Source organism: Vigna umbellata, chromosome 1 (genome assembly GCF_029865625.1).
Source record: "Vigna umbellata cultivar VRB3 chromosome 1, Vumbellata_1.0, whole genome shotgun sequence".
In the NCBI taxonomy this organism is placed as follows: Eukaryota; Viridiplantae; Streptophyta; class Magnoliopsida; order Fabales; family Fabaceae; genus Vigna; species Vigna umbellata.
Window position 1 is genome coordinate 7,262,600 of NC_142165.1, and position 72,089 is coordinate 7,334,688.

At 33.9% G+C, this 72,089-nt stretch overlaps 4 protein-coding genes across 4 annotated transcripts in view; 3 read left to right on the top strand and 1 right to left on the bottom strand.

The window, feature by feature from the left end:
* Positions 1-19,305: 19,305 nt before the first annotated feature.
* On the top strand, positions 19,306-22,625 carry LOC124821628 (ADP-ribosylation factor-like protein 8c). Its single transcript, XM_047293545.2, has 6 exons — positions 19,306-19,535; positions 19,712-19,793; positions 19,924-19,956; positions 20,062-20,183; positions 21,996-22,157; positions 22,269-22,625. The coding sequence occupies exons 1-6, from the start codon at positions 19,498-19,500 to the stop codon at positions 22,384-22,386; spliced, it is 555 nt and encodes a 184-aa protein (XP_047149501.1). The 5' UTR covers positions 19,306-19,497; the 3' UTR covers positions 22,387-22,625.
* A 5,842-nt stretch (positions 22,626-28,467) lies between these two features.
* LOC124821627 (protein neprosin-like) lies at positions 28,468-30,602 on the top strand. Its single transcript, XM_047293544.2, has 7 exons — positions 28,468-28,658; positions 28,743-28,829; positions 28,912-29,112; positions 29,209-29,376; positions 29,731-29,787; positions 29,894-30,040; positions 30,130-30,602. The coding sequence occupies exons 1-7, from the start codon at positions 28,521-28,523 to the stop codon at positions 30,493-30,495; spliced, it is 1,164 nt and encodes a 387-aa protein (XP_047149500.2). The 5' UTR covers positions 28,468-28,520; the 3' UTR covers positions 30,496-30,602.
* A 15,699-nt stretch (positions 30,603-46,301) lies between these two features.
* LOC124848450 (HMG-Y-related protein A) lies at positions 46,302-47,591 on the bottom strand. The gene is made up of 2 exons (XM_047326125.2): positions 47,390-47,591; positions 46,302-47,044 (listed from the first exon to the last, which is right to left on the bottom strand). Exons 1-2 carry the CDS (start codon positions 47,438-47,440, stop codon positions 46,565-46,567), a joined length of 531 nt encoding a protein of 176 aa, XP_047182081.1. The 5' UTR covers positions 47,441-47,591; the 3' UTR covers positions 46,302-46,564.
* A 17,221-nt stretch (positions 47,592-64,812) lies between these two features.
* EMB2762 (CCAAT-binding factor) overlaps positions 64,813-72,089 on the top strand; it is a 9,844-nt gene continuing 2,567 nt past the window's right edge. Inside the window, exons 1-10 of the mRNA XM_047325366.2 lie at positions 64,813-65,374; positions 65,468-65,541; positions 65,828-65,889; positions 66,033-66,084; positions 66,357-66,454; positions 66,625-66,701; positions 66,913-67,014; positions 69,529-69,587; positions 69,677-69,851; positions 70,091-70,264. Of these exons, the coding sequence (XP_047181322.2) occupies positions 64,913-65,374; positions 65,468-65,541; positions 65,828-65,889; positions 66,033-66,084; positions 66,357-66,454; positions 66,625-66,701; positions 66,913-67,014; positions 69,529-69,587; positions 69,677-69,851; positions 70,091-70,264 (1,335 nt within the window). The 5' untranslated portion in view covers positions 64,813-64,912. The remainder of the gene's footprint in view (positions 65,375-65,467; positions 65,542-65,827; positions 65,890-66,032; positions 66,085-66,356; positions 66,455-66,624; positions 66,702-66,912; positions 67,015-69,528; positions 69,588-69,676; positions 69,852-70,090; positions 70,265-72,089) is intronic.

Genomic DNA, 72,089 nt, shown 5'->3' on the forward strand with positions numbered 1-72,089 from the left:
GCCATCTGCCGAACGCTATCTTGCCGAACACTACTCTATTTGGACGCACGCTATAAGATCCAACACAATTAGGCCGAACGCTAAAACCGAGCACATATTAAATTGAACATTATTCGGCCGAACACCAAAACCGAACGCCCCACTGGATTAAACACTACTCGACCGAACGTTATAACCGAACACCTAACTAAAATCGGACAATGTCTGGATGAACGTTCAAAGATCAATCATCATCAAATACGAACGCTGCCTATGGTGATTACTATCTGAAGACAAACATCATCGAAATCGAACGTTCGCTACGAACGATCACTAACCGGGAATAAACATCAGCAAAACCGAACGTTATCTATCATTAATACCGAACGCTTACGATCGAAGCCTGAGAATACCTGGTCAAGATCGAACGCTAACTATCACTGATACACCCAGATCGAACGCTTACCAACTAAACCTCAGAATAGGCGATCCAGGTTGAACGCTAATGATTACTAACAGATATCAAGATCGAACGCTCAAGATCCAAACTTAAGACTATCAAATGAAGACCAAATGCTCAACATTGCTACCCGCAAAAGAACGAACGCTCATACTCACTAATACACCAAGGCCGATCGTTTAAGATTTCAAACTTAGAATATCGAATTACGGCTGAACGCTCACAATCACAATTATTCAAGAACGAACGCGTATAATCCAAACTTAACAATCCAAATTAAGACCGAACGCTCACAAGCGAGAATACCTCATCAAAACCGAACGCTCAATTGCCAATAGAGAAACAAGACCGAACCCTAAAGATCACTGTAAATATCAATTTAAGGACAGACGCCTACAACCACTATTGAATCAAAACCGAACGCTTATTATCACAGATACATCAAAACCGATCGTTTAAGATTTCAAACCTAGGAATATCATATTAATACCGAACGCTCATCATCGAACTTTAAGAATTTCTTCATGTGCTCCTCCGCCTCGTAGGCCTTATCCGCGTCTAGCATTTCACAGAAACAGAACAACGCAGGGTCGTAGGTTCGCAGCCTCGGGGTAGCATTGTTGTACTTGCCCGTGCCCTTCACCAACTCGAAGGCATAATCGGCGTCACCCTTGGCCGCAGCGAGGCACGCAACGGCAGTGACGGAGGCCTCATTGGGAACGACGCCGAGAGAGCACATGTGGCGGAAGGCGCGGAAACCGTAATCGAGTGCGGTGGTTTTGAGCAAGTCGTCGGCGACGAAGTTGGAGCAGAGGTAGAGGAGGGCATTGAAGTGGCGTTGGTTGAGGCGCGTATTGTTCAAAACGGCGTCGTCATAGAGGGATATGGCGCCTCGCAGGTCCTTAGCCTTGGAACATGAGTTGAGCTCAAATTGGAACTTTGCCTCAGGATTTTGACTGGTTTTCTTCTTCTTCTTTGGATTCTCCATCGAAGCGCAAGACTGAGAAATTGGTCCAAGGATTAACAGTTGCAGGGTTTAGTTTAAAACCCTATATGGCGGTTTTTTCTTGGGTTCGTTCGTTCCTAAGAGATGGCAGTTACTCACGATCGGACCCTTAACCCATGGGCTTGTCTTTGGTCCGTAAGAAAAACTACAACTCCTTTGTTTGTTACTTCGAGAAGTTAGGGGTGTTGCTCCCTTCACCACCACACCTTTCTCCCTCCACCTCTCTAATTTTTTTTAATTCTAATTATATCTTCAAATTAAAATTTTTTACTTATACTATTTTAATTTATTTCAAACCTAGTTCTCCTACTTTACTCCCTGCACTCAATCTTTCCATCTCTCAATTCCGTTTAACAATTTATCTTCAGTTTTACTCTACAACTCCATTTGTCTTCTTCGTTTCACTTCTCCTCATCGGTTTCTTTCTTCTTCATTTTCCTTACATTATTAAAATACATTAAAAATATATTCAAAAATAATAAATCAAAACATTTAAATTAAATTATTAAAATATTTCTAAAATAAAGAATAAACTAATAAAACAAACCCTAAAATTAAAAACGTAGGTGACATCCGTTGAAGGATGTTGACATCCGTTGAAGGATGTTGACATCCGTTGAAGGATGTTGACATCCGTTGAAGGATGTTGAAATAAAAGAAAAATATTTTACTCATATACGAAGGACTGGAATAAGTTATTAGTGGAATAGGTTATGAATGGGTAAAATTAAAAAAGGTTTAATACCCAATTTTGTCCCTAGTTTGGTTTGCAAATCTCAATTTAGTCCCTCTTTAAAAAAATGTTTGAAATTGGTTCTTACTTTTAAATTTTTGAGTCAAAATAGTCCCTTCCGTTAAGTATAACTAAACGGAGTTAATGGGTTAATGACGTGGCACTACTTATTGATTACGTGTCAAAAAAATATGCTTACGTGTTGGTTAATTAGGAAATAAATTAAATGATTTTTTAATTGGGGAACAGATCCAGATCCAGCCCTCTGCCAAACCGGCCACCGCGCCTCTTCCGCTGCCTTCTCTTCTTCGCGCGCGAGGTCGACACACTCTCCTTCTGTCTACCGCGAAAAGCCCTCCGCCAAACCGGCCAGTCGAGCCACCGGAGCCGTCGCCAGTCGAGGCGAAATCTCTCCGTCGCTCGTCGCACGCGGGAAGTTCTCTCCCTTCTCCGTCCGTTTGTCTCCCCCACCTCCACAAATTCCAAACTCATTCATCACTCCACATACAAATACTTCATCACCTCCGTTCACCCAAACCCCAAACTCACAGAGCACCTCCATAGCCACCAATCAAAGTTGCAGATCAGATTGAGAACCTGTGCCGTTCCCGCGTCCTCGAGGCCTTCCATCTCGATCCCTCCTGGTGGGGCATCAACGTCCAACCCCACTCTGGTTCTCCGGCCAACTTCGTCGCCTACACTGCACTGCTCCAGCCCCACGACCGCATCATGGGTTTGGATCTCCCCTCCGGCGGCCACCTCACCCACGGCTACTACACTTTCGGTGGGAAGCAGATCTGTCTAGGTTCAGTCAACCAAACTCAGAAACTCAGAAACCAAAACAAAAACCCATACTTCACTCTTCGTTCTCCCATTTCATCTTCATCTTCTGTTTCAAATCAACCATGAACCTTTTTTGTGCTATCAAAAGAAGTAAGCTTTGTGGGATTTTCCTGAGAGGGGCTGATTTTCAAAATGGCCACTGCCAACCCCTTTGTTTTATTGGGCAACGACGCGGAGGACCCGTCGCAGTTGATCGCGGCCGAGCAGTTCAAGGCCGCCGCGGCGCCGAAGAAAGAGCAGGGCAAGGTTGGACCCCACGCGGGTGCGGTGGCTCAGCAGAGCAAGCTGGCTCAGTTGCCTTCCAAGCCAGTTCCTCCCACTCAGGGTGTGAGGGAGGAAAAAAATGAAACCTCTTATGGTGGCCGTGGAGGTGGCCGAGGAGGTAGACGAGGATATGCACGGGGGCCGTGGAGGAATGGAATGGGTCTCTGGAGGTGCCCTAACACCACGTAAGCACAATCTCAGACACCTAATCAGTGACTACTGCCACATCATCAGCCCATTAACTCCGTTTGCCCATATTTAACGGAAGGGACTAATTTGACTCACTTAATTACAAGTAAGGATCCATTGCAATTACTTTTATATAGAGGGACTAAATTGAGATTTCCGAACCAAACTGGGGACAAAATTGGGTATTAAACCATTAAAAAATAACCCAAAAAAGAAATTTACTTAGGGGAAAAATAGTAAATGGGAGGTGGAGGGAGAAAGGTGTGATGGTGGAGGGAGCAACACCCTTTCTTATTAGACTGCTACTTCCTGCACCAACCTTTTTCTTCCTTCACTCCCTTAAAATTTATAATTCCAAAATTATCCCTTGTTAAAAATATAATATAAATCCCTATACCTCCTTATTTAAATATTTTTCCGGATTTGATGTTTCAAAATTTATTTCCGAATATGGAAGTATTTTCCAGAACATTCAATATAATAAAAATATAATAAAACCTTGATTATTTGAAAATAAAAAATAAGCATGATAAAACAGTGATAATGACAATTATCAAACTATCTCAAATTTGAACTTTTTCATCTATTCATGAAAGATAAAACTATAAAAAAAAATTAAGTTAACTAATTAGATCAGAGAGCATATGATTTCTCAACCTTAACTAAACCGTCGAAGAGATTTCCACTTGTAGTTCAAAAAAAGAATGATATGGAATTTTTATTAATTCAATCCTAAAAAAAATATAAAAAAATGTTAACCAAACTATTGAATCAAAATAGCTCACAAACAGTCCGTGTTTCATTCTACACACTTTTTATCAACTATCACTTACATTCAACATGTTATAAAACCACTTCAACAACTTTTGCACATTATCTTATTACACAATTCACACAATTGGTATAGATCAAAAGGTTTTTCACAGGTTTGGCTAGAATAAATGCGGTCTTTCAGGAATTCAAAAACACCCATAGAAGAAGAGAATAACTAAATATAGTATTATGATATTCTCTATCATTATACAAAATAATTTCTCCTATCATTTTGATAACACAACCTTTTTTTCAACATAAGTGATCTATTCCTTAGTCTCATTTTTTTTTTATTTGAGAGAAAATTTGAGAACTATTCAACACTCACATTTATGATTCCTTGGTTTCATATTTGTTTAGGCCATACCTTAAACTTTGTTTGACTTCATATTCTTGTTTTACTCAACATTTACTTCTTCTCAATTAGAATGTGTGACCAATTTTTTTTTACATGGTTAAAGATAAATGAATGAATCAATTAGGTCAAAAAAAGGTATACAAATGAATGATTAATTTGTATCAAGATTGACGACTATTTGATCAGGTAGCTTAAACACATAAATCACAAAAAAGGTTATTTTTATCCTATCTATCAATTTGTATGACTATATTAAATAGAATCATGAAATTCATAATAATAATTGTTTTCCTTATCACTCCAAAAACACAAACTCACAAATATCAAAAAATCTAGTCATACTCACACACTGAACAAAAACTAAATAGACACAACCATACCAGATTATCTCAAAATAATTGTATGTTACAAACTATATGGATAATTATAAGACAAGACAAGAAAATCATTGTTCAATAGTATTTCAACATAACTTATTCTTAAATTATTCCATTCACACACAATAATTTAAAAGTAAAATTAAAACAAATTCATACAAATTAAAGTACTACAACACATAACTCAAATAATAAAAATAATAAAGATAAAGAAACACGACCAAGACCTCCACCCCCGACTCGTGGTGGTCCTTGTCCATAGGTTTATTTTTTTTTTAATTTGTGCTACTACTATTATAACATCATAGATCGTTCAAAAAATTCAGTAAACCTACAGAATTCGGCCCAATAAATTTGGGGCTTCATTCAACTCCAAGAAAAGCCCACAATACTTCAAGGCTTTTATTCTTCGAGTGTTACTCCCTCCACCACCACAGAGTACTCTTTGCACCTCCACATTCCTCTCTTGCCTTTATATAATATTTATTTTGTTGTAATTAAAAATTTTAAACCAACATAATTCATGAAACGAATGTTAGTATCCGTTTTATTCTTAAATGGTTATGAACAACCATGGACGAATATTACCTCCATCGAAGGATAAGAGAGAGTGAAATTTGGCTGCTTCAGTCATTGCTTGTGAGAGACAGACACGTTCCACTTGTCAAACGCCTACCCTGGAATTCGGCAGAAAAATGGGACTCTTTGTTGTACATGCATCACATTGAAGGAGATCCTCAAGTCTAAATACAATGCATTATATGTCAATGTCATTAATTACCTTCTTTTTTCCTATCGCTTTTAACATCAGGTTAATATTATTTCTAATTTTATCAGTTTTCCATTCATCATGCTACATCTCTTAATTGTTTAGTTTGTTTAGTTTGTATCCTTATGTGCAATGTGCAGTGTGCACCTTGTAAATTTCTCTGCTAAATTGCCTTGTGGACATTGTTTTCTTAAGGTGGAAGCTATATTGGACAAGACTATATGTGCCATGTCCAGTGTGTTCATTGGAGCATCCGGTTCAACTTTCACCCAAGACATTCGACGACTAAGAAAGGACTAGGGATCCTCATCATTGTGCCATGAGTACCTTTGCCACAATGAGGAGCCAAATATTGTAGCGGAGATGGAATGAGAACCACAAATAACTCTGATATCACTTTCAGGGACACCTCATCTTTGTCCTACAAACATTTAACTTATACTAGGATTTTGTCAATATGTGTTGTCATGTATGATAGTAGAGTTAGTCATTTCACATGAGTAAGTGACAATGGAAGCAATAGAGGAGGAAACGAAAATAAAAAAATAAGAAAGAGGAGGAAAGGAATAAGACAGTGAAAGGGAGAAAGGAAAGTTATGTGAGAGTGTGAGGGTGTGGGGGATACTGCGTCAGTGAGAAAGGGAATGAGAATGGGATTAGGGTTTTAGATTAAAATAAGTAAAAGTAAAAAATAAATATTTATATAAGGTTAGTTTTAAAAATAAGAAAAGTTGAGGAGACGTAGGAAGCACATTATGATGGTGAAGAGAGTAACACTCTTGTTCTTCTCACCAACCTTTTGTTAGAAAATCTCGTAACTTTTTTTTCATATTCTTTTCTCTCTCAAAATTAAATCTGTTATTAGAAGTATGGAAAAACAAGTGTTATTTTATTTCTAATCTTAAATTACTAATATATTATTATATTAATATTAAGGTCTTAAAGTATATTTTTTGAATTTCAATTATGGGACAAAAGCTTTGGTTAGACATCTTTTACATCAACCCATAAATTGCTCGTAAAGGTTGCAAGTGAAAAAAAATTTAAGGCCCAATCTAAGGCCCGTGAGACTAAACTTTAGCAAGCTCATGGATTTAAAATTCCAATCCATTCAATATTTTGGGTGTTGCTCCCTCCACCACCACACCTTTCTCCCTCCACCTCCCCAATTTTTTAATTCCAATTATATCCTCAAATTAAAATTTTTTACTTATACTATTTTAATTTATTTCAAACCTAGTTCTCCTACTTTACTCCCTGCACTCAATCTTTCCATCTCTCAATTCCGTTTAACAATTTGTCTTCAGTTTTACTCTACAACTTCATTTGTCTTCTTCGTTTCACTTCTCCTCATCTGTTTCTTTCTTCTTCATTTTCCTTACATTATTAAAATACATTAAAAATATATTCAAAAATAATAAATCAAAACATTTAAATTAAAATATTAAAATATTTCTAAAATAAAGAATAAACTAATAAAACAAACCCTAAAATTAAAAACGTAGGTGACATCCTTCAACGGATGTCAACATCCGTTTAAGGAAAAAACGGATGTCAACATCTGTTTAAGGAAAAAATGGATGTCAACATCCGTTTAAAGAAAAAACGGATCCGTTTTTTCCTTAAACGGATGTTGACATCCGTTTTTTCCTTGAACGGATGTTGACATCCGTTGAAGGATGTTGACATCCGTTGAAGGATGTTGACATCCGTTGAAGGATTTGACATCCGTTGAAGGATTTTGACATCCGTTGAAGGATGTCACCTCTGTTTAAAGGTTACGTTTTTTATTTTAGGGTTTTATTTGAAGGTTTATTCGAATACGCACCTTGAGGAAGTAACACACGCACTGCACCACTCCACACATTGCACCACGAGAGCGACACTGCACCACGAGAGGGAGACTGCTTGATAATTCTTTCCACCACCATCAACCTTTACAACTTGTAGTATCTAACACCGACAAAAGAAAGAGAGGAAGAAATATAATGTTAAAATAAAAGAAAAATATTTTACTCATATACGAAGGAATGGAATAAGTTATTAGTGGAATAGATTGTGAATGGGTAAAATTAAAAAATAAACCTAAAAAAAAATTTACTTAGGGGCAAAATAGTAAATGGGAGGTGGAGGGAGAAAGGTGTGGTGGTGGAGGGAGCAACACCCCAATATTTTTCATTTCAGGCTTGCAGATCAACCCGATCCATTCTACTTTGTCATCCGTAATTAAAATGATATATGTGTTTGGTATGAATAAAAAACATGTGCTGACATTACTTTTTTTTTTAAACAGTTTTTATCAGATAAAATTCGTAGATTTTAATAAATCTCGGTTCAAATTAAGAGAGGTCATTAGAACACGTAATCATAAAAATTTATAGGTTTAATCCTTTTCGACATCCCTATTTATGTACGAATGTCTCAATTGGGTCCTCGTTTTTTAAAGTGTATCAAAATGGTCCTTAATTTTGAAAATTGATATCAATTGAGTCCTTTCCGTTAAGTTGGTTGTACGGCGTTAAAAAAATTGATGAGTGGATGTTGAGATGACGAACGAACGCTCGTCCACCAACGAACGAACGCCCGTCCACCAGCGAACGACCGCTCGTCCACCAGAGAACGAACGCTCGTCGACCTCTTACTGTTGGACGACCGTTCGTTCCACACTGGACGACCGTTCGTTCGGTGGTCGACGAGCGTTCGTTCGCTGATGGACGAGCGTTCGTTCGCTGGTGGACGAGCGTTCGTTCGTCATCTCAGCATCCACTCATCAATTTTTTTAACGCCGTCCAGCCAACTTAACGGAAAGGACTCAATTGATATCAATTTTCAAAATTAAGGACCATTTTGATACACTTTAGAAAACGAGGACCCATCTGAGACATTCGTACATAAAAAGGGATGTCGAAAAGGATTAAACCAAATTTATAATTCTTAACAAAATTCGTTGTTTTTATCATTTTTAATAAATTTCAACCATTTATATGTATGTATTAATTTTTTATTCACATTTACTGAATATATAACTTCATGTCTTGTGTAACATCCCAAAATACAGTAATAACCATAAATCAGAATTTAATTACATTTGACAATAAAACAATGCAGTCTTTACACTAAGATAACGAGGTTCAAAAGCCGAACGGCTTAAAGTACAGAACTAGAATGCAATTACAGTAGTATTGAAATTTCAGGACGAACGGTTGTACAAAATCAAATAACCGAACGTCAAAACTAAAAAGCTAACATCTAGAAATGACGAAAGCTCTAGGGCTCGGCTTTAACTTCCACTTCGACCAGATTTTCTTCTTCAATCACGTCCTCCAAAGTGGCCTCGTCTTCTGCTCACATCCACACGGATGATCATTGCAAAGACAGGACGAACGTACATAGACAATAGACAACACAAGGAAAAACGAAAGGGTAAGCTTATGTAATTTAATTCATACATCAACATATACATTTAACATTTCAATTCACCCAACATGTAACTTAACCTATAACATCACAAGAAATATATAACTAGACAGACCGTCCGGACTGTATGAATCTGTGTAGCTACAGGCGTCCCTGCACCCGAGTGGTGTAGTAACTGGGATACACTCAACAGCTGCCACTCGAGGTTAGTCCTATCCAAAGTACCCCTAAGGAATAAAACCTCCTCTCGTTCCCACACATGACCTACCCCCTCTACGTGAGGATGAGTACTCACGGAACATCAGGATGGACCAGCCAGCATTAGCATGCCCACAGTCATACTTTACCAAATTTCATATTCAATATATATGAGTCGTTCCTCCCTGGAACGCTCGTCCAAAATCCATCATCATATAATCACTCAAAATAAGGTTCACACTTTAAGATTTTACACTTTATCATCAATTTCATCTTTAGTTTTAGGGGCATAAAATAACGAACGTTCAGCCCTCTGAAGAACGAGGACGAACGTTAAGAAGACGGACTGGAAGAACTAAGAAATCTGTTACGGTCATTACTTTCTATGCGGTCAGTTAAATAAACAAACTCGTTTAGATGTACACTGGTACTTAAAGACATTTTCATTATGAAACCTTAGAATGGGTCCAATGTAAAGAGAAGAGTCAAGAATTTTTTTAAAACTATATTTGGAGTAATTCACATACGAAAGTCCGTTGCCAGTACATGAACGAACGTGAGGAAGGGAAAATATTATTATAATTGAACGAACGTTATTTTATCAAAGTTCGGTATTCAATAATACGAGCGCTTGGTATAAGACCGAGCACTACTTAGGACAAACGCTAGGTAGATGACCGAGCACCAATTAGGACGAACGCTTAGTATAAGACCGAGAGCTCATTAGGACGAACGCTAGGGATACGACCGAGCGCTTCTTATGACGTACGCTAGGTACAAGACCGAGCGTTACAAATTTTAAAGTATAAAGGTATTCGTATACCGCTAGGCTGAACCGAACGCTCAAACATAGCATTTCACAGGAGGACGCTCATTCTCGATTAGAGTTCTTTCCGAATGAAAGAATTCCATTTTAAGCCATTTACTAGAAAACCGAACGGTATAAGACCGTTCGATGATGAGCGTACATTATCAAAGTAAGAAATATCATATTCAGATTTTTCATCTATTCTAACTCAACATTTCTCATACGGTTCATATCTTATAATTTCATATCCATCATTAATTCACATACTTTATAGAATTCATATTAACAATTCATACTCTACAATAATCATCCATTTTTCCAATTCATACGTATCAATCAACGCATACCATATTCATTCATTCATAACAGCGATCATTCATACATATTCAATCAGCATATATCTCATGCATTCAGTCCATGACGAACGTTCATACAACATACAATATTAATTAAATTAAATAAGCTTCCCTTACCTGGATCAGTAGTGAACGTCCTAAGAGTGTGATTTTGACTCGTCCAACTATGGCTTTCTACCTTCAACGAGTTTCTTAAGTTCTTCAACTAAGTCTAACCAAAAGAAAACGCAAAGAAGTTAGTTTATACCCTTGCATGCAGCTGAATCTGGGTTTGCATGTAACTCAGAAAGGAGCGTCTAGAGGCGAGAGACTTACCTGTTTCAGAACCTGGATCTATTCGGTTCAGATTGAAGCTCATAACTCAGGGAATGCTCCTATGGTTTCTGAAACGTGATCGGAGAAGAGGGTGGTGAGTTACAGTAGAGAGAAGGTGGAGGTTTTCTAGAGAGAAGGTGGAGAATTCGAAAGATCAGGATTTTTGGAGAAGATGAGTGCATGCAGAGAGGGACGCGGATTTCAGAAAAGTCATTTTTGTTTAAAAACCAACGTCCGTTCTCTTGCTGACACTTGTCTTCCACTACTGATTTCAGAACGTTCCAAATTGACACTTGGCATACGTGCGTCAGAGGGGTTTTGGGTGCGTTTTAATGGCACTGAGCAGAGTTATTAGATGCATTAATTTGATTTGACAGATGGCTTACAGTTTAATTTTCCGAGGTCTTACATTCTCCCTAACTACAAAAATTTTCGTCCTCGAAAATTAAGACTTACCCGGAAATAAGTGGGGATACAAGTCCTTCATAGCCTCCTCCACTTCCCACGTTGAGTCACCAGTCTTTGCGTCCCACACCATCTTTACTAGACGAACGTCTTTCCCTTTGTAGTACTTGGTGCGGCTGTCTTCCAAACGAACTGGTTGCAACTCCAGCGTTCGGTCTTGGCGCAATTGAACGTCTTCCAACTCCAATATATGCGAAGGATTGGCTATGTACTTCCGGAGTTGGGAAACGTGGAATACTGGATGAAGATTTGACAGTTGAGGTGGTAAGGACAACTCGTACGCTACTGGTCCGATCTTCTTCAAGATTTGATAAGGTCCTATGAACTTGGGGGATAACTTCTTTGGACGAACGGCTCGGCCTACTCCAGTGATTGGGTTGAGTCTAAGAAAGACATGGTCTCCTGCAGCGAACTCCAAAGGTCTTCTTCGTCTATCCGCATAGGAATTTTGCCTGCTAAGGGACGTCTTCAATCTCTCTTGTATTAACTTCACCTTCTCGGTTGTTTGCTGGATAAGTTCAGGTCCGGTTAGCACGTTCTCTCCTTCCTGGAACCAACAAAGTGGCGTTCTGCACTTCCTACCATACAGAGCTTCAAACGGCGCCATTCCGATGCTAGACTGAAAGTTGTTGTTGTACGTGAACTCCACTAGCGGTAAGACTTCATCCCAAGCGCCTAAGTGATCTAGGACGCACGTCCTCAGTAAATCTTCCAGCGTCTGGATTGTCCTCTCAGATTGGTCGTCCGTCTGAGGGTGATAAGCTGAACTCATCTGCAACTTGCTTCCCAATTCACCTTGCAAAGATTGCCAAAACCGAGATGTGAATCTCGTGTCTCGGTCAGAAATGATGCTCGAAGGTACTCCATGCAGACGAACGATTTCTCTGATATACAGCTTAGCTAAGTTGGTCATCGACATCTTCAAATTGACTACCAGGAAGTGGGCGCTCTTCGTTAGCCGATCCACAATCACCCATATTGAATCATGATTTCTGACCGTGCGTGGTAGGTGGGTCACGAAATCCATGGAAATGCTGTCCCACTTCCATTCTAGAATTTCCAATTGCTGAAGTAAGCCGCCCGGTCTCTGGTGTTCAGCTTTCGCTCTTTGACAAGTCAAGCATGATGCCACAAAACGAGCGACATCACTCTTCATTCCAGGCCACCAGAACGATTGTCGGAGGTCTTGATACATCTTAGTCATACCAGGGTGTATGCTAAGACGACTGTGATGCCCTTCCTCCAAAATAATCCGCTTCAGCTCGCCATCATTAGGAACGCACGTCCTACCCATGTAGCGTAATAGGTCGTCCGTTCCAGCATTGAACTCCTTGGCTTGATCTGAACCGAGTGTACTCAAAATCTTCACCAGATCTTCATCCTCACGTTGCTTCATCTTGATATGGTCAAAAACATTGCTAGATATTCTAAGGTTACAGCATTTGATGCTGTTCGGTTCCAATTCGAACTGCAACCTTAGATCCCTAAAGCTCTCAACCAAACTAAGTTCCTTCACCATCATAACCGATACATGAACTGCCTTCCTGCTTAGGGCATCCGCTACTACATTAGCCTTCCCAGGATGATACAGCAATTCAAAGTCATAGTCTTTCAAGAACTCTAGCCAACGCCTCTGCCTCATGTTCAACTCCTTCTGATCAAATAAATATTTGAGGCTCTTGTGGTCACTGAAGACTTGGAATGTAGATCCGTACAAGTAATGCCTCCAAATCTTCAATGCGAAAACGACCGCTGCCAATTCCAGGTCGTGCGTAGGATAGTTTCTCTCGTGGATCTTCAATTGACGAGATGCGTACACTACCGCTCGCTTCTCTTGCATCAGTACACAACCCAAACCTTGGTGAGAAGCGTCGTAGTACACCTCGAACGGTTTGGCTGTGTCTAGAATAATCAGCACTGGAGCGCTCGTCAATTTGTGTTTCAGCTCTTGAAAACGTTCTTCACACCGATCGGTCCATGCGAACGATTGATCTTTCCTGGTCAACTGAGTTAGCGAAGCTACTATCTTAGCAAATCCTTCAATAAAACGTCTATAGTAGCCCGCGAGTCCCACAAAGCTACGAACCTCAGTAACCGAACGCGGACTCTCCCAATCCAACACCGCTCGTACCTTAGCTGGATCTACTGAGATACCTCCAGCCGACACCACGTGCCCCAAGAACTGAACTTCCTTCATCCAGAACTCACATTTTGATAACTTGGCGTATAACTCCTTCTCTCTCAGTACGCCAAGTACAATTCTCAAGTGTTCCTCATGTTCATTATGGGTCTTGGAGTAGATGAGAATATCATCTATGAAGACGACCACAAATTTGTCCAAATACGGCCTGAATATCCGATTCATATAATCCATGAAGATTGCTGGTGCGTTCGTCACACCGAACGACATCACTACATACTCGTAGTATCCGTAACGAGACCTGAAAGCAGTCTTCTGGATGTCTTCCTCCTTAACTCTGATCTGATGATATCCAGACCGCAAGTCAATCTTTGAGAACACTGTGGCCCCATGCAGTTGATCCAGCAAGTCATCTATCCTTGGCAGTGGGTACTTGTTCTTGATGGTCAGCTTGTTTAATTGTCTGTAGTCAATGCAAAGTCTGGAGCTGCCATCTTTCTTCTTCACTAAGAGAACAGGCGCTCCCCAGGGTGATACGCTCGGCCTGATAAATTTCCTGTCCATCAATTCTTCAATCTGATTCTTAAGTTCAACCAACTCTGCAGGCGCCATACGATATGGTTGAACAGAGATGGGTGCTGCCGTGGTCACCAAATCAATCGTAAATTCAACTTCGCGAGGAGGAGGTAGTCCAGGTATTTCTTCCGGAAAGACGTCCGGGAATTCATCCACGACCGATCGTCCATTACTGTTACTAGTGGACGATCGTTCTTGCCTCAAACTTCCGAGCTCCTGATCTTCATGCGTCATGATTAGGAAACAGCTGGCACCTTCCATGATGTCTTCCTTCAACTAACCGAGTGTCACAGAAAATTCTTCTTCATCTTCTTCTGGAAAGACCAATCTCTTAGCGCCACAGTCTATGAGAATGCGATTGGTAGTCAGCCAATCCATTCCTAAAATCACCTCCAAACCTTGAAGAGGTAAGCAGATGAGGTTTACTTTAAAATTACGCCCTTCCACTTCTACAGGACATCTGACGCACATAGTGGACGTCCTAACCTCGCCAGCCGCTGGGGTTGAACCACCAGATCGAACTGCATCTCTCTCACTTCTAAACCCAGTTTGCCAACGCACGCCTTCGAGATGAAGGAATGTGTTGCTCCCGAATCAAACAATACGCAGCAAGATCTACCATATACTAAGCATGTGCTGGTGATGAGTGTACATGAGCTTGCTGCCTCAGCGCCCGTTATTGCGTATACACGCCCAACCGCTTGGGCTCGTCCACCTCTAGGCTGATTCCTTCCAGCGTTCGGTGGTCTCATCACTGCCCGACCTCCCATATTGCACTCGCTTTCTAAATGCCCATTTCTTCTACAACGAGCGCAGAATTTTCCTCCTATCAGTTAAGGACATGACGAGCGGTAATGCGGCCCTTCGCACTGGAAACAAGTGACGTTTCCTTGTCCAGATTGTCCAACAGGAACCAGCGCTTGTGACCCACTTGCATTGGATGATTGATTTGGACGAGCGTACGGGGTTCTTCTCTGATTAACATTGCCCCTGGAGACGACCAGTCCCCTAACTGCTTGTTGTTGCTTCTTATGTTGTTCTGCTTCTGCCATATTCTTTTCCAATACTTTGGCCCTCTCAACCATTGCAGGAAATGACCGAATACACAGACTGGAAATCAACACCTTCAAATCACTCCTCAGCCCATTTTCAAATTTTCTGCATTGTCACTCCTCACTGGTAGCCATAGTGTTGAAACGAACCAAGTGCTTGAACTTGTTCGTATATTCAGAAACAAACATTCCTCCTTGAACCAGCTGCAGAAACTCTACTTCCTTGGCAAAACGAAGGGAAGTATTCTTCATAAAACTTGCTTCTGAATACTTCCCATGTAATGGGATTTTGGGCGTCCGTCAAGATTGCTCTCATGCTCGCCCACCAGTGGCTTGCTTCTCTAGTAAGTAGATATTCAGTGAACGCCAACCTGTTCTCGTCCGGGCATCTCTTGGCGTTGAAAATTCTCTCCATATCCCGTAGCCACTGATCTGCCTCGTCAGGAAGGCACTTTCCACTGAACTTGGTCGGGTGGTGTTGAAGGAAACTCTCCAAGCTCCACTCAGTCTGATGAGCAGCGTTGGAAGAGGAAGCCCCTGGCGTACCTCTGGTAGCAGCAATGATCTCCATTAGCTGTCTTTGCGTAGCTTCAGAGTTGGCGCGCGCGGCCTCCAAACTCTGCAGAGCAGCTGCGTTCTGCTGCATTAGGGTAGTATTCTGTTGTTGTAGTCTCTCAATGACTGTTTCCAACAACCTATCGTTGTTGGGAGCATCAGGTTCATTGGGTTGCGGTGGAGGAGGGAGTCTCGGTGCCATTTGTTCTCTGGATCAGAGAAAAACGAACGTTAGTTATGTTCAAAGAGTTGAAAAATAACTCATTAAACACAAAATAAGCACACAGCAAAAACACAGTGTACTCATAACCTACAGTGTCCTTAAAAGAACAAAACTGCTCTGATACCACTAATGTAACATCCCAAAATACAGTAATAACCTTAAATCAGAATTTAATTACATTTGACAATAAAACAATGCAGTCTTTACACTAAGATAACGAGGTTCAAAAGTCGAACGGCTTAAAGTACAGAACTAGAATGCAATTACAGCAGTATTGAAATTTCAGGACGAACGGTTGTACAAAATCAAATAACCGAACGTCAAAACTAAAAAGCTAACATCTAGAAATGACGAAAGCTCTAGGGCTCGGCTTTAACTTCCACTTCGACCAGATTTTCTTCTTCAATCACGTCCTCCAAAGTGGCCTCGCCTTCTGCTCACATCCACACGGATGATCATTGCAAAGATAGGACGAACGTACATAGACAATAGACAACACAAGGAAAAACGAAAGGGTAAGCTTATGTAATTTAATTCATACATCAACATATACATTTAACATTTCAATTCACCCAACATGTAACTTAACCTATAACATCACAAGAAATATATAACTAGACAGACCGTCCGGACTGTATGAATCTGTGTAGCTACAGGCGTCCCTGCACCCGAGTGGTGTAGTAACTGGGATACACTCAACAGCTGCCACTCGAGGTTAGTCCTATCCAAAGTACCCCTAAGGAATAGAACCTTCTGCCGTTCCCACACATGACCTACCCCCTCTACGTGAGGATGAGTACTCACGGAACATCAGGATGGACCAGCCAGCATTAGCATGCCCACAGTCATACTTTACCAAATTTCATATTCAATATATATGAGTCGTTCCTCCCTGGAACGCTCGTCCAAAATCCATCATCATATAATCACTCAAAATAAGGTTCACACTTTAAGATTTTACACTTTATCATCAATTTCATCTTTAGTTTTAGGGGCATAAAATAACGAACGTTTAGCCCTCTGAAGAACGAGGACGAACGTTAAGAAGACGGACTGGAAGAACTAAGAAATCTGTTACGGTCGTTAGTTTCTATGCGGTCAGTTAAATGAACAAACTCGTTTAGATGTACACTGGTACTTAAAGAAATTTTCATTATGAAACCTTAGAATGGGTCCAATGTAAAGAGAAGAGTCAAGAATTTTTTTAAAACTATATTTGGAGTAATTCACATACGAAAGTTCGTTGCCAGTACATGAACGAACGTGAGGAAGGGAAAATATTATTATAATTGAACGAACATTATTTTATCAAAGTTCGGTATTCAATAATACGAGCGCTTGGTATAAGACCGAGCACTACTTAGGACGAACGCTAGGTAGATGACCGAGCACCAATTAGGACGAACGCTTAGTATAAGACCGAGAGCTCATTAGGACGAACGCTAGGTATACGACCGAACGCTTCTTATGACGTACGCTAGGTACAAGACCGAGCGTTACAAATTTTAAAGTATAAAGGTATTCGTATACCGCTAGGCTGAACCGAACGCTCAAACATAGCATTTCACAGGAGGACGCTCATTCTCGATTAGAGTTCTTTTCGAATGAAAGAATTCCATTTTAAGCCATTTACTAGAAAACCGAACGGTATAAGACCGTTCGATGACGAGCGTACATTATCAAAGTAAGAATTATCATATTCAGATTTTTCATCTATTCTAACTCAACATTTCTCATACGGTTCATATCTTATAATTTCATATCCATCATTAATTCACATACTTTATAGAATTCATATTAACAATTCATACTCTACAATAATCATCCATTTTTCCAATTCATACGTATCAATCAACGCATACCATATTCATTCATTCATAACAGCGATCATTCATACATATTCAATCAGCATATATCTCATGCATTCAGTCAATGACGAACGTTCATACAACATACAATATTAATTAAATTAAATAAGCTTCCCTTACCTGGATCAGTAGTGAACGTCCTAAGAGTGTGATTTTGACTCGTCCAACTATGGCTTTCTACCTTCAACGAGTTTCTTAAGTTCTTCAACTAAGTCTAACCAAAAGAAAACGCAAAGAACTTAGTTTATACCCTTGCATGCAGCTGAATCTGGGTTTGCATGTAACTCAGAAACGAGCGTCTAGAGTCAAAAGACTTACCTGTTTCAGAACCTGGATCTATTCGGTTCAGATTGAAGCTCACAACTCAGGGAATGCTCCTATGGTTTCTGAAACGTGATCGGAGAAGAGGGTGGTGAGTTACAGTAGAGAGAAGGTGGAGGTTTTCTAGAGAGAAGGTGGAGAATTCGAAAGATCATGATTTTTGGAGAAGATGAGTGCATGCAGAGAGGGACGCGGATTTCAGAAAAGTCATTTTTGTTTAAAAACCAACGTTCGTTCTCTTGCTGACACTTGTCTTCCACTACTGATTTCAGAACGTTCCAAATTGACACTTGGCAGACGTGCGTCAGAGGGGTTTTGGGTGCGTTTTAATGGCACTGAGCAGAGTTATTAGATGCATTAATTTGATTTGACAGATGGTTTACGGTTTAATTTTCCGAGGTCTTACATCTTGTATATACGCTAGGATAAAATAAAACTGTGACTCTTGTGTGTGATTTATTAATTTTTCTCTATTTATAATTAATTTGTATGAATAAAAAATAAGTTAAATTATATCATTTGTTGTTATTTTTGTAAGAAAATCTTAAATAAGTTTTTTTTTAAATGTTTCAATTTTGTTTTTATTTTAAATTTTTGATGCAATAAAATTCTTTTCGTTAGTAATGTACTAATATTGACACTTCTACATAACACAATGCTTAACATGTAACACATTTAAAAAAGAAATAAAAAAAAACATATACTGACACGTGATATTTTATTGTGTGTACAAATTTGATTGCATTAGATTTTCTAAAATAGAAACCACGTTAAGAAACATAAAAAAGTGAGACCAATTTAAAATTTTCTGACAAAAATAGACACAAATAACATAATTTAACAAAAAAAAATAAGTGAAAAGGCAACTGAGAAGTGTGTATGATATAAATGAAGAGGTTGTGAAAATAGGATTTATAAATGAGAAAACGAGTTTAAATAGTTGATTAGATCTGAACTGCCACGTATCAATTCATGATTTATTTGTTTTTTAAAAATGGGATATAATTAAAAAAAATTAACTAAATTTGAGATTAAATTGAATTTAAAACATTAACACTCAAACATTACTATTATCATGTAATAGTTTTTTTTAAAAATTAAATTGAAATAAGCCATCTAAAAGGTAGCACGTTGGTGTGTACACCTCATTTATGTTTATAATTTAAAACAAGTTAGTACTAGAAAGAGAGAAAGAAAGAGAAAAGAGAGGGAAAAGGACAAGACGTGCATATTATGTGTGCGGCATTCCTATTTTAGATTCCATTTCTATTCTTCACATTCCATTATCGTATCTACCTCTTCTTCCTTGGTCTGCGAAGTTTCTTGTTTCCTCCAACTACCTCCTCCTTCTCTTTCTCTTTCTCTTTCTCTCTCTTTCAATTTCTCTTTTCGCTTTCTTCCATTCACACACAATGGGTCTTTGGGATTCCTTCCTCAATTGGCTCCGCAGGTAAAACCTCATTCTTGCAATACTATTTATTCATATTATGTATAATTCCATGTCATATTGATTGAGGATTTATGATTCAGATAGCCTTGTTAAAAGTTCAGCTTAGGTTAATTGATTAAAGGGTTCCTTTTCAAATCAGCCCTTACATGATTATGACTTTCTGCGTGTTGTGTCAGCTTGTTTTTCAAACAGGAGATGGAACTTTCCCTGGTTGGCCTTCAGAATGCTGGGAAGACTTCTCTTGTCAATTCAATTGCCGTGAGTTACTTGCTTGCTGCATTGCAATTTACTTAATTTACAAACCCTGAAATTCAATTTTGGCACAAAGTTTTGCTCTTGTGGCCTCGTTTTGACATTGCATTGATGTTTGGTTTTTGTTTACCTGCAGACTGGGGGCTACAGTGAGGACATGATTCCAACTGTGTGTATCTTTGTTTTATTTATTGCATCTTCTATTGATACATGTTTGAAATGGTTTTTGTTTTCCTTTGTATTGAAATCTAATTCTTGCTATTATTAAACCTAGGTTGGGTTCAACATGAGAAAAGTTACCAAGGGAAATGTCACGATAAAGCTTTGGGACCTTGGTGGACAGAGGAGGTTCCGAACCATGTGGGAGCGATACTGTCGCGGTGTCTCTGCCATTGTGTACTGTCTCTCTCAATGCTCTCTCTTTCGTATGTGTGTGTGTGTGTATATATATTAATGCGTGCAAGCATATGCTCATTCATATACTTGAATGTCTTTCATTCTGTTTTTTGAGTTTTGGCTTTGGATCACATGTTGCATATAGTATTAGACTAACTGGATATTTGACTGTATAGTTTTTACAGTAATGGTTCCCCCTTCCTCTTCTAAAGTTCTCAACAAACTGGCAAAAAAATATTTTTCTCCAACATAAGTTGAGTTAAACACATTGGCTTATGATTTTTTAGTACCCCAGGCTTTATACGTTTTCTTAATTTTCTAGTTTTTTTTAATTTTAAACAAGAAATTGTCTGCATTATGCAATTTCATTGTTTTTTTTTTCTAAATAGTGTCATTACATCCCATTTTACTTAACATGCTTCATATCGGTAGAGGGCTTTTTCTGGTTTCATGGAGAAGTTTATAAAGAATCAACAATGTAAATGACACCTCTGTCCTTCTCCTAAGGGGGCATTTGTTTCAAGGAATAGTAAGCTAGTTATTTTTGGGAATACGATGTTTTCATATCTGTTATAAATTTAAAAATAATTCCTGAGCATTATTAATAACCTGGCCAGTGAGACATTTATAACTCTTGCATTACTTCGTTTATTCCCATAATTAGGGATGGATATGCAGCTTTCCGGTTCATAAGCTACAACCACATTCTTCCTCCCAACCTTTTGTGAGAAAAGAAGTCCTACATTGGTGGAACTTAACTTGAGACTTCATTTTTCATGTTATAAAAGAAGCCTAATATTTTCCTAGGAATACATCGAAAAGTCTTTTTCTTTTCTTTTCTTTTGCTTTAGTGCTCAGAGAAAAATTAAGAGAGAATGTTAGGTTCCCCTTTAAGGTTCTTCTTGTATTTGTTTTTTCTATTTCTAAAAGAGAAGTTATCATTGTTTTCTCCTTGAGACTAGAGATAAGAGTATGTATTTTTTCTTTCTTTTAATAAAATTACATTCTTTGCCATTTATATATTTTGTTTCTTTTATTTTTATATTTTATTTCCTTTTAGTTGTGAATTCTTGTGCTATTATTATGATACCCAACACTTGAATTTTACCAAACATTCCCAGAAATGTTAAATGCTGGCCAAACAATCATAAACATATTTTTTTCTTGAAATGCTATATACCTTGAAACACAACAAACACAACGACCTCCTCCAAGATCTTTGAGGAGAGAAGGAAAATTTTAGAGGAGCCTACTCTTATAATGATTACCTATACTATTCTTTTAAGTTTATTTAAGCTATCAGGGAAAATACTCGGGAACAGTTTTTATTTAGGTCTCTAATAGGTCTCCTCTAACAAATAGACTTTAGGATTTAAGTGTGGAAAATTTTTATTTCACAACTGCATTTGCTGAAACATAATTTGTTATGAGATGGTATTATTAAGAACTAAAATCCTGAATTAATTCAATATGATGTTCAATCATCCTTGAAGTATTATTCATTAGGAAAGACTCAGGGTATTGTCATTTATATTGCTTAGATCTCTAACAAGCTAGAATAGAGGATACGAACCCCAAAAGCATTTTTTATAATGTTATATTCCTTCCTGTTTATTTTTCAAACACAGAATGGAAAACTTAATTCTTTATTTTGTCATATTGTGTTATTTCCGATTATCTAATGGAAGACTGGTCATGCATGCTTCATCTTGTGGAGTGTTATTATTATATATATCCCTTTCAAGTTATTTGAAGTGTCCATCATCGATGCTTCTACTCTTCTTTTCCTTTCATTAATGGATGCAAAGACAGGTATGTTGTAGATGTTGCTGATAGAGATAGTGTTCCTATTTCTCGAAGCGAATTACATGAGCTGTTGACAAAACCTTCTTTGGGTGGGATTCCCTTGCTTGTTCTCGGAAACAAAATTGACAAGTCAGAAGCTCTTTCTAAGCAAGCATTGGTTGATCAGCTGTAAGCTCTAGAACAAACATTGTCATATATACACACAACACACATATATATTGAAATTTGTCTTGATTCGTTGTGTAACATAACATGCATTTTCTTCGTGGGTGATTTCAGAGGACTTGAGTCAATAAAAGAAAGGGAGGTATGCTGCTATATGATTTCATGCAAGGACTCCGTAAACATAGATGTGGTCATTGACTGGCTCATCAAACACTCAAGAACTGCAAAATGATCTTTGGTTTGACCTGTATTTCACTTTTTGTCAAAGTGCAACATGGTAGAATACATTTTCCTTAATTTTTCTTAATTAGTTGTGGCTCGAGTTTGTTTCTAGTTATCAAACCAGGTCAAATCTTCCATGGAACATCCTATGCCGTCAACCAATTAGTTGGTCTTGTACATTTGTTGTGGTTTTTATTTTTAATAAAATGAAGTCCAGCAATCTTATTTTGTCTGGAAAATTGAATACTAGTGTTTTTCTTATGTGGGGGGAAAAGCTTTTAATAAATGCTTTCCAAATAAAATGTATTCACCATTTGAAAGAGTCCCAACATTCAAGACTAATTTGTCTTTAGAAATTGAAAGTAGTTTGCCTTTTTGGTAATTTGTTTTCCATTATATAGTTTTAGCTTGTGTTTGCTTTTGGGGTGAATTTGAGTAGATTTAAGAAAAAAGTGAAATGAAAATTGTGTTTAGATTAAGGAAAAGATGGTAGATTTGAAATGAAATAAGAGGAAAGTTTATTGAAAAATAGGGAGTTATGTGATGAGATAGATGTGATAAATTAAAAAAGTGTTTTAATTGATAAAATGATAAGATCACCATTTAAAAGTAATTTAAATTAAATTGTAAATAGTATAAATTATATTATAATGAAATGTGGGTGATTGTTTAATATGAAAAAATTAATATTTTTAAAAATGGATTAAATTAAAATATGATTTTTAGAAATGAAAATGAAATAAAATTTTGGAGATTAGTTTAAATAAAATTAAGTAATAATTTAACTTTGTGAAATTATTTTAAATTGAGATGTGATTGTTTAAAATTAAATATAAATTAAATGGGAGTGAGTTAGTAGTACAAAGACTCACAGATTAGTGATGTTCAAGATTTGCAGCCCAAGTGAGCCGTCAATGTTAACAGATGCCCTTTCGATGGCTTGCTATACTGCTCCGACAAACCACTTACTTAAATATGTGATTATTTTAATATAAATACAATTATATGTTTATATATTTTTTCTCTACACAGTTTTCTCTCTTCTCTCACAAGTCGTACTCTATGTGTAAAAATAGGTCTTATGGGAGTATTTATTTTGTTATTTAATTAAAAATAGATTTTCCATCTTTAATAATATACAATTATTTGATGTAAAACTCATTAAATGTTATGTGTTAAGTTAACTACTTCAGTGGATTATAGTTATAGTTTTGATAATAATTAGTGTAATGTTCCAAATATAGTATAAATACTGTAATAGAGTTATCACAAAATCAATAAAACAAGAACAATTGACAGATAAAAAATATAAAGTTAATACAGTCATCATGATAACTATAATAAAATTTTATATACAATTTAACATCTAATTCAAAACTATATAATTCAAACAACTAAGGAACTAAGTATCTGTTGGTTCTTCCTCTAGGGCTTACTCCATGACTCGTCGTCCTCTGCTCACACCCACCAAATGATCATATCCAAGAAAGTAGTACAAGAACATATAACAAAGCATAAACAAAAAGGATAAGGTAGATAAACAAGACAATTCATATATATTATATTACAAATTCATACATTAGTCAAAAAAAATAAACCATAACAATTTGTTCATCCTATACATGTCATAACCTAGACAAGACTCATTCGGATTAGCTATGAATGTCGAACTATTGGTGGTCTTTGCACTTCTAATGGTAATACAGTTCGCTTAAACCAAGCTACCATACAAGATTAGTCCATTTCAGTTGCCTAGGACCATGATCAAATCCTGTAGACAAGAACCTCCCATTACTCTCACCACATGACTTACCCCTCTCTAATTGAGAATAGATGATCATTAGAGTTCGGAATAGACCACCAGTCCAAAGCTCCATACATTCATACAACAACAACAACAACAGGCACGACCATGTAACCTCTCCACGAGTCATGAAATTACGTCCATCAACCATACTTCAAACGCATACATATAACCTCAAGAATAAACCATCATATAATACAACAGATACTTCTACTCCATCATCAAAGTATTATCATAGTTCAAAGTTACTAGAAAACAAAGAAAGAAAGAAAACATGTTCTGGATTGGTCGCTCAGCGCCCAAGCTCGATATGCGAATATAGAAATAGTGGGTTTTGCTCGCTCAGCGGCTACATTCGCTTAGTGAGACTACATAATTTTGCATCATCAAATCTACAGAGTTTGCACCCTTCAACCCCTCGTGACCTATCCTATGCATCTTTCCCAACTTCTAACACTCTTAGATTGTATTCTAAACTAGAATTGACCTAACCAAACATATCTAAACCAACCTAAACTCGTTTTAAAACTAGTTGATCACAAGATTCCATTCTAAGATTAATCAAAACCTCACTTTAGAGACCCAAATTGAATTTCACAAGTTATAGCTTATTTTTAAACAACTTAATGACTCCAACAAATCACAAATGACTTATCAACACCCTCTAAAATGATCATTTATACACATAACTAAAAATTCAAAATCTCAACATGAAAAACCTCCAATTTCGCCAAAAACATCTACAAACTCATCCTATAAACAACACTAACCATTTTACGCTAAACTTTTCTCGTTTGACAGCTTAGACAAGTCCTAATAAGTCTCCTAACACACTCTCGACTGTCAAACACAGTCCTCACTGCCTACCTCAAATTCTCACTAGTCAAAACCTCATTTTTACACTAAATATACCTCTAAATTCAACAATGACACCCTTACATATTTCATACCAGATTTCTTTCAATTTAATGCTTACAAGTCTAAAATGACCTCAAAACAACACTTAACCAGTTACTTCATCACTCCAACACTCACTTATAAAATTCACCCATTAAAACCCATATTTTTGACCTTAAAACCTAAACAAAAAGACCCTTCTATAAATCAATCACTTTTCATTCAATTCCAAGCATTAGAATAACTTCATTACTCATAATTCAATACGGTTTTACATATCACAAACATACAATTCCAACATATCAACAAAACATGATCAAATCCTCAATTTCATAAAATCTTCATATAACTAAACATAAACATTTCTCAAAGTTTACTACAATACATAGAAATACAAATTCTTCTAACATAATCACAAACTAAAACAAAGGTTCTAGCTTTTGTTACCTTAGAAAACTCCTACAGCTCTAAAAACCACCAGTCGTTGCTTTCACCACAAAGAACTTCTATAACACTTACAAATCACCGATTGGTGTTTAAAGATAGAATCAAGGAAGAGAAGTTCTTGACACATGCAAAACATATTTTGCTTTGGCATGATCATGAACCGAAGATACCAAGAAAAAAAAGTAAAAACTTATTTGTTCTAAATAGTGAATTAATCGGGTAGATTAGTAGACCTTGTCGTAAGGATCGCCTGACACCTCCTAATCGTCAAATAGATGACTTAGGAGTAAAAAAATTTAGAGAGATGGTAGAGAGGTTAAGAGAATAGTGTTTTAAAGAGATAAACAATGTTTTAGGTAATGAGACAAGTTTAAGAATTTCTATTTATATTATTAACTTATTTTAAAATAAAATATTTGATCTCATTATTTTAATACACTTATATACTCTCATACTTTATTTTCTAGATTCTTATAATTAACCGGGATTATTTTGGTTATAGTTATAAATAAATTTGGATTAAGTAATGTTAAAAATACTTTTTTTTTCTAAAAGAAAAGTAACTAATGAATATTTAAACTATTGTTTTTGAATAATTATAATTTTTCAATGTTAGATAAATTTTTTTTATTAAACTAAAAAATTAAATATCAAATTAGAATAATATTAGTAAAAATAAATAATGCCTATAATTTTCTATTATTGTTAAAAGATAAACTTTTCTTAGATGCTATTTCAATTTATTAAAATAGAATTCTTAGAAAATCATTATATATTAAATATTTTAAAAATAAAGATTAAAATACTATTAACAATTAGTAGAAGATATTACATTTTAAATTCTAGGAATTTAGAAAATAAATTTTAAAATATAAATATTACTTTTTATTTATTTTAATTTTATATATTATTTTATTTCACTGTTATATAAAATGAATCTACAAAAAGAAATTTATAATATATGAAATTATCATTTAATTTATGGATATTTGACTCAAATTCTGATATTTAAAATATTATTTTTTAATAATTTAAATTTAAATTTTATAAATATTTCATAATATAATACAAATATGAATTATTTTTATCTTCCTATACATATTGAAAAATACATCAAATTAAATCTATAAATATGATAATTTTTATTACAACTTATTATATTATGGACAAACATGTTTTTCAAAATTATATATAAAATAAAATATATGATATATTTTATTTAATTAATAGATTGATCAATTGATTTAAAATAACATTGATATTTGTCTTCTATTATTATATTTTTAATACATGTATAAACTAATTTATATAATTTAACATTAGAGGTTCTATTAGTTTCGATTATTAAAGATATTCATCCTTTCAAAAAATCGGACCGTTAGGAGGAACAATATTGAAATATGAATTAAACTTAAAGCCTTCCAAAATATCTGCAAAGTTTTCGAATGACATGCATATGAACAAGTAAGCGAATAAATATAGGAATATACAGACAGAAGTTCAGCATTGAATTCTTTAAGAATAGCATACCAATTCATTATTCTTGTTCACTTTGAAGTGTGCAACATCATCGTCAATATAGTCTCTCATACTATATAATGTATGTAAACGAATTTTATTACAAAAAAAAATGAGTTTTCTTCAGAATATTTTTTTTAATTCTAAATTATAAAAACTTAAATTCCATCTTATTAACCTTTTATTTTTTTTATGGATGACATGAATATCTTTCTCAAATTGATATTATTCTTTCTACTTACTTTTTAAATGCTCTTGAACATTACCCAGCAGAAAGAAAAATTAATGCAAATGTCTAGAAAATCATTAAAATATAATTAATTACAATTCTTTCTATAATAAAGATTAACATATGTAATCCTGAAAATAATAGTTAACTACCATACCAGCATGATCCTAATTTAGCCAACAATAAATTTCAAAACAACATCTAAATTGTAATCAATAAATTATTTAAAACACAATAATTGCAATTCATCCTTCCACAATGATAACCAATGTATAACAATTACTTGTAATTAGAAAGACAATTACAAGTCATTATGAAACTCTATGTCAAAAAGATTCAAATACATATTCTTTCCTTTCATTAAGTACCATTAATTTTTGTTGATATATTTTAGGTATGATTGATTTTATATATATATATTATTTTGAATTTTATAGTTAGTAGATGTTAAATATTACTTATTAAAAAATAATGTAAAATTTAAAGAGTCTTACATAATTAATTTTATGAAAATGCACTTATAATATGATTGACATTTATATGAATTTTGTTAGAAAAATGAGTTTTTATTTTTAGAAATCTTTTTAAAATTCTGAATTATAAGCACTCAAGTTTCATCTTATCAACTCCTGGTTTCTCTTAACTATCACATCAATATCTTTCTTAAATCTGTTTACTCGTCAACTTTAAAGGCTATTGAATATTAATCAAGACAAGAAAAATAATTCAATGTCTAGAAAATTATAATTAATATATAATTATTAAATATAAGTAATTACAATTTCTCTGTAATAAAGATTAATGAATGTAATCATGAACATAATAGCTAACTACAATTGCTGCATGATCCCAATTTAGGCAACAATACATTTCAAAACAACATCTAAATTGCAATCAATAAATTATTTAAAACACATTTATGCAATTCATCCTTCCACTTTGACATTCAAAGTATAACAATTAAACAATTAATTATAATTAATTTGATATAATTCATGTATTTTAAATAACATAACTCATGTAGACGTATAATAAGTAATTATAACACCTTTCTCTTAATAAAAATAATATTTTTAGTAATAAATTGAATAACTATTTATAACTGATATTTTTTTTTACTGCTGATTCATATAATTCATTCAATAGTTTAATTCCTTCATGACTGCTAATGGCTATAAAGAGACGATTCTGCAAGGTGATCCAACAGGCACTAATTTTATTTGATAGATAGAAGGATCCTGTATAAGAAATGATCAAGTTATTATTCTTTGTGTTTTGGTTGTTAAATAGCCATGATAGTCATAGAGTTAATGCTATTCACATAGATGATTTGGAGATAGAAAGACAATTGCAAATTCTTAACAAACCCTCACGCAAGAGTATTCAAGTACATATTCTTCTTCTATTTCTTTCTATTCTATTATATTTTAGTTTGATTTTTTTTATATATTTTACATTTTTAATTTTATAGACAGAATTTGGATATATTGTTGATTGCGTTGATATTTATAAACAACCAGCATTTGATCATCCTTTATTAAAAAACCACAAATTACAGGTACATTCTGTCTTTTTAATATCTTTAAATGGATTAACCTTTAAATAATTTATGTTATAATACTTGTTTTTTTTATTTACAGAGAAAACCTAGTTTCCAAAATTCATTTAGAAAAACAAGTGTGAATAATTCATCAAATAAACTCATATTTGGACTTCAAAAAGAAAAATGCCCAATGGGAACTGTTCCCATTAGGAGAACAACAAAAGATGATCTCATTCAAGGAAAATCATTATTGTATATCTATAATCAAAGTTTGGTTCAAGATAATCCCGGTGTTCATGTAAGTTTTTTTATTTTATTTTAAATTTTGCAATTTTATTTGTACATATCTCATTCTTTTTTATTATTTGCATAATTGTTTAATTTAATTTTGTAGATGGCAGAACTATATGTGATAGAAGAAATGGGTCCTTTTTATCAAGTTAAGGGGATAAGCAGTGTTTATAATCCAAGAGTTCTTAAGAAAAATGTAAATCAAGTAAGCATTTCTCATATATGGGTTGAGAACGATCACCGCACTAACAAAATCGCATTTGGATGGCAGGTAAGTTTCGATTTATATAATTATTTTTAAGTTAAATATTTTTTCTTTCCAAACTTTTATTAAAAATAAATTGTCTTTTCGTCCCAAAACTAAATTATAAAATATTTCATTCTCACACTTTATAAAATCCATATGAAATATTTGTTTGTCACATGGAAAAGAGTTCTCCTGTCATTTGGGAAAAGAATATTTTACATAAATTTTATAAAATACAGAAACTAAATATTTTATTATTTCATTTAGGAACAAAATACAATCATTAAAAATAATTTAAAGACTAAAAATATATTTAATAAAAAAAAAAACTCTTTACATGTATTTTAATTTATACTTATCATTTAATTTGTGTTAAAGGTGGCTCCAGAACTGTATGGTCGTGACACTGGAACTCATCTCTTTTCAATATGGACAGTAAGAAGAGACTTATTTACTTGTTTTTCTTCTGGTAAAGATCCTTAATAAACTTAAAAAATGATATATTAGTTACGTAGTTATCTAATATTGATAAATATTGCAGACGGATAATTTCAACCATACAGGATGCTACAATCAACAATGTCGAGGCTTTGTCCAAACTAATCGAGATGAGTTCCTCGGTTCACGCTTGTCCAAGACATCTGTCTACGGAGGAACGACAGTGGAGATTTCAATTTCGATTACTGTGGTCGAGTTCGGAATCAACTACGTAGTACTTTTAGTGTGAAATGTTAAGAATGATGTTATGTAATTGACAAAAAGTAAATACATTTTCAGGATCCACAAAGTAAAAATTGGTGGTTGAATATCGATGGGCGAGATATTGGATATTATCCAGGAGAAATATTCGGGAACATGGCCTCAGGAGATCGAGTGGGGTGGGGCGGAAGAACAAAGACTCCTGCTGGCCTTCCTAGTCCTCAAATGGGATCTGGAAATTTGCCAGATGGGAACTTTCAACATGCAGCCTACTTTAAGGGTATGGCATTTACAGATGATGACAGAGATATCGAACCTAACAAACACGATACAGAGACATCCATCGACAATTCTGATTGTTTTGATCTCGATTTCTATTATGATAACCACGGCTTCGGAGATTCTCTCCAATATGGGGGACCCGGTGGCGTCTGTGGCGATTGATCTGTCTACGGGCATCTCAAATTCATCCATCCATGAATAAACATCAATACTGGCTTTTGCTTCTAAAACTTTAATTATTTACTATTTTCTTTTTCTTTCTCTTTAGCTCCTCGTCCTCCCAAATTTCTTTCAAGTTTTATATTTTTCATAAAAATATATAATTTAATCATAATGAATGTTTTTTCTAGTTTTGAAACTCCCACTCGTGATGATGATAAAGTTTTGTGAATGAATAATTCGTTTTACGTTAATTTATTTTTATCAATAGTGAACCAACCATAATTTTATATAATTGGTAATCATTATATGATAAAAGTTATTATATATCTAAACAATTTTTGTTCATATATTTATTTATATACACAACTACACATGACACTTATTATGACAATTCTACAAAACTTTTTATAATTGTTCTATGAACATAAAAAAAGTGAAAGTAATATAGAAAGTCTATATTTTTGTCGAGGACTTGACTTTTTCCGAATGTTTAATTGGTTCGAATTTTCATAATTTTTATTCAATTTTCTTCTTTTTTTTCTCATAACGTCTAAATCATTAACGACACAGTGTCTCCGTGGACAATTAGTCAATAAGGTGAACATTTTTAGCATACGTGGCTCGTCCAATATTCACGTTGTCACATCATTATCTTCAACTTCCCAACACAGAAACTCTAGCCACCATCGCCATCCACCACACACCTCCACCGCACAGTGTTGGCAACGTGCCATGTTGAAACACTTGCACTCACGAATCAAAAATCGAGATGTAATTCCTTAAATAAATCCCAAAATAAGTCTTTAATCGTTACTTCATAAACAACTTAGAATCATAAACTAATGTGCAATTCCCATGTTTCCTTCTATTTCCCACATAATAAAAAAAACATAACCAAAATTTCATCCAAACAACCAAAAACAAAAAAAAACATAGCACACATTCATTATCTATTTTCAAAACAACTAAATGTAGTTCTAGTAAATTCAAGCAGCAAACCCAAATTGTAGAAAGAAAGCGAAAATAAAAGACATGAATTGAAGACAAATGAGATATGAAGGTGAGAGGAAAGAAAGGGAAAGTGAAAGTTTGAAACCCTAGTATGGACAAACCATGTAGGTAAAAAATGAATACATCATTCAGTGATTACTCACGTAAACATTGTGTCGTTAACGATTTAGACGCCGTCAGGAAAAATGACAAAATTGAATAAAAACTACGAAAATTGAAATCACATTAAACACTCAAAAAAGTCAAATCTCACATTGAATAAATTAGACGAAAGTAGAGATAAAAAATGGTATTAAACCTATAGAAAATATCATTATAATAATTATTTATAATAATTTTAATTTTCACCTATCTTTTCTTGATTTTTCTCTTTTTTATTATTTTATTAATTTATTAAATATATGTTAAGTGTTATTTATGGTTAATTTATTAAACATAATATTCACTTTTTGTTTATCTTTAATATCATTTCATAGTTTTCTTTTTAGTTTTTACAATAATAGGAAAATATGTAATAACTATATTTTTTTATTCATACATCTAACATTTTAAAACTCTTTTGGTAGGATTTAATGAAGAAGAAAAAGTTAAGAGAAAAAGGAAACATGAAAGAAGCAAAGCTAAACCAAGCCAACATGATCTTTTATTTAACTATATCCTTGCTTACACAAAATTAACTTCACGTTTAGCCAGTTTTCTCCTTACTCAGTCAAACCATAAACTAGAGCACCAAGTGAGAGTTAATTCTAACCTGGTGAGATATGTTGGCAAAGAGTGTGAGAACACTAATTTTAGATCTCATCCTAAGCCTAAGTCCTGGCTGTGAAATGCTCTTTTTTAGGTTTAAAATCTCATATATGAAGGGCAAAAGACAAAATGAAAGGGAGGAAACAGAAGGTTAGGGAAGTCATCCACTGGAGACACCATCCATGACTTCCACTTCTATTTCTCCTTCATCTTTTTGTTTATACTTCATGTTATTCAACTTTATAAGTTGTTAAATCCTCTTCTGTTGGGGTTATATGCAATCATCAAACTCTCTTATATATTTTCATTAAATTTATATACATTATTACTCTTCTTCGTTGATGTTTAATCTTTATGCTTATTATGTTTACTTGTTTATCATAGATCAATCATAACTTAGTTGAAGTTGTATTGGAAAACTTTTATGAGTTCTTGACCTAAAATAAGACAATAAATATAAAACATTTGTCTAGGAATAGAGAATGATTTATTGATTTTATTAAAATCTTTGAACTTAATGCGAGTTTATTTTATTAAGTAACAAGAAATTGTAATTCAATATGAAGTAATTAGGTTTGCTCAAAGAAATTGAAGTATAACTTTTCATTGTAAGGATTGATGATAATGCAAAAGAGATTCTTTTTTTATTTTAAGCTTAATACAACTAAAGAGTGAGGTGATAAAGTATAATCCCAACAATATATATCATAAATTTCTACCAACTTGTTTCTTGTTTTTCAAAAATATTATAGAAAATGAGTGTTTATACAACATCACAACGTTATAAATGGGGGATTTCTTCATGCACCTTATGTTTTCTTCCAACATCCCATATTTTTTTAAATTCTAATTGTACCTCTATAATTATAGTTTCGGAATCCGAAAATTACATAATTAAGAATTAAAAAATATTATTTTTACACATTTTGGATTATACAATTCGATACGTAGGTTTGTATTCTAAATTATACAAGATGCAAATTTATATTTCAATCTCTAATTTGATTCATGATGCAAATTTATATTTTCGTCCCTCGGTTTGTTAAGTTTGTTTAAAGTGGTCTTATCTTTTTTTCATATGTTCACAGTTGTCTCATATTTTGTAAAATCGGTTCAACTTGGTCCTTTTTCTTACGACGTTAACAACGTTAGAGGTGGAATTGCCCCCTTAGCCAAAATTGAATTACTTGTCCAATTACTGATTGCTTGGCAAACTCAGCTAACGAGGGACTGTCACATGGCAGTCCCCTTCCTACCCAAATTAGGGTGTGCGAGAAACGCTCTCTCCTTCTCGAACCGGGGTTTTCGACCACTATCTGCGGCGGCTGCTTCTTCCATTGCACAAAGGAGCTCGTGGTGGCGTGATTAGAGGGGATTTCTATGTTGTGGTTCCTTCTCTATTTACAGTTCTAGAGATTGATGGAGATGATTTTTGTGTTTCTTCTACGATGAAGAAGATGATGTTGCGAAGAAGATGTTTGTTGGCCATGGTGATTCGCAAGAACGCGATCTGGATTCTTCGAGTTCGCGGAGAAGATGAAGATGGAGGAGAATTGCTTACGGTGCGTGAAGGTGGTGGAGGATATGAACTCCCCGTTGCGACGCTATTTAGGTTAAGGCTTTCGAATGTTGGTCGTGGAGGTTCGAATTAGGCGATTTAGTTTATGGGCTTTTCTAATTTCTAATGCAGGTTTTGAATCGAGGGAGAAGGAACTCACAATTAGGGTTCAAAGGAGTGAATCACGATTCTGGTTTGAGATTTTTCTGCAGGCACCGTCGCAATTGAAGGAGCATGGTTGTGGTGGAGGCGAGGCACGATTTAGGGTTTGATGCGTTTCTGATTTTGTGCAGGTCGTCATGACTGCTGAAAGTGAGTAGTGAAGGACGATGGTGGTTCTGCAATTCGGAACAAAGATGGCGCGATGTTCTCGCATGGAGGTTGATGGTGTGGTGGCTATGGAGGTTTGATTGCTCGAGAAGATGAACCTGTGGTGGCGCTAATGGCGGCATGGTGACCCTGTGGTGGCGCTTTGCACGAACCCTAACCCATTTCACATACATTGCCAATTCAATTGACCTTAGTGTGTCACGCAATTACTAACTAGACAAGTCATTCAATTTTGGTCAATGTACAATTAAACCGTTAGCGTTTTTAACGCCGTAAGCAAAAATGACCAATTTGAATTGTTTTTATGTAACAATTGTGAATATCTGAAAAAAAGGTAGGATAACTTTGAATAAACCTAACAAGATATCAAAATAGGTATTAAATCTAAATTTTGAAATGTAATTCATGAGGTAAATTTATATTTTGGATCGTATAATCTGTAATAAAAATCGACAATTACTTTTATTGTCTTTTGTTTTTTTGCTTTTTAAAAATGATCTTAGTATACTTTATCGGTCATGGAAACAGGGACCAAACTAAAGCTCTGAAAGTGTTAATGAGGCAAGTAACTCACTTTCTGAAATTTGTACGTTTGATATGTTAGGTACAGCCTTAGTTGTGTTGTATACAGTTTGTTTTAGTTTTATACATGGCGAAAAGAGAGTAATAATATCAGTCATAATTGAACGTGGTGATCTTGTTTTTGTTTACCGCAATGGAGGTGCAGGCTAGAGATGCAGCGCTGTCGTGAAAGAAAGGGAAAATATTAGGGATTTTAATGTTTTTTAATCAAGGGTAGTTAGGTTATTTTCATAAAACTACGGGGTGCATGAAGAAAATATGAAGTGCACGAAGAAAAAGATCCCATAAAGTGAATCTAGCTACCACTCCACATAACCCAAATCCTACAAAAGTTTTTCACCCTTCCAAGCATTTCACCCTCCATCTTCAATTTCCTAAAACGTACCTAATTAATAAGTGGTTTAAAAGTTTAATTTTTTTATTAAAAATTACTGTGCGCTCCATTGACCTGACCTCCATTTTTTTCCAATCACCAAACATGCATTCCTGCACCTATGCGCACCTCTGCACCCCATTTCATCTTTATAAAGAAACCATACACCTCCTGCACCTTTGAACTGAAGCTCTTTGATAATATTTTTCCTCTTGAGCTTTTTACTTTGGAGCTCATATATGTGAGTGAGTGTTATCTAAAGATAATTTTTTAATTCTATGTATGAGTTTATAATGTATTATATAATTTTTAATTGATATAAAATAATTTTATGGATGTATTAAAATTAATAAAACTAATTTTGAAGAAGAAAAAAACTTAAAATGAAAGTATCTGGATATGAGAATCCAAATGCACCAAAATTGGATGTGGATATCCGATGATGTGAAAATCCGACTAATGTTTTTTAATTTATATAAAAGTTTAATAATATTTTTTATTTAATTAATTTATTAGTTTCCAATTATTTTTAAAACTATTTATGATTTTGTATGAGTTTATAATGTAATTATATAATTTTTAATTAATATAAATTAATTTTTATGAATTTATTAAAATTAATAAAACTGATTTTGAAAAAAAATAAATTTAATACTCTATTGAATATGAAAATCCGAATCTATAGGAATCGAACATGAAGATCCGATTTGAAAATTTCGGATACCAATATCCGATGGATGTTTAATATGTCATATATAAAACTTTAATTATATTACTGTTTTATTTATTTTATTAGTTTATAATTATTTTTAAAATTATGTATGATTTTGCATTAGTTTATAATGAAATTAGATACTTTTTAAATGATATAAATTATCTTCTCTAAAATTAATAAACCTAATTTATGATACTATATTGATGTAGGAACAATCGGTACCGTTATAGAGTCGCGCAGCGGAATAAAATATAGATAGCGGAAAGCGTGTAACGATCACAACACAAGTTAAAATATGTGCTAAGAGTTTAGGGATCAAGAAAATCAACACAGAATTTTTATCCTGGTTCGAATCAAAAGATTTTACGTCCAGTCGTTAATCACTATAAATAGTGATTAACCTTTTTCACTAAAAATATAGTTTGCATATTACAATCAGATAATCAAAATAAGCAAAGAATAGAAAACACCTTCCTACGACAAACGAACGGAAGAACCTGCTCAGCCAACTTGAAGAGAACTGCTCCGACCTTTGACACACAAAACGCGAGCTTCTCCTATTCACAAGACCAGGCAAGAGCACTCTATCACTTTGAGAACTTCCTCAGACAAACTGTATTCTCAAAATGGCATAGATCCTTTTCACTCACGGAGAGCTTCCCTTAGGCACAAAGCTCTAATACTCTCAATTGAAAAGTTTTTTCTAAGAGCTGTGAAGACCTCTATTTATAAGCCTAGTTTCGTGCAGGGTCAAAAACTGAAAAAACATCTCCCAACTACCACTGATAATCGATTATCATAAGTGATAATCGATTATTTGTGTCCGTTATGGGGTTTTCAAAATGGTGATAATCGATTATCCTGAGCAATAATCGATTATTCCAGAGACTTGGACAGAATTAAATGAAACAGTGATAATCGATTATTCTGTGTAATAATCGATTATTTGCGCAAGCAACTCTCTTCTAAACTGGCTTGTGATAATCGATTATTCCTCTTGATAATCGATTATTTGTGCAATGACTCACTAAATATGAAAACTTCTAAGAGTTTTTACATCATTACATTTTATCCAATACATTTGTTTCTACAAAATGCGTTTAACAAAGATGCATTTAGAGTCTTCAATTCTTCAGCTTTTATCATCATCAAAATTTCACTGTAGCTTCAAGATACCAATGCTCCTCATTGGTAACAATCTCCCCCTTTTTGATGATGATCAAAAATATCTTCTTGTTAAAAGCATTTCTAATTTCCTGCACAGATTTCATACTTACAAACATGTTAGTAATAACTGCACTACTTAAATTAGAAGTTTTCTCCCCCTTTTTGATCATAAGCAAAAAGTAAAAAAGTGGAAAAACTCCCCCTCAAATTTTTCTCCCCCTCAACAAAAGAATTGATGCATTTCAAAACAGAAATAAAATTAAAATTTCATAACATGAAAGAACAGAATACCTCATGGAATATAAGAAAAACAGAAATTCAACTCTAACTAAGAAGTACAAACAGTATTAATTAATCCATAATAGAGATAAAAACAAGATATCTAACAAACTCATATATCTTCCCCTTATATAGGTACCAGTTATCCCATAATATGTCAATCAAAAATAGATTTCTCAATTTCTTATCATAATCAGAAAAACATCTAATCTTTATGCTCCCCCTAAATTTGTTAACTTAAAAAGAATTTGGATCCTTTTAATTCATTAAAAATTACTCCCCTAAAAGTAATATTCCCTTTAAAAATCAAAGACAGATTCCATAAAAAATTTTAAAAAAAAGTTTTTTTTTTTTTTAAAAAGTTTTTTTTTTACGCTGTGACTTAAGATAATCGATTATTACTTTAAATAATCGATTATGTGCGAGCCAAAGTGTCGAAATCCAAATTTTTGAGGACGAGATAATCGATTATTACCCTTGGTAATCGATTATTTACGTTAATTTTCGAAAAACACAAATTTGGGCCAAATTTTCAACCTAAGACACATCTAACATTCATAAATTATTTCAAAGCTCTTAAAAAATACCAGATACCATAGAGTCTTCTTTTCCTTTTGAAAAATTAACCTGCAAAACAAAACAATAGAGTTTTGGTCCCCATAATCTCATTTGGGTCCTTTGAGGTTAGAGACAATTTACTTTATAACAGGAATCCAAACATATTTTCCATTTGGAACATCAAAATGTTTAATTCTACATTTGTTAGAAGTGTGCCCCTTTTTCATACAATAAAAGCATGTGACAACATTTTGGTTTCTATAGGACACAGTTCCTTTTTCAACCCATACCCTGCGGGTTCTTTTAATTTTGTTCTTACTTTTAAAAACACTTTTGTTTTTATAAACCTTTCTAACAGTTATAGGCATTTCAATATTATTATTTCCAGTTGCAACTTCAAGAAGATTTTCAAGAATATCAATATATAGCATATAACTCTTACATGAAACACATTCAAGAGGATGTTCAACATTTGAAGACTCTTTCATTTCCAAGTTGCAAATTTTATTTCTCAAACTTACTTCCTCATCTAATGCCTTCTCATATTTAATTCGCAATTCTTTAAATTCCTTTTTCAAATTTTTATGAGCAACATTCAATTTTTCAGATTCATCAAGCAATTCAAGAAAAGCTTTTTGCAAATCAAATTCACTAGATTCAGAATTAGAACAACTTACTTGGCTTGCAGTGTCATCAACATTAGCTGTCAAACATAAGTTTGTTTCTTCAACAGAATCACTTGAACTACTTGAGTCATTATCAACCCAAGCAATGTGGACCTTCTTCTTTTTGTGAAATTTCTTGATAATTGGACAAACGGCTTTTATATGGCCTCTTTCACCACATCCATAACATTTAAAGCTTGATGGAGATCCTTGATTGTCCTTCTTTTTCTTCAAGAGTTGGCTTTTAGATGATTCATTGCTAGCCATTAAGCATAGATTTTCTTGCTTATTTGAATTGTTTGAGCTTGAATCAGACAACGTCAACTTAACAACATCTGTGACTTTATCATGAGTAACTCTTAAAAATTCCCACATTTCCTGAGCACTTTCATAAACAGAAACTTTGAAAAAATCATCAAGGGTTAGTACAGATAAAATTATGTTCCTAGCCCTAACATCATATTGTGCCATTCTATTTTCATCCATAGTCCACTGTAAAAATGGTTTTTCTACCTGCATATCATTTACTAAAATAGTGGGAACAATTGGTCCATTTATAACAACTTCCCAAATACCCCTGTCAATAGACTCCAAAAATATTTGCATTCTTATTTTCCAAAACGCATAATTTTCCCCCGTAAACAAAGGAGGTCTATCAATAGAAGCACCCTCAGCATAAACTTGGTTATGACCGTCCATTTTCGAAAAATTTGAAAAACTATCAAAGCAAGCTCTGATACCAATTGTAGGAACAATCGGTACCGTTATAGAGTCGCGCAGCGGAATAAAATATAGATAGCGGAAAGCGTGTAACGATCACAACACAAGTTAAAATATGTGCTAAGAGTTTAGGGATCAAGAAAATCAACACAGAATTTTTATCCTGGTTCGAATCAAAAGATTCTACGTCCAGTCGTTAATCACTATAAATAGTGATTAACCTTTTTCACTAAAAATATAGTTTGCATATTACAATCAGATAATCAAAATAAGCAAAGAATAGAAAACACCTTCCTTCGACAAACGAACGGAAGAACCTGCTCAGCCAACTTGAAGAGAACTGCTCCGACCTTTGACACACAAAACGCGAGCTTCTCCTATTCACAAGACCAGGCAAGAGCACTCTATCACTTTGAGAACTTCCTCAGACAAACTGTATTCTCAAAATGGCATAGATCCTTTTCACTCACGGAGAGCTTCCCTTAGGCACAAAGCTCTAATACTCTCAATTGAAAAGTTTTTTCTAAGAGCTGTGAAGACCTCTATTTATAAGCCTAGTTTCGTGCAGGGTCAAAAACTGAAAAAACATCTCCCAACTGCCACTGATAATCGATTATCATAAGTGATAATCGATTATTTGTGTCCGTTCAAAATGGTGATAATCGATTATCCTGAGCAATAATCGATTATTCCAGAGACTTGGACAGAATTAAATGAAACAGTGATAATCGATTATTCTGTGTAATAATCGATTATTTGCGCAAGCAACTCTCTTCTAAACTGGCTTGTGATAATCGATTATTCCTCTTGATAATCGATTATTTGTGCAATGACTCACTAAATATGAAAACTTCTAAGAGTTTTTACATCATTACATTTTATCCTATACATTTGTTTCTACAAAATGCGTTTAACAAAGATGCATTTAGAGTCTTCAATTCTTCAGCTTTTATCATCATCAAAATTTCACTGTAGCTTCAAGATACCAATGCTCCTCATTGGTAACAATTGAAATCTGATTATATATATATATATATATATATATATATATATATATATATATATATATATATATCGGATTTCCATATCTGAGATTGTCTCTTATGCCACTATTTATCTCCTCTAGAACAACATTATTTTCAATTGTGTCTATTTAGTATAACTGAAGGTGCTTGGTAATTCAGTTCACCATACATAAAAGCTATTTTTATGGAGAAACTTAGTTATCCTATTTAAATACTGAATAGTGAATTATTAGAAGCAATACTTATTTTGAAGAATTAACATTTGTTTCAAAAATTGAAGATGGAACAATAGATGTAGTTTGAATTGGATATGTAGATCCGATTCAGTCCCCTTCGCCTTTGCATCTTCCACCAAACGCATATCATATCATCGTAACAGCTTCTAATCCTCTACACTACTATATTTACAACACAGTATCAAAATAAATATGGCACAATCCACCAACCTTTGCAAGAAGAAGCGAGAAGTTGTGTTGTCTATGTGCCCTGAAAGCAGTGGAAGAACACAAACCTGTGGACGTAGTGGTGGTGTGTTGTCTATGTCCTGGAGTGTGTGTCCAACTAGTGAAAGAAGATGAAGAAGACGAACTGTGTGTGTACTCCACTGAAATGAGATGTGAAAACTGTACCTGGAAACTGAAAGATGAGATGCGAGGATTTTTTTTCGAAAATGAGAAAGAATGAAAGTGAGATAGTGAGATTCGAAAACATGTGAAGAATAAAAAGTGACCAATGCAAATAATCTTTGACCATTTAAATGATTAAAGGTTTAATTGCTTCCTTTGTCCCCAGTTTGGTTGAATTGTGTCAAATTCATCCTCATTTTTAAAAAAGTTTCATTGTCGTCCTCACGTGGTATAAAAGTGTCAATTGAATCCAAACATAGAAAAAATTTGTGTCAAAGTAGTCATTTTTCCTATATCTCTGTGTGTTCCTTTCATATGTCACTTCTCTGGAGCTATGAAAAGCCTTAAATTGGATAAGGTAAAATGAATATCTGTACTTGATTGTATGAAAGGAAGACACAGATATATAGGAAAAATGACTACTTTGACACAAATTTTTTCTATGTTTGGATTCAATTGACACTTTTACACCACGTGAGGACGACAATGAAACTTTTACACCACGTGAGGATGACAATGAAACTTTTTTAAAAATGAGGATGAATTTGACACAATTCAACCAAACTGGGGACAAAGGAAGCAATTAAACCATGATTAAAATATTAATTACACTTTAAGTAAGGATAAAGCTGACATTTTAAAAATACTTGGAGGTGTATGGTGAAATGTTTGGAGGTGCAAGGTAAAACTCCCGTCCTATAAAGGTTCGTCAAAAACACCAATAATCATAACGATAAAAAAAATAGTAATAAAATCAAAATATTCATTACCTAAATTTTAATTATAAATTTTGATGACAAGAGATTATGTATTTGATATAATAAAAGTTTCACTTATATTTTTATTACATAATAATTTACGTATATTTATATTGTGTCCGATTATATCTCTAATTCTTCATTTACATTGTTATATTCAAAATAAATAAATAAAATAAAATAAAAATCCAATATTAAATAAATTTATCTTATATTTTTACTATCTTTTACTTAATTAAAACAAGTGCATTTTTCACTTATTTTTCTTATTTTGTTTTGTTTTAGTTTTTTTTTCTCAATTTTCATGAGATTAGTATATCTCATGCTATAATGAAAAATAATACATAGATATTTCAAATTAGTGAAAGCACTAAACGATCAAAATTTAGAAAACGTTAAAAATTGACAAATACTAATAAAAGTAATATTTATTATTTTTATTAATATGAAGTAGGAGTAACGGAATCGAATTTGTGGCCAATTCGTTTATGTAGAAAATAAAATTGACTTTTTTAACTTACCAGTGTGTTTTGTTTTGAGTTATCTCGTCTACATTAAATTGAAATGTTTCTCTCTCCACCACCAAATGCTTATTGCATCATCTCATATCTAATTTGTTCTTGTTATAAAATGGATGTCAACATTCGTTTCGCCACGACATCTGTAAACGGATGTTGACATTCGTTTACATATTTTATATTTTATTTTATTGTTTTTATTTAAAAAAAAAAACTTCAACGGATGTGGTCACATCTGTTTAATAGATTTTTAAAAATTATTTTAATTATTATTTAAATAATAATAATAAATTAAATTAATAATAATTTTATTACATAAAATAATATTAATTTAAAAATAATTAAGTAATAATTATAAAAAATTTAATAATATTTATATATTAATTTAAAATACAATAAAGTAAAAAACTAAAAACTAAAAAGAAAAAAGAAAAAAAAAAACTTCAACGCCGTTTCAATAAATTCTTAAAAAATATTTTAATTATTATTTAAATAATAATACATAAATTAAATTAATAATAATTATTTTATTAAATTAAATTAAATTAATTTATAAATAATTAAATAATAATATTTAAAAAATTAAATAATATTTATATATTAATTTAAAATACAATAAATTAAAAAACTAAAAACTAAAAAAAAAAAAAACTTCACCACATTCGTTTCAATAAATTCTTAAAAAATATTTTAATTATTATTTAAATAATAATACATAAATTAAATTAATAATTATTATTTTATTAAATTAAATTAAATTAATTTATAAATAATTAAATAATAATTTTCAAAAAATTAAATAATATTTATATATTAATTTAAATTACAATATATTAAAAAATTAAAGACTTAAAAAAAACTTCACGGATGTCGCCACATCCGTTTTAATAGATTTATACAAAATATTTTATTTATTATTTAAATAATAATACATAAATTAAATTAATAATAATTATTTTATTAAATAAAATAAAATTAATTTATAAATAATTAAGTAATAAATTTAAAAAAATTAAATAATATTTACATATTAATTTAAAATACAATAACTTAAAAAACTAAAAATTAGAAAGAAAAAAAAACCTCAACGGATGTGGCACATCCGTTGAAGAATTTTTTTTTTTCAACGGATGTCGACATTCGTTTAAGAAAAGAGGTGGGGTATAGGATATTCTAAAATATAAAAGATAGTTTTGAAATTTAAAAAAAATGTGGTGGTGCAGGGAGTAATATGGGGTGATGTAGGGAGTAACCCTCATTAAATTATAAGAGTAAAGATGGAATTTGACCTATATTTTAATACAAATTAAAATAAATAATATTTAAAAATAAATAAATTTTTATGTATTACTTGAAAAATATAAGTATACAATAAAATTACAGCTTAAATTATTAAGCCTCATAATTTTAATTTTAATTATTAATTACAATAAAATAACTTAAAATATAAAAATAGTTATTATTTTAATTTTTCAATTACGAATATTAGTTAATAAAAACTCAAAATATTTACTATGTTCCAACTGCCATAGGACCAAAATAGGCATTGTCACCCTTAATATGAACATTAGTTTCCAGTACTGTTTTTTTAAATTTTACCATTAAATTTTACTTAGATTTAACTACTTATATAATTAAGAATAAAACGTAGGTATAGATTTGATTACCCATTCCAATTATAAAAACTCATATTTCTCGTACTTGGTTTTCGATGAGTGTGAAATTGGTATAAGATCTTACAAGTCAGTTTTGTGGGAACTTCTTAATATGATATCAGACTTATGGTTTGAGCTTTTTCTAATGAGATCTATGTGAGCATTCTGTTCCACTCGTTGTCGGGCCACCATCGGACCACCCATTAATTATACTTTCACGCTCAAAATGTCTTTATCTAGGGGTGTGTTGGAAGTCGCACATCAATTAGATATAAGGTCAATTTATAATATATAAGTAGGTGCAAATTTCACCTTACAAGCCGGTTTTATGGGGTTGAGTTATGCTTAAATTTCACTTCTTAACGGTATCAAAATCATTGTTAGAGTCTATCCTAGCAAGATTTATGTAGGCATTATGTTTTGTTGGAAGTTCCACATTAACTAATAATAAGACCAAATTATAATATATAAGTTTGGTGCACACTTCACTATACGAGTTAGGCTTAAAAACCACTTTTTAATATCTTCCTCCAATCAGATAACAAATAATCTATAATTTTAATCCTATAATTATCTAATTTATTTTTCATTGAAAATAGCTATAATTAAGTGAGTAATTATATAGTTGGAAAGTAAAATAGTAAACTTTGGAGTATTCTATAAATACTTATAATAAGTAGTTAGTCGTAGAACGTGATAACAACATATAATAAGCACTAGCTAGAAATAAGTAGTAAACGATGACGATAAGGTAGGAATGGACATTGTAATAGTACTAAATATAGTTAGTTATATACTAATTAACTACTTTACCTTTTCTCTTAAAGAAAGATGCATAAGTATATATAAGTTGGATAATTTTTGTATTCATGTAATAACATTTTAATGATTACAAGTCAAAATTTATTATTCTTTTTAACTTTTCAACTATTTTATTTTAAGTTTTGTCTCACTAAATCATCTTCATCTCACTGAAAGTTTTACATTTGTTTTTGTTTCGTCACCGTTTGATGGGAGAAATTACAATATTTGGAATCGAATAATGATACTTTAACAACATTTTTTTGACAACATTTTAACATTATTTATGTGTCATTCTGTGATTGGTCTATGTTAGTGTTTATGATTATTATTATTGATTGTGGAATGATTTTGAATCAATCACAGAATGACACGTAGATGATGTTAAAATGTTATCAAAAAAATGTTGTCAAAAAAATGTTGTCAAAGTATCATTATCCATTTGAAATCATTTCAAGAAAACAATACTGATAATGAAGATAAAATTGATTTTGTTGGAGGATCAATCAAAGAACTATTGAAATGTTTTGTAGATGGACAATGCTTCATATATTTTAAAAGATTTGAAATCTTGATTTTCATGACATAACTTCAATTTTACATTTAAAACATAATTTTTTTGTCACGAAAGAAAGGAGAATCTTAGAATAAACAAATACTTTATTAAATTTTAGGATAAAAATTGATAATCACTTAATTTATCAATTAAAATATTTTTTTAATCAATCAAAATTACTAAATTTTATTAAAAAATTGTTATTTTTCTTCATTTTTTATTATTTTTTTCAATCTAATTTTGATCTTTCTCCCCGTAAATTCCTCTTCAAAAACAAACACAACTTCAATAAATTAAATACAAATATGATAACTTCGAGAAAAATATGATAAATTTGTTAAATGCATAAATTTGAGTAAACATGTCTTCATGAGTAATTTGGTTTCATTACCAAACACGTTATTTAAAACCATTAAGAGGGACTTGACTTTTCAAATGTTACCAATACATTTTAATTATAAGTAATTATCCAATAAATTAGTAAAGCTATAGAAAAGTGGCATTAGTTCTCTTTTAAGTTAATAGGTAAACGATACTTATCGATCACACATATCATCTAATAAATCATTTTTGTTAAAAACTCCCACATAATTTTTTTCTGGGATTGAAGATTATTACAATTGAACAAACATACTGGACATCAAATACATGAATGACACATAACATATGGTCTCATAATTCAATAATCAGGAGACAGTAATTTATACAACATCGCGAGGTTAAACGACGTCACATCCAAGATGCTAGACACAAACCAATGAAGGAGATTCCAAAGCTTGAATGTCCATAAGATTTCATGACCCCAAGTTTTAATCCCAAAACGTGACTAAGCAGATAATTACATTGCTGACATTACCAATTTATGTCACCCTCACAGTTAAGATGATGGAAAGATAATACAGGCACTAGGCTTGCCGGTCAAACCAGACCGTCTTATTTCCCCCTTCAAGGAAACAACAACGACTTCACACCACGCTGGAGATGTCTTATCCACAGAAACATGGGAAAACAGATTGTGTCGTACGAGGTTCCTCCATAGGTTCATGTCCATATATCAAACACAGTCAAATTTATTACATCATCACTACCAGACTCTCCTTTTTCAGTCTCTAGGGTCCTGCTACGTTGTCCGATTCCCTTTAAATGTATTATGGCACGGATCTACCCAGATAAATAACCACATTAATTCTCAAACAACAACCTTTTTTCTACATCATGGGTTCACAAGTTAGAACGCGAGAATTAGCACAAGATACTGTTCTCTTTCGATGATCGGGAGGGAAGACAAACACGAAAGCCTCTTAGTAAGTCAGCTACCACTACATAATTTTACAACGAAATTACATCAACACAGAATCTAAACTCACACCGACCACTTATAAAGAGTAGGAACACTACATTCGGCACCCAAATAAAGAAACAATTCTATGACTCAACGCTCACTTCTGTCAACTGAGGCTTCACCTTTGGAGGCCTACCCCTGGGCCTTCCGCTGGATACGGCGGCCGGATACGCCGCCGTCGGAGACCGAGGAATCTTCTTTGGCCTCCCCCTTGGCCTGCCACTTCCAGGGGTGGGCTTGGGCTTTGGAGACTTCGGAGGCGCGTTTGGGTCCTTCGGGGGACGACCCCTTGGCCGCGGAGGGGAGACGACGGTGCCTGGTGGCACAGGGGCCTTTGGCTTTGGTGGTCTTCCACGGCCCCTCTTTGGTGGGGCACTTGGGTCAGCTTTCATGTAGTTGTTCTTATTGAACACAAGCTCTCCACTCTCTTTCATCTTGTTCAGTTCATTACCCAAAACGGTTGAGTCTGGCAACTCACCATAGATCGCTTCTATGTACTTTGATATTGCTGATTTGCTGGATCCACTTGGTTCACTCAGAGCTTCAATCGCTTTCAGTATCAGCTACATCAACACCACCCAAAGTTAACAAAATAGAAGTTTCTCAAAAACGAAGTCTCTATCGGAAAATCACGACTCGCGTCCTGAGCTTGCACGAATACAAAACAATCATAACAAGCCAAATAATTAAAACCATTTTTTCTTTCCCGGCTTCTTAAGTTCCTCGAAAATCTCAACAAGTGCTAAAAATCGAGCAGGGTGGGCAAAACAAGAAACCGAAGTTGGTGAAAATGTATAGATCAGTTAGATCAGTGAGAAATCTACAGCTTTGGTAGGAAATCTGTTCGAAATTTTCATTATGGAAAGAAAAAACTCAAAATTAGAAGCTGGATTTTGGTGTAAAATTACCTCGGGGTATGGAGGAAGTGACTGAGGTTTATTAACCTCTTCAGTGGCCATCGAAGTTGCAGGCTGTGAAGACGCTGAAAAGCTCGCACAGTACCCTCAACGAACCCCACCAAAAATCTGGAAACTTTAATAGAGGAAGGTTAAAAAAATTTAAGGAAAGTGATGAGTATGATACGGATGACTCTAGCAAGGATCTGAGGATTGAATTTAAAGGAGCATAAATAAATTAAAAATTGGAAAGAAATTTAATTAAAAAGATAAAGAAAAAAATTTCATCCCTCTGTTACAACTATCCTTTGTTCATCTTTTCGTGAAAATGGACGGCTAGGAATAAACAAAGGATTGCTATCCGACGGCTGAAGATATATTTGCGGAAGGTCACTCGGATCGATGACGTGGCAGAATGTGCTTGTTCGCAGAAATATTTGAAGGTACCTGTTGTCTTTTGGTTCGTTCTTCTTTCGGAAGAGGTCTTCTAGGAAGACTATCCCAATTTTTAACTCTTTTTCATTTTTTATTTAAATTTTAGGATAATTGAGAATTGAAAGTCTACCAGAATCTTTTGTGTGGTTTGTAATAGTATTTATTATTTTAATTTAATATTTTACATTCGTCATAAAAATAAATAGACATACATATTAATTTTTAACTTTTATTAAGTTTTATGTTAATAAATTTGGATATATTTAGTTAAGTATCTAATAATTAGTTGTGATTTATTGAATATTTAAAAAAATATAGTTTTCAATTAAGTTTGCTTATTCTTTTAGTTGAATTATGTGATTGTTATCATGTTTTTGTTAATAGATGTTATTTTATAATTTTGTAGTTTATAATTTTATTATTGTGACAAATTTTATCATTAATTTCTATAATTATATTTTTTTTCCACAACTTAATTTCAATAAATCTCCAATCACTTTTTCATCCACAGAAAATTGGGTTAAATATGTTTTTAGTCCCTAAACTATTGGTCGTTTCTGGTTTTCGTCCCTGTTTCAAAGTAAGGTACAATTTGGTCCTCATTCTTTTCGAAAACGTTCGTTTTAGTCCTCGAAAACTAAACACTATTTAAAAATTTGATCCTCATTTAGCAACAAATGAGGACTAAAACCAAAATTCCGAGGATTAAAACGAACATTTCGAAAAGAATGAGGACCAAATTGTACCTTACTTTGAAATAAGGACGAAAACCAGAAACGGCTAATAATTTAGAGACTAAAAACATATTTAACCCACAGAAAATTAGTAAATAAATTTTTATAAAGGTTAGGAGTTTTCAATAAAGTTGTCAAATGAATCAATTACAAGATAAATTTCGCATAATAATGCAATTTTTTTAACATTCAAACCCTTTAAAAAAATATTGTTGCATTTCCCATTTTGCATCATGAAAAACTTTGTTAAAGAATTGAATATGAACTCTGAGTTTTGTAAGGGTAGAGCATGAAGGTGAGGATTGAACTGGAAAGTTGATTCACAAGGGAAAGCATATAAAACTTCAACATGGTTTTTTAGATGAGAGGAAGAAGTTGGATAAGAGTGTTATCCTTTGCGTTGAGGTGTACTAAGGAAGAACAATTTACAATAATTGAATATAAGATTCCGTGAATGCTATTAGAGTCCAACTAAATATACTGCAAATTGGCTTTCCCACGAAAGATATTTTATTATTATTATTGGTAGTGTTATTATTATTATTAATTATTATTGTTATTATTATTATTAATGATGCCAACAGAAAAAATATATAGAGATAACATGCAACTAAAACCGAATACATGGCTTGTGGAATCCAATAGGAGATATTGTAATTGAATATCTTCCATTTGGAATTGAATATAGTTTTTCCATTCTTAGCTGGAACCGAATACACCTGATTGTGGAACAAAATACACCTTCATTTTCTTGTGTCGTGTATTGGAATCGATTAAATTTGAGGGATATTTCGACATTTTCTCTTAAATCTATGCAAATTCGAGCTTTGTGGTAGGGTAAAAAAGTTGTACTCATCCCTCAAATCTACGCTCTCACTAGCTTTTACATTACCAAAACAAACACATATTCATTCACAAATGTGTCTTCTCCAATACGCATAAATAGTACCATTCACCCAAACGAACACAATGTTACTCAACGAGTCAGCTTAGTGCCCAATGGTGATTTTCTGGTTGTTCCAGGGGTGGTCCTTAGCAATATAACCCTACAAGTGAGTCTTTTTTTCATGTTTGTAGCCCTAAGTGTGATTTTAGAGCCTTTGAAGTTAGTATTTGTCTAAAATTCATTCTTTCTTGTTCAATCATACTTCCTTGATTTCTAGTTTGTTTTCCTCCATCAGTATATCTTCCTTGACTGTTTGATTTTTTTCACTAGCACGAGGTTTGCAGCCATGTGGTGTACTTAATTTCTTTGATAAATCTCGCTTAGATCATTTTCTTCTCTTTTGTTTTAGTGACTTTTCTTTTTTCTTCCCCTAACCTTTTTTTTCTTTGTGCTACAAACCAAGTGTCCCTATAGATCGATAATTTATGAGACATGACACCTAGAAGTATTCTGAGTATATCTAATGACGTATACGCAATCAGATCCTTGTTTCTTTCCAACACCTTGGTTATGAGATAACATTATTCTTTGGTTAACCCACTACCAACCTTAGTGCATAGGTCGAGGCATCTTAGCCTTCACTTAACTGTTTCTTTTTTCGGTTCAAATCGATCGACAATATTCAATCGGTGGTCCAAATCATCTCTTGTTTTGAGGAAGGTTAAAGGGGTTGACTTTCAATCTTGTCGTATGCCCTTGTCATTTTCCTTATCCACATGTATAATTACTTTGTCCTCTCTACCTGAGGGGAATTTCATGGTTAAGTGTGGGTGGAGACGATCAATCTTAAAGAATTCAAACACGACCGTCATAACAACACATTACAGGACACATTTACCTCCATCAACAAATATTGCACTCTAATAACTCTACTACTTTATTCTTCATCTACAATCCTTGTACGGAGGTCTATATAGCCTTTCTTGTCGACTTTCTCTCTTGAAAAGAAGACAATATACTCAATATGTGGTACAATAAACTCCTCAAAGATGTCCAACGTTAAGAAAGTTTTCTTGTACAAGGTGTTGATTGAGCTTCCTTGTTTAACGTGGGTCTTTTCACACATAAATTGGCTAATTCAACCAATATGACCATGGGGTTGCCCTAGTTAGAATCAAGAGCCTTAAAATCGAAGTCCTTAAAGGTTAAAGTTGGCATGCTTCTTCAGGGTCTTTGCACCATGTTGATTGCAACACTCGAATGTGTCACTTATAAGTTGAAGAAGTGTAACCACCTTTGACAAACCACCATGTATTGTGTGGTTCGTGCCTCTTAAGGGATTATTTTGGCTTCTTGATATTATTGCATCTTGGACGTGGTCGTTTTTGTGGTATCTTATATCTTTGCTATCTTCACAACTCCTATCGAGTACGTTGGGAGCTTCACCTTGCACCTATGAACTTCATTAAGTGTCTGACTTGGATAAGCTCTTCATTATTATCTTTCAACATGGTACATTCCTGCATGTTGTGCCCCAGGTTGCGATGGTATCGACAATGCTTACTGTCGTCAATGTTCAAAAAAGTTCTAACTTTTTCGGGTGGTGGTAAGAGTTTAACACTGCGCACTTTGTCTAAGACACACGATGAAGTGATATTGACGGGGTGTCATCGGTGAAATAGGGACCTCTCACCTAGTCTTTTGATGGTCGGCTGGAGTGGGGGATTATCCAACAATGTTCTTATTAGAACCATTTTGTCATAGTTTTCTTTCATCCTGACTTGCTTTTAGGAATTTCTCAATTCCTCCCCTTGCATAAACTTTGTCTATCACTATCTCAATTGTTAAAATAGAAGCCCTTATATCTCAATCCAAGAGAGGGTGAATTGGATTTAAACCTTTTTCAAAATATTTTTCAAATTTTTAAAGAATTCTTGAATCTTTAAATCAATAAACAAAGATAAATGAATCAACCAAATAAAGAAAGGTGAAAGAAAGATCAAAGCATACAAAGATTTATACTGATTCAACTTCTCACAAGCCTACATCCAGTTTTCTTTTAACAACCTGAGTTGAGAGGCAATCCATTAAATCAAATTTGAGTTTGAGAATACAATGAAACCTTCAATTGTTATTCTCACCACTCTCAAATCTGAATACAACACAAACAAGAACGAAACACTCACTCTCCACCAATACAAGAGATGAAACTCTCAATCTCTAACCTAGCCAACCCAGCACAGGTGTCACAACACTTAAATGAATGATAAAGTGATTAGAACACACTTATATAGTGCAATAGTATCAGTCCAAATGAAGTCTAATTGATCTTGAATGGATTCTTGATTGCTTGATCATCAATGAAGCTTGAAATCCTCCAAGAACACTTCTTGAGGAAACCTATACTCAAATCTCAGAGAGAATGTTAGCATATGTCAATTAAAACGTTAAAGAATTAGGTCTCAAGTCTCGTTTATATAGAAAAACCAAATATTGTCACAATTTAATCGATTATGTTAATATCATAATCTATTAGCTTTTCCTTCTGTTTTAATTGATTATGGTACTTACGTAATCCATTATTTAGACATTTATGCTTATAACTGTCTCTTTCAACTAACCTAACAAATTATGTTATTTGTATAATGGATTAGACATTTATTTTTGTTTTCATCGATTATGGAACTTAAGTAATTGATTATTTTTCCACTTAGCCTTGTTAGTCATCCATTTGCCTTTCGTAACAGATTATGTTATTTGTATAACATATTATTCCTTTTTCTATGTTTTAATCGATTATGTAACTAATGTAATCGATTATAACAGAGTGTTTTGCCCTGTTTTGCCTTCTAAGTGTTTTGGCTTAGTCTATCAAATTATATCACTTATGTAATCAATTATTATTACTAGAAACCTAGATTTTCAATCTGTTTAGGCCTATTACACTAATCAATAAAGGATTAATACTTTTAGCACTAACATGTTAATGATTTAAACACTTCTTATGCCATTTTGTTGTGAAAGAAAGATTAAAATCATTTCTAATCATTTAAAACCATTCATCATAAAAAACCAATATATGTATAGATTAGGGTCTCCTTATCAACAACAACTCATCTATGTTTGCGATCAGTTGCATGCACAAACTATCATTGTATGGTCTTGATCTTAGTGCAGTGACCATATGATGTATGGCCACTTTGGGGCTAAAGTTTCTAATTTGGAGGACTACCTTCCTAAACTAATCTACGAAGGCTCGAGGGATTCCCCCTTTTTCTGCCTGATATTCACTAATACAATGGACGTCAACATATATAGTTACTCCTTTTAAAAACTTTGCTCTAATTATGACAAACTAATCAATGGAATTAGCCGGCAAATGGGTGAACCATCCCAAAGTTACTTCTTTAAAAAACTTTGGGATCATCTTACACTAGATGGCACTGTTAGACGTGTACAGTGTCATTGATGTTACAAACATATTAATTTTGATGACCCATCATACTTGTCAAACGTCGACAACTTTCAGTGGTTTGGCAGTGGGGCATCCATAACCCCTATGGTGAAGGGCTGCATTCTTATCATATCCATGGTGGTCATCATAGACGATTTATAGTTTCTACTAGCCTTATCACTCCCTCCATGGACCATTTGCTCTTATTCTACACATGGTTGCTCAATTGGCCTGGGTTGGGTTGGAATCAATGGTGTGAGACCTTTGTTATTCATATGTTGTCTTATTGATCTGTTTTCCTCACGTAGAGCTTGTAGCTCTTTGTGCTATTCTTCATATTTCTTCTTCATCTCTTTGACATCCCTGCAAATTGTTTTAATAATCCCAATCTGGTCCATATGTTGTTCATCAAACACTTCTTCTAAAACTACATTGCTTGTCATGTTCTTAGTGGTCACCATATGTGTTCATTCGGCTCATAGTGGATGCCAAAATGTTCTTATAAGACAAAGACTACTAAGGATGGCGAAGACTACATGTACATTTTGAGTTAAATCAACAAAGTGGATCCAAATATACCTACATGACATGTACATGTAGGTATATTTTGAGCCACTTTATTGATTTAACTGAAAATTGTAATTAAGAGATATATATTATCACAATTTCTATAATAAATAAATATATATATATATATATATATATATATATATATAATCTTCGTGATAAAAAAGAAATAAAACATGTAGTAGGATGATTTTTTTTCTTCATATTTAAATACATTTATAAACAAGTTAATAACGAACAAATTATAGTAAAAAATATAATTTCATTTTGAATAATTTAAATATTATTTTCATGTAAAAATTATTTAAAAGTTAAATAAATTACTATTTCTATAGGATTTTATGGGACCGAGAGACTAACCTGTTCTGACGTGTCTTCCTCGCTTCTGAACGCTTGGATCGCCTGAGCCGCTCGCCTTTCTTCAGTCTGGACCGTTCGATCACGTCGGTCTTGGCCGATCGATTGCCTTCGGGCTCCAAGGAGGAGGTACCTGCAAAAGATACTCTGATGTTCAAGTTAGGCGTGTGATTTAAAGAGCATCGGCTCTTTGTTGAGTATTTAGTGAAAGATTATCATTGTTGAATGTTTGGGTGTTATGGAGGGTGAATTGAACGTAAGTGGAACGTACCTAGCTTTCGGTCCTGACTTTGTATTTATAATTTACCTCATGGATCCTAAGCTGATACAAGCCCAATAAAATATAAACAGAATGAGATATAAACAGATTACCTAAAAATCCGGTTGGTTGTTTATAACCTGCTTTATCAATATCTTTAATTAGATATTCTTTGATTATTTTATCATCTGCTGGACTGTTGGCCCAACAATAGTTTAAGCGCTGGCCCACTTGCGGCCCAATTTTTGACCTGAGTGGATGGACCGAACGATGTTGATTGTTAACTTTTCGGCCTTCACTAGATATGATACATTATGCCCCCAAGTCCGAATTAAGCGTTCGACTTTAACCGTGGTTAACTATAGGACTTATGAGTTTGAAGGAGGCTGTTTTTCCTATAGTGAGGAGTTTGCTTTCCATTTAAACACGAACCGAGAATGATTTACCTCTCAGCCTTCAACATGAACCAAGAGGGATTTACCTCTCGACCTTCAACATGAACCGAGAGGGAATTACCTCTCAGCCTTCAACATGAACCGAGAGGGATGTACCTTTCGAACTTCAACTTGAACCGAGAGGGATTTACCTCGCGACCTTCAACATGAACCGAGAGGGATTTACCTTTCGGCCTTCAACATGAATAGAGAGGGATTCACCTCTCGGCCTTCAACATGAACCGAGAGGGATTTACCTCTCGGCCTTCAACATGAACTGAGAGGGATTTACCTCTCGGCCTTCAACATGAACCGAGAGGGATTTACCTCTCGGCCTTCAACATGAACCGAGAGGGATTTACCTCTTGGTCTTTGACTTTGACCTAGGAGTTCTTCTTAGGGAACGGGCTTTACCGTTCGGCTTTGCACTAGGAGTTCGTGGACAACTTCCTAATGGGAGGACTTTACCTCTCTACCGAGAGGGATTTACCGCTCAGTATTTTAGCTAGGAGTGCTTCCGGGCTTTACCATTCGGCTTTGAGAGGGATTTACCTCTCTCCCGAGAGGGTTTTACCGCTCGGTCTTTGTCTTCAATGAGAGGAATTTACCTTTCGGTCGAGAGGGATTTACCTCTCGGTCTTTGTCTTCAACAAGAGGGATTTACCTCTCGGTCTTTGTCTTCAACGAGTGGAATTTACCTCTCGGCCGAGAGGGATTTACCTCTCAATCTTTGACTTTGATCTAGGAATTCTTCCTAGGGAACGGACTTTACCGTTCGGCTTTTTAGCGTAGGAGTTCGTTTTTGAACTTCCTAGAGGACGAGAGTATCAGTCATTGGGGACGTGCCACACCACTCGGTTTTTCAGCGTAGGAGTTCATTTTGGAACTTCCTAGATGACGAGAGTGTCAGTCCTTGGGGACGTGCAACGCCACTCGGTTTTTTAGCGTAGGAGTTCGTTTTGGAACTTCCTAGAGGACGAGAGTGTTCGTCCTTGGGGACGTTGAACACCGCTCGGTTTTTCAACGTAGGAGTTCGTTTTGGAACTTCCTAGAGGACGACAGTGTCAGTCCTTAGGGACGTTCAACATCGCTAGTTTAGGACCAGGGGCTTTTGGAGAGCGTTCCCTGGGTTTTGTTGACGCTAGTGATGGCTTACTTCTCGGTCTTCGACTTAGGAATTGCTGGAGAATCTCCTAATGGACGAGAGGGATTTACCTCTCGGTTCTTGCCTTCCTCTTGGACGAGCGGTCTGTATGGTCTTGACACTGACATTGTGAAGCCGAGCAGTGGATGCCGAATGGCCAAATGTTTGAATACTTGAGGCCATGGGAGGCTGAGCACCTGTGAGGCCGAATGGCCGAGCAGTTGAGGCTAAAGGACGAATACCTTTGAGGTCGAACGGCCGAATGCCTGAACACTTGATGCCAAAATGTACTATGAAGTCGGGCAGCTGAAAACCAGTGAGGCTGAATGGCCGAGTTGTTGCATGGTTGAACACTTGATGCCAATTTTGGCTAGGTGGTAAATGTGTCATTAAATCTTTGAACAATATTATAATATTGAATTAAGATATTTAAATTAAATCATATAGATTAAATAACAAAATGAATTTATATCGAAATTATTATCTGTAAAGCCGTAGAAGCTTGTTGACGTTGATGGTGAGATTGCATCCTTGTCTGGTTCCTTGTGGTTACAGGGAATGCCCCGACCCCACAGTGGGCGCCAAAATGTTTTTGTAGGATTTTATGGGACCGAGAAACTAACCTGTTCTGACGTGTCTTCCTCGCCTCCGAACGCTTGGATCACCTGAGTCGCTCGCCTTTCTTCAGTCTGGACCGTTCAGTCATGTCAGTCTCGGCGATCGGTTGCCTTCGGGCTCCAGGGGTACCTACAAAAGATACTCTGACGCTCAAGTTAGGCGTGTGATTTGAAGAGCCTCGGCTCTTGGTTGAGTATTTAGTGAAAGATTATCATTGTTGAATGTTTGGGTGTTATGAAGGGTGAATTGAACGTAAGTGGAACGTACTTGGCTTTCGATCCTGACTTTGTATTTATAATTTACCTCATGGATCCTGAGCTGATACAAGCCCAATAAAATATAAACAGAATAAGATATAAACAGATTACCTGAAAATCCAGTTGGTTGTTTATAACCTGTTTTATCAATATCTTTACTTAGATATTCTTTGATTATTTTATCATTTGTTGGACTGTTGGCCCAACAATAGCTTAAGCGCTGGCCTACTTGCGGCCCTATCTTTGACCTGAGTGGATGGACCGAGCGGTGCTTATTGTTAACCGTTTGGCCTTCACTGGATACGATACAGTTACTTTTACCTTTCCTTAACTATTCTAATATTAACGCCTAAGAGGTTGTTATTGATTATCTTCATTTGTATACATAAATTTTCTTCCCAATTTTTTCTCATATATTTTGTTACAATTTACATATAATTAATAAACATATTATAAAAAAGTGTAATTTATCCTAATACTATCAATATTATTAAAATATTAGTTAGTTTCAAAAAACAGTTAAAAGGTAAATTATATTCTTTTAAAGTTTTCTGAAGTTGATACGTGAGAAAGCTTATTGTTTTTTATTAGGTTTAATTGTTAGGATGGTTAATAAATATCGTGTCTACTTAGTTCTCATTTAAAACAATATCAATTTCATCTATAGTTACTTTTTAATGTGCATCAATAAAGTCCATTTCGTTATTTTTCTTTTGTGGTGATGTAGCAAAAGAATGTAGTGATGTGACAAAAGACATTTGGAACGTGTGATCCATTAAGACTTTCTAATGTGAAAATTGTGGATTACGGTTTTAAATTTTTTATTAAGTTTGAGAAGGACCTCCTCCACTACCACCTCGGCGTCGAAGCAGAACGAGAGCTCCTGGAGTATTGGCCAACGACTTCGAGCACCAAACACCACTACAAGAACACCAACACAAACCCAAAATAACGTTGCAATGTCACAACTGCCATTGTCCTCACCTATTTCCAATATTGTTGATGTTGTATGTGACTTGAGGCACCGCTGACATTGATAAGACCATCCCCTTTCTCCTTTTCTTCCTTCCCTGCTAGTACCACTAGTGGAAAGATACTATGACGACCTATTATGACGGGTAAAATTCATCCATCATAGTAGGTTGACCGGTGGCAAAATCGTAATAAAAATAACACATATTATGACGTAGTTTTGTACATCAGTTAAAATTCATCCATCATAATATCTAGTTTTGTACATTAGTTATAATAAAAATAAGTTTTGACATGTAGTGTAAGGATGGAGAAAAGAAATAAATAGTGGTGCTAAGTATATTAATAAAAATATTGTGAGAAAAAAAAGGTTTTTTTTTGCTTTATACTGTTACATATAGGCTTAATAGCCTCTTTTGTCCCCAGTTTTGCTCGATTATGTCAATTTGGTTCCTGATTTTAAAAAAGTATCAACTTGGTCCTTATTTAGTAAATTTTGCGTCAACTTCGTCTCTTCCGTTAAATAGAAACAGAGTTAAGGATTGATGATCTGACAAAAACTTTTTATTCTCTTTCCTCTGCTTTTCTGAACACATCATTTTTTTTATCAGTGTTTGTAGCATTTGGTGATTAGTGATGCAACTGACACCTAACTCAATGTAATACATACATCTCTTATTTCTATTTATTTAATTAATGCTTCAACACCATAACTACTAAATTCAGTTTAATTCAAGGTTTCTCTCTAATAAGTAAGAAGGATGATAAAAAACAATGAATTATATTTCACAAAAATCAAAATTATTGTACTTTTTCCAGTAAAATTTAATATACTTCACTGAGTATTGAAGTCAGAAAAATTAGAGTTATAAATAAAAATTAGAGTTATACTTCGCTGAATTATATTTACACTCTTATTTTTTTTTAATTATATTACATTATAATTAAAATAAATTCAAAGTCTTGCTAATTAAAAGAAATTTTTTGAAAAATTGATTAAAAATAAATCTAAATATATATTTTTAATTCTTTTAAAATAAGTGAGTTTATAATTTTTTTAAAAGGTATTTATTTCTTAATTACTCTAAAATTAAAAATTAAAAATTAAAAATTTAATTTTTTAATAATTTTATTGTTTTTGTTTAAATTTTACTATCAATATAATTAAGCATGCATTAAGTGAGTTTATTAAAAAATAATCATTATTAACATATTAATAATTAGTTAATTTTGAAACAATCACTAATTATTTTAAATTTATAGAATAAAAAATATATTTTAAAAATTAATTATATATTAATACTAATTTTACCTTTAATAAATATATTTTTTTTGGCTTTAATAATATATGTAACAATTCAATTAGATCAATAGAATTCAAACAAAAATAATAAAAATAAAATTTTCTACTAAAACTTTAATTATAATTATTTATTACATTAAAAATAAAATATATTAATGTTGATGGTACTAAATCGATTATTTATCTAAAAAAAATTATAATTACCATAATCAAATTTAAGTAACTTAAAGAAATTAAAATAAAATTATATTTAAATTTTAAAAACATAATTAAAAATACACTACTATATATGTAGTCTTTCCGATATAACCACTTTTTCTTCCCACCTTAAGCTTCTTTTCAGGAAAAAAAAGACACTACTATGAATTAGGAATTACCCCTGCAACCCTTTTTTCCAATTTATTCTCCAAAATTAAATAATTGAATTTCAACATGTGCATGAACTACACAATTAATATGAAAGAGATAGCACTGCATGTTACCATTTGCTTTTCCAGGTTGGATTATTTTAAAAAGGAGACATGTGAACTTCAAATCACCAAATAACATTCATGGTTTTTGCTTTTCTCAACTTTCTTTTATGCTTTAAGATTTTTTTTTGTATGCTGTATAAAAATTAAATCATTATTTATTCAATTTTTAAGTAATAAATATGATATTATATAGTTAAAAAAGTTCTCATCATGTTTTTTAACATAACCCAAATACAAAAGAAAAGGACCTGAATATAGACTTGAAAAATACTGTTGTTTGCACAAAGAGCAGAGGGGAGAAAAAAAAAGTTAACGACGTTTTTGTGTACCTAACGGAAGGGACTTGGTTGAGGCAAATTTTACTAAGTGGGATACAATTGACACTTTTTTAAAAGAAGGGACTTAATTGACAGAACTCACCAAAAATGGAGACAAAATAAGCTATTATACCTTACATATAATATGAATTTTATATAAACTTTAAATATTAATGAAACATCTTTTTGGTATTTGTATCATTTTTATATAAAAGTCAGTAATAATAAATTGTCAGTATGAATTTTAATATAGTGATTTCACTCTGCTTCTTGCTCCAGATTACAGATTTCTGGAAGGAGGCATTGATGTTGAGTTCATTGCATAATCCAAATGTTGTCTCCTTTTATGGCATTGTTCGTGATGGCCCTAAGAGTTCTTTAGCAACAATCACATACTGAGATATTGAACAACGAACATTTGAGCAAGCTACCTTGCCTTACCCTGAGATGAGGATCTTTGAAACAGTTCTTGCATAAGAAAGATAGGTAATTTGATGCATTGATAGCTTTATATTTCATCAATATTTAATGTTTTGAATAACTTCCCGTTGGAATACCTTCATGGATCTTGTGATGTATTACTTATGTTGTTTATTCTGAGCAATTTAACAGAACAATTGATCGTCGTAAGAGACTCATTATAGCCATGGATGCTGCTTTTGGGATGAAGTATTTGCATGGAAAAAACATTGTGCATTTTGATTTGAAATGTGAGAATCTATTGGTTAATATGAGAGATCCTCAACGCACTATCTGCAAGGTACTAATAAGAATACACTCACTGATGCACACGAAATTCGACCCACAACGGGAGACTGAAATGAGGCTTGTGTATTTTTCCAGATTGGTGATTTGGGTTTATCAAAGGTTAAACAGAACACTCTAGTGTCTGGTGGAGTACGTGGGACTTTACCAGATTGGTGATTTGGTTTTGGCTTCACACTCCTAATACTCTTTTCATTTTTTACGATGATCAACGTCTATACTTGCTTGTGATGTAGATTGATGTGTATCATTCAGAGTAGTTATGTGGGAGTTGCTCACAGGGGAAGAAGACATTCCCTTGATGATAAAAGAACAGAAAAGAAAGCACTGTTATATATTATTTTTGAAATTGAAATTCAGGTGCCAATGATGAAAAAAAGAATAGGTGTTACAGATAACTGCCAGAACCGTTGTGTGCACAATTCATCAACCAATCATAGACATTTTTGAAGCTTTTAATGAGGTAAATTGATAATATGAAATTATTAGAGTTCATATTAGAGTTCATGATATTTTCTTATTTAAACGTATAAATGAATATTTTTCTATAGGCTATTCCAGGTGTTTCAAGAATCAACTATGGCTATAATCCTGCAACATTGATGCTTGAGATTAGCAATCCTTCCTATGAAGCTCAACTTGGCATGGATTTTTCGGAGATTTACGTTAACTCTACCTGTAAGTCTTTTCCTATGATTTATTACTATAGTTACGAAAACTCTAGCTTTACGAATAGTAACTTTATTTTCTTTATACCTTCGGCAGAAATAATCAAGAGCTTATTAAAGAACTCAGTACTCCACCGCTAGATTCCAATGACTTGCACTACCCAACCAAATATTCCCAGTCATTACTTGATTATTATATGCAACGCATAGGTCTAATTGCATTCGTGAAAGAAAAGAAGATAGTCGAGGCTCTTTTATTGAAATCCTTTCTTTTAAATTAGTTTAATTGTTAGGAAAGATTAGAGAGTTTTGTACAATCTTATCATTCAGGCAGCCAGTCTGACCCATATATTTGTTTCTGAAACATTTTAGCTATTGAAGACATTTCCAAAGGCAACAAATTATCTCAAGAGTATGTTTTGTAGATTCTCTCCTTTATTTATTGAAATGCTCAAGCTTTAGGAAGAATCATTTCTCTTTTACATCTTTGTCAAAGCAATTGTAAATTTAATGGATGAAATGAATTATATTTTCTTAGTTCTATTGAATATGATCATTTTAGGCTATATTGATTATAAACTGAATGGATAAATTGATTTGATGTCAAATGTAATAATGATTTTTTTTTTAAAAATAAGTTTTTATGACGTACATAACAATGTATGTCATAATAGGTTGATTCTTAAAAGCATATATTATAACTGGTAAAAATATCTATGTCATAATAGGTATGCTCATTTTATAACGTAGCAGAAAAGTACGTCATAATATGTTAAACCTATTATGACGTAAATTTCTGCTATGTCATAAAATGCACAGACATACTATAACACCCATAACTATGTCCCAGTTTATCCGTCATAATATGTCATTTTTGTACGTCATAAAATGTGATTTTTGCACTAGTGAACTAGTAGATTCAGTGTTATTAAAGTCACCCGCACAACCCCTTTTGCAGTCACATGCACATAGTTAAATTCAACCCTTCCTTTTCTTTTCAATCCAAATAAATCACATAATTTTAACAAATGAAAAGGCAAACTTTTCTGCTCACAATTCACTTTGGACCAAGATAGGTGTAGGGGACAACAAGATCCTTAAGATTTATGATTTTTATGGCCGCTTTGCTGTTTTTTGGATTTTACATTGACACAACAAAGGGAAGTTTTGATTGTATTGAATTTGTGGAGAAAATATGGAAAGAATGAGATGATGCAAGGAATTGATAAAATATGTTGGTGGAAAGGAGAAACAAATATAAAATAAATGCATGCAGAGATAAAGAAGATAATGATTTGAATTTGATGTTATTGTGTTGCCTTTTTTTTTCTTTTTATTATCATTATACAATTAACACTATCAATAAAAATTTAACGGAATAAACTTGATTAATGCACATTAAACTAACTGTGAATAAAGTTGGCATAAACCAAATATACCTACCTTTTTTAGAGTGAGAACCACCCAAGCAAGTAAACTTTTTTATTACCTGTTAATATAATATAATATAAATAAGTTTTATGCTCCAATATATTCCCTGATTTCCTTTCGTGTGTTTAATAAATTATTTTCAAATTATGTATCTAATAGACTATAAAATTTTAGTTTAAGTTCATAAAAAATATTTATTTGTATTTTAATTGTAATATTATATTATTTTTTAACTAGGTTTTAAGATTTCTTTTTTAATTTCTCTATTCATTTGTTAACTTATTTTTTTATTTATTTTGGCAACTGACATGTTTTTTTTTATGGTTAAACTTCTTTAGTTGTCCCTATTTATGTAGAGTTTTCCCAATTCAATTCTTGTTTTTTTAAAATTTCTAATTGAGTCCTAAATAGTGCTAATTTGGATCAATTGGGTCCCTACCGTTAAATTTGACTTAACGGGGTTCAGTTTTGCTGAGGTTAGAAGTTGACGTGACAAATTTTTTAAACCTGGCATTTAGAGAGCTTACGTGTAATTTTAAAACATTTTAACATTTTGAGTAAAAAATTAAAAAAAATCATCTTCCATCCATTTCAGTCAAGTCATCTTCCATCCAGAACTAGAGAACCCAATCGTGCAGAACCACCATCATCTTCCTCGTGCACCATCAACCTGCAATCAAGTAACCACAAAATCAAAATAGTGACTCTGCCATGTTCACTTTAATTCATCTCCTTCCATCCAGCACCACGAAGGCACTTTAATTCATTTCCTTCCATCCAGCACCTGAAGGCAAATCGCCACCATGACCAACGTAACAATGCTCAAGCTCTTTGCACCCAATCGAACTCATCATCATCATCTATTTTCTTCTCCATTAAACCATTTGAAACATGTAAAAAGAAAACAAAATCACAAATCTGAAAATCCCCAAATTAGTCCCCAACCCTAAATCACGCCAGACACAAATTGAACAAATTGAACTATTTGAAAACCAGTTTTCCGGTGAATTACCTTAAGGTTTAGGAAACCTCAGTAGTTTAATTCTCTTGGACCTCTCTCAGAACACTCTCACAGGGGAACTACCACATGCAATAGCCTCTTTGCGTCTCTATTCTCTTAACCTAAATGACAACCTTCTCGGGGGAAATTCCTGAAATTTTAGCTTTAAATCTACATCAGCTGAAATTCTTCAACAACAGCTTCACTGGGAAACTTCCACAAGATCTGGGACAAAACTCAGACATACAAGATCGCTTCTCCTCCAACCCTCCGCCAGCCTCAACAACCGCTTTCTCCCCCGTCCTGACCACATCTCCACCGGCGCCGTTTTGATCTGCGATGACGACGTGGAGGTGGACTCAAAGTCGTAGGAATTCGCGTTCCGCCGGCATGGCTCGCGCGCGGGGGATCGTGGACGCGGTGCAGAACTTTGAAGATGTGTTGATGAACTTGGTGGTGGCAGAGGAGGCACAGGTGGGTCCATTGCTGGTGGGGGCGAAGAGAGTGAGGGATTACGGGGACGCAAGGAACGAGGGGGAGGAAGGGGTGAGGATGGGGTTGAGTAGTAGGAAAGGGGAGCACAGGAAGAGAAGAGGGTGGTGCATTGGGGTTACTTGATTAAAATGTTTCTTGATTGTAGAGTCACTATTTTGATTTTGTTTTCCAGGTTGATGGTGCATGAGGAAGATGATGGTGGTTCTGTGCGTTTGGGTTGTTTAGGATGATGCTTGACTGAAATGGATGGAAGATGGAAGATGACTTCTTTTTTTTAATTTTTTAATCAAAATATTAAAATGTTTTTAAATTACACGTAAAGCTCTCTAAATGCCAGGTTTAAAAAATTTGTCACGTCAACTTCCAATTTCAGCAAAACTTAACCCCGTTAAGTCAAATTTAACGGCAAGGACCCGATTGATCTAAATTAGCACTATTTAGGACTCAATTGGGAATTTAAAAAAAACAGGGATTGAATTGAGAAAACTCTACATAAATAGGGATAACTAAAGGATTTTAGCTTTTTTTTTATCTTATGTGTATTATAGATACATGTAACAAAAATAAGTTAATTTATTAACAATATAAATTACGTGATATCTAATTAGTAAAAATAGTAAAAATTAAAAAAGGAATTAAAATAAAATCATTTATTTATTGTATATCTAATTTTAGGAAAACAATTATTGGGTACGTAAATATCAATTATACATTATTGAAGTCTATATTTTTTTTTATTTATTGATTGGTTTGTATATATCTATTGATGATTAATTTTTTCACATTTACTTGTTCTTAGACCTACTCCGTTGAAGTGAACCTGGTATTGGCCGAAAACAAAACCTTAAAAACACATTCAATTAAATTAAACTAACTCCCTCCCTCTGTCTAAAACCCAAACCCTCAATAGTCAATAGTAGTAATACTAAACCTTGTGCTGCCGCGCTTCCTCTTCTGCGCCGAACCATGGCGTGCGTGGATCCTCCAAGGAAGAAGAAGAAAGGAAGATACGGCGTCGCAGAATTGAAAACCCTAGGCAACCAGCTTCTCTCCTCCGCCTCGCACATCAACAACCTCCCTCTTCTTCTCACATTCCTTTCCCCTTCTTCTCCTCCTCACCATGTCCTCGAATCCCTACTCTCTCTCCACTCTTTCTTCCTCCCTCTTCTACCAAAGCTCCCTTCCTCCTCCGCCGTCGCTACCTCCGCGGCTGCTCCCTCCGCTGCTGACCAGTCCGAGTTCATCTACCTCACCTGGCTCCGCTCAAAATTCGATGAGTTCCTCAAGTCACTCCTCGACATTCTTGCCTCGCCACAGTCCGACGAGACGCTCAAAGAACTCGTGCTGGACACGCTCATGGAGTTCGTGAAGGTGGCCAATGGCGGCGTCTTCCACTCTGCTTTGTACCACAAACTTCTCCTTAGCATTGTACGTCATGCCAATTTTGTTGATAAATGTTGTTGTTGTTGTTGTTGTTGTTGTTTCGATCTGATTTTGTTGGTTTTGGACTGGTGCTATCAGGTTCGCTCCACTAGTCCGGCTACGTTTGTTGTGGATCTTCTGGAGTCGAAGTATTTCAAATATATTGATGTCCGGTATGGTTGTTATGCTCACATTGTTTTTCTACACCAACTATTCGTTCATTTCACGTTTTTTAGCATGGTTCTTTTATATTATTATGATTTATGGAATATATTGTTTCGCTCTTAGCCCCTGTTATGGAAGGCTGAATTTATGTAGTTTGTGTGATGGGGATGAATTTGTTAGTCCTTAATTCACTGACACGATTTTCTTGTTGATTTTTACCTGAGCCACTGTTTAGTGAATAATTGTTGTTGGTTATGGAGTTTTGTTTGTTTGCTGAATTATTACTTGGTGCAGCTATTTTACATTTATAAGTCTGAAAAAGCTCGCTAGTACTTTGGAAGGCAAAGATGAATCAGGTGCTTTTCTAGCCTTTCTTTTGTCTTAGTCGTCTAGGTTTTAATATGTGAAATTGCAAACAGGAGACTTGTGTATTATATTTTCGATTTCCCACCATTTGAATTTTAGTTCATTGGATAATTTGTTTGCTTATCCCTGTCAGATGACAAAATTGCAAGTGCAGATGGCAACAATGAAAGTCAATTGAGCTCAAAGTTAGTAAGACCTATGACAGTTGCTTTGAAGCTACTTCCATGGTTTTCTATTTCCTTCCTTAGTCAATACATGTTTGTAGATCATTGTTGTTAGTAGCCTAATATTAGTGTAAATTGATTTTTTCTTTTTTCCTTGGTCGTAAACCATGCTTACAACATGCTATAGCATATAGGCAATGTATTTAGTTTTGCAACTCAGTGCTATATAGGAGATGAATACTTTACTTTAAAAAACTTGTTCTTATGATAAGTTGAAAATGGGCTATTTTCAGAATGGAATGTTTCATCCGCAATATGTACTATACTATATCGCACGTTCCCCCTCTCCAAGGCAATAATACATCTGATTTGGAAATGTGGAGCAGCTCAGGTGAGTTCTCATTTACTTTTTAGACATTTTTTCTAAAAAGCTATGTATCACAATATTTAGTGCCTCCATGCCCCTTCTCCTTTAGTACTCTGTAGTTAATGCTATTTCCTTTTCGATTAAGGAACTATAAAAGTGTACCTGTATTTTTCATTTGGGTTTTTTGTCCATAGAAAGTGACCAAAAGCAGCATTATGGAGATGCGAGTGTTGATGATAAGCTGCTGAAGTCCAAGAAGCCTAACAAAAATGTAAGTTATTATTCCATACTCTTTGCCAAGTTAAATGTTACTCCCCATTCTATTTCCTTTTTCATTATTGAGCATCACGTATCCTCCAATTTCCTAGTAGTTTTGCTATTTTTATTTTTATGATTTTATATATTGTAGAACCTTCTCATTTAAGCACTCGTCATTGTTTGTCTACTGTTTTTTACTGTCTATTTTCATGTTTCACGTATAGGTATTGTCAGCAGAAAAAATTACCAAGAAGATGAAGTTAAAATTTACAAAAGCCTGGATTGCATATCTTAGATTGCCACTTCCACTTGATGTTTACAAAGAGGTAATGTAAAAGTTATGATTTTGAAATTTGAATATAGCTGCTGAAACCTGGTATAAATTCCATATTTAAGATATCTCAAGGTTGTCATGAGATTCAATGTAGGGGAAGAAGTGGAAAGAAACACAAATGTTGGGATTGTGACATGGATTGTATGATCCTATTAGAAGTATGAAACATGTGTGTCTGAAAAACTTTCTTTAAATCCCAACCAGTACTTAAGCATTCAAATAATGATTGTTGTTCTCACCTTCCTATGGTTTCATTGTTTAGATATGTAACAAGAGTTCAAAAAGGAGAACTGTTAAGTTAGTTGGACTAGTTAGAAGAGATTGGTCATAAACAGGGGAAATTGGATTGATAAGGGGCATTCTACGAATTTGATAGTTTGTGCCAGTGAAAGGGGAAATCCTCGGAGAGAACTCTAATTTTCATCTTTTGTTCCATTCTCCAATAATTTTCTGGGGACATGAGAAGTGTGGATCTCTTGATTTCGCATGTTTACCTGATAATCTTGCAATGAGAACCAAAATGGGTTTAAAGTCGTTGGCTCCTATGTTCCTACACTTAACATTAAAGTTTTAACAACAATGAACATAAGATTTATAAATACAATTGTGTGGTAACGCTTTTACTTATATGCCATCCCTTGGAAATTCTGGTTTCCCTTCCATTTAAATACTGGGACCTTAATTTATTGATAGGCATGACAGTAAAATTCTTTAACCAATAGAGGTTTAGTTCAGGATACTTTTTGTTAAGATAGTTTTGGTTAGTGCTGTCAAAATGGGCTACCTGGTTCGACCCACCACGGATTGATCACTTAGCGAGCTAATCCGACTCACTTATTAGCACGTTGAAAAAAATTGAATCCGGTCTGGCCCGGTCCACCATGGGTTGGTGGGTTAAACGGGTTGGTTTACTGGCTCACTTAATTACAAGTTTTTTTTTTCAATTCCAAAAAAATAAATAAAAATCTAATTCAAATCTAAATAAATTTCAGTCTAAAATTATAATAAACTTCAGATACAATTCAAAATAAAAAAAATACAATCAATCCAAAATGATCTTAAACTTCAAATATATTCCAAAACAAGCAAACAGCAAAATTATGTGGGTTGGTGAGTCAACCGGTCATGGGTTTACCCTGGGTGGGTTGGGTTTTTAATGGACCAGACTCAACATTTGCTCGTATAAAAATTTAAATTATTTTTTCAACTCAACCCAGTCCAAACCTATGGTGGGTTGGATTGACTTATGAATTCAAACCTATTTTGACAACACTAGTTTCGGTATGTCCTCTGTTTCCTTATTCCTAATACTCTCCAATTTTAGTACAGTGGTCATGATTCTGAATCACTGCTAGCTAAATGTCTGATAGATACACATTAGTTGGGCAGTTACAACATTTTCGGTTAGTTTATCAAATAAATGATGCGTGTTGCCTATAAACAAGGAAGGTTAAGACAGAGGACATCTTGTCATTTGTGAGGAAATTATGGCCTCTCTAGTAATGATACCAACTTTCTATCAATGTCCCAGTCATCAGTTCATACATTAACAGATTAATTCAGTTCGTGGCATTAATTTTTTCATTCAGAACCTTTATTAATCTACGGATCATATATATTCTTGTGGTTACAAACACCTCGGTTGCGATAAGATTCTTAAATCAGCTATTGAAAAAGATTCTTAAATCAGCTATTGAAAAAGATTCTTAAATCAGCTATTGTCTTAGGTAATGTTAAATGAGCTACCCAATTAAATTGTAACCATGGGTTGGGTTGATAATAGCTTGTCTTTGTTATGCCAATACGTTCTTCAAGTTCATTGAAGGTCTACTTCAGTACTTCATATATACGATGGGCACTAGGAGCATATAGAATATTGTTATTTGCGACTTATCTTGATTATTTGAGGTTAAGATGTCCAAAATATGCTTGGAATACGGTTTATACTCCTTATAAGACTCTTCTTTGAGCTAGCATTTGAGGTAGGACCAGCTCTTTCGTATCTGGTGTCATAGCCTGTGTAGTTTTCATAGTTTGTTGCTCGTTGCGAATGTTTAGTCTTGGGCATGAGGCGGTTGTATTGAGATGTCTCACATTGACCAAGAATGTGACTAGAATACTCTTACCAGACTTGTGTAATCCTCCTCTTTTGAGTTAGCGTTTGGAAGTGAGTTGGGACCAGTCCATTTCTAATATGGTACTAAGGCCTATCCAGATATGATATTGGGCCAACTGCAAATGTCCAATCATACAAATTTCACGCTATAGATGTTTAGTCTTGAGTATGATAGGAATGTATTAGATATTGATTTTATTCATTATTATTGTATTTCTGCTTCATTGTAACTAGGAATACTTATGTGTGTACCCCACATACGAAATTCATTATATTCCTTTTTGACTTCTCCCACCCCAACGTGGTACTATAGCAGTACTCTCTTCCGTTACTTTATTTTGTCTCTATCTCTTTCAATAGCATTAACATGTGCATAACTTTTATTTCCAGGTTCTCGTTAATCTTCACCAGGCTGTTATTCCTCATCTATCTAATCCCATCATCTTATGGTAAGCATCTATTGCTCTACTAACTTTAGCAATTTATTATGATAACAAGAAGTTGAATCTGGCATCATGTTACTTTTTATTGTGTGCAGTGATTTCTTAACAAGGTCATATGATGTTGGTGGTGTAGTCAGTGTGATGGCTCTTAGCAGCCTTTTTGTCCTAATGACCCAGTATGGCTTGGAATATCCAAATTTCTATGAAAAACTATATGCCCTCTTAGTTCCATCCACCTTCATGGCAAAACATCGAGCAAGGTTTTTACAGGTAATTTTTGTTAATTATTATTTTTACTTATGACAGGTAAAAATAGACAAAGTAGAATTTTGAATAAAAAAATGCTTTCTGTTCAGAAGTATGAAGGAGATATTAAAGTTCTATGATGGAAATTAAGTGAGTTGGCAAGCGTAATTTGTAGAGATTAAGTGAATGATTATAAAGGTTTTGTCCGATGCAAATCATATGCATGAGCTGCTTGCTAACAATATGCAACTTCCTAATTGCAGCTTCTTGATTCTTGCCTCAAGTCACCTCTTCTTCCAGCTTACCTGGCTGCTTCCTTTGCAAAGAAACTGAGTAGGTTGTTGCTTTCGGTTCCTCCTTCAGGGGCATTAGTTATTACGGCTCTGATTCACAATATTTTGCGTAGACATCCTTCAGTCAACTGTTTGGTGCACCGGGTAAATACAGCTTCCTTTCATCTGAATTTGTTGTCTAATACTTTAAATTTTGGTTTCTTGATTGCATCTTCAGTGTAAGAGACCAGGTTGATAAAAACAAATTAATCATTGAACAGCTGGAGACACTTATTTAAGACTTGATGGTTCTTAACACTAAATTAAAATAAAACATAATTATAGTTTCCTAACATTTAAAGTACAAATTAAAGGCCAAATCAAATATATCTTAATACTTAGGTTTATGCTTGATCAAAATACAGTGGTGTCCATTGACAATGACAAATTTAAATCTAGAATAAAAAAGACCACAAATTACTATACTATAAAATTTAAAGAAAGGAAGATATAAAAAAATTGTCAATTAATGAGTGACTAAATTATGTTTTGTAAAATAAAAATTAGTTATAATTGGTAAAATAATTCATTCCTATGTGTTATCCTTTTTAAATGTTTTTTTATTTATCTTTAAAATGATTTTTGTTAAAAAAAAAAAGCATTTAGTTTTAAGAATACTAATTCAAACCGGCTTTGGACCAGTTTTCATTAGTTGAGTAGAATAAGTTTTTCGGTGTAACTGAACTTGTTCCTAGTTGAACCAGTTTGTTCAGTTTTAAAAACAATAGTTGAAGAAGTTTTTTTTTTTTTTTTTCCGGTCACCAGACCTGAACCATGGGCTTTGATACCAGATGTTGTGTAGGTTCAATATACACACATATCTATAGATTTCCACACTAGTAAGATATTGTCCGTTTTGGGCTAAGCCCTCACGGATTTGCTTTTAGTACCACTCCGAAAGGCCTCTTACTAAGGGAGATATCTTATGTGTATATAAATCCTTGTCTATTTCATATTTTATCCGATGTGAGACTTTGATTGTACCCAACATCCTCCCCTCAAACAAAAGGGTTATGGTTCTTCTACCTCCCCTATAGCGGAAGTTTTCTTTTTTTTGAAGTTTTTTTTCTTTTTTTTTTCCGGTCACCAGACCTTAACCATGGGCTCAGATACCAGATGTTGTGTAGGTTTAATATACACACATATCTATAGATCTCCACACTAGTAAGATATTGTCCGCTTTGGGCTAAGTCCTCACGGATTTGCTTTTGGTACCACTCCAAAAGACCTCTTACTAAGGGAGATATCTTATGTGTATATAAACCCATGTCTATTTCATATTTTATCCAATGTGTGACTTTGTTTGTACCCAATATCCTCCCCTCAAACAAAAGGGTTATGGTTCTTCTACCTTCCATATAGCGGAAGTTTTTTTTTTTTTTTTTCCAGTCACCAGACCTGAATCATGGGCTCTGATACCAATTGTTGTGGTTTTAAAGTATAAGTGGCAAAAGAATGAAAGGGAAATTGATACCAGATGTTGTGTAGGTTTAATATACACACATATCCATAGATCTCCACATTGGTAAGATGTTGTCCGCTTTAGGCTAAGCCCTCACGGATTTGCTTTTGGTATCACTGCAAAAGGTCTCTTACCAAGGGAGATATCTTATGTGTATATAAACTCATGTCTATTTCATATTTTATTCGATGTTGTTTGTACCCAACACTAGGAAAAAGGAGTAGAGCAGTGATACTGAAATCGAAGTGTGTTGGGCTCATTATATGACCGCTTCTTCATTTGAAAGACAGTATATGACTATATGTCACGTTTTGGACTGACTTTTCCGTTTGTTTCAAGTTATTATTGCATTCAATGAGGTTGTTCAACTGCTGTCTTATGTTAGCTTTGTGGATTGGATTGTAGCTTAACCATGCAATGGGTGGATGTGGAAAAGAAAAATGTTAGCTGTGGCCTATAACGTATGAT

Coding starts and splice junctions, on each gene's coding strand:
- LOC124848450 (XM_047326125.2), bottom strand. CDS start 47,440: ATGGCCACTGAAGAGGTTAATAAACCTCAGTCACTTCCTCCATACCCC. Junction 47,045..47,389: donor CACTTCCTCCATACCCCGAG/GTAATTTTACAC, acceptor GTGTTGATGTAG/CTGATACTGAAAGCGATTGA.
- LOC124821628 (XM_047293545.2), top strand. CDS start 19,498: ATGGGTCTTTGGGATTCCTTCCTCAATTGGCTCCGCAG. Junction 19,536..19,711: donor TTCCTCAATTGGCTCCGCAG/GTAAAACCTCAT, acceptor GTGTTGTGTCAG/CTTGTTTTTCAAACAGGAGA. Junction 20,184..21,995: donor CGCGGTGTCTCTGCCATTGT/GTACTGTCTCTC, acceptor ATGCAAAGACAG/GTATGTTGTAGATGTTGCTG.
- LOC124821627 (XM_047293544.2), top strand. CDS start 28,521: ATGATCAAGTTATTATTCTTTGTGTTTTGGTTGTTAAATAGCCATGAT. Junction 29,377..29,730: donor AAATCGCATTTGGATGGCAG/GTAAGTTTCGAT, acceptor TTTGTGTTAAAG/GTGGCTCCAGAACTGTATGG. Junction 29,788..29,893: donor ATCTCTTTTCAATATGGACA/GTAAGAAGAGAC, acceptor TAAATATTGCAG/ACGGATAATTTCAACCATAC.